The sequence below is a fragment of the Bidens hawaiensis genome, unplaced genomic scaffold (assembly GCF_021521415.1).
Source record: "Bidens hawaiensis isolate Kalapana, Puna unplaced genomic scaffold, B.hawaiensis_p1.1 tig00000142_1, whole genome shotgun sequence".
Classification (NCBI taxonomy): Eukaryota; Viridiplantae; Streptophyta; class Magnoliopsida; order Asterales; family Asteraceae; genus Bidens; species Bidens hawaiensis.
In genome coordinates this window covers 1,177,148-1,249,236 of record NW_027491019.1, presented here as the reverse complement: position 1 = coordinate 1,249,236, position 72,089 = coordinate 1,177,148, and the positions used below count along the sequence as shown (strand labels likewise).

General features: G+C 36.6%; 1 protein-coding gene, 1 long non-coding RNA gene and 1 pseudogene across 2 annotated transcripts; 1 reads left to right on the top strand and 2 right to left on the bottom strand.

The window, feature by feature from the left end:
- The first annotated feature begins 49,096 nt into the window (after positions 1-49,096).
- Positions 49,097-60,408, top strand: LOC143574791 (uncharacterized). The gene is made up of 5 exons (XM_077059341.1): positions 49,097-49,431; positions 50,346-50,467; positions 59,259-59,460; positions 59,836-60,004; positions 60,052-60,408. Exons 1-5 carry the CDS (start codon positions 49,097-49,099, stop codon positions 60,406-60,408), a joined length of 1,185 nt encoding a protein of 394 aa, XP_076915456.1.
- A 3,183-nt stretch (positions 60,409-63,591) lies between these two features.
- Positions 63,592-65,166, bottom strand: LOC143578710 (uncharacterized). Its single transcript, XR_013143325.1, has 3 exons — positions 65,009-65,166; positions 64,046-64,123; positions 63,592-63,956 (listed from the first exon to the last, which is right to left on the bottom strand). It is a non-coding gene; the product is annotated as an uncharacterized LOC143578710 (long non-coding RNA).
- Positions 65,167-66,022: 856 nt separating this feature from the next.
- Positions 66,023-71,669, bottom strand: LOC143574687 (protein GAMETE EXPRESSED 2-like; annotated as a pseudogene).
- Positions 71,670-72,089: the final 420 nt, after the last annotated feature.

Genomic DNA, 72,089 nt, shown 5'->3' with positions numbered 1-72,089 from the left:
CCTATCGAGGAGCTTCGTGAGTGGGTCCGCAATATTTTGATCGGTATGAACTTTATGAATACATATTTTTCTCTTTTCAACTTCATCCCTTATGTAGTTGAATCTGCGCTCAATGTGCCTCGTTTTCTGATGAGCACGAGGCTCCTTGATCTGTGCAATAGCACCCTCATTGTCACAGAATATCTCTAGGGGCTCCTGAATGGAAGAGATAATCCCTAGATCCATGATGAACTTTTTCATCCATGCAGCCTCTTGGGCTGCCATTGAAGCGGCGATGTACTCAGATTCTGTAGTGGATAACGCGACAACATCCTGCTTCGAACTCTTCCAAGAGACAGCGCCTCCATTTAAGATGAAAACATATCCCGACTGTGACCGAGAATCATCTCGGTCAGTTTGGAAACTCGCATCCACGTAACCCTTTACGACGAGTTCCTCCTCACCAGACCCATATATTAAAAACATATCCTTAGTCCTTCTAAGGTATTTTAATATATTCTTGACAGCCATCCAATGACTGTCACCTGGGTTGTGCTGGTATCTACTTGTTATGCTTAAAGCATACGAGACATCCGGTCTAGTGCACATCATTGCATACATAATAGATCCTATTGCCGAAGCATAAGGAACATGCTTCATCCTATCCTGCTCTTCCTTAGAGCTAGGACTTTGGGATGAGCTTAATACAGTTCCTCTAGGAATAGGCACCAAACCTTTCTTAGAGTTTTCCATCCTAAACCTCTTTAGGATTTTATCAATGTACGCACTTTGATTGAGTCCGATCAATTTCCTTTGTCTATCCCTATAGACTTTTATTCCCAAGATATATGTCGCTTCTCCAAGATCCTTAATTGAGAAACGACTACTTAACCACGTTTTAACGTTTTCCATACTTGGTATATCATTTCCAAATAAAAGTATATCATCGACATACAAAATAAGGAAAATGATTATACTCCCACTAGCCCATTTATACACACATGCCTCATCACCGTTTTGGACGAAACCAAACGCTTTGATTTCTTCATTAAAACGATGATTCCACATCCGTGATGCTTGTTTCAATCCGTAGATTGATTTCCTTAACTTACAAACTTTATCAGGATTAGATGGATCGACAAAACCTTCAGGCTGAACCATATGGACATCTTCCTCAAGATATCCATTTAGAAAAGCGGTCTTGACATCCATTTGCCATATCTCATAATCAAAATGAGCTGCAATGGCAAACAATATCCTGATCGACTTAAGCATCGCGACTGGCGAGAAGGTTTCATCATAATCAATCCCTTGAGTTTGCGTGAAACCTTTTGCGACAAGTCGAGCTTTGTAAGTATCTAAATTTCCATGCATATCGGTCTTCTTTTTGAAGACCCACTTACATCCAACCAGTTTGGAGTTAAGTGGACGATCAACCAATTCCCAAACTTGGTTATCGTGCATGGATTGCATCTCGGCGCTCATGGCTTCAAGCCATTTGTCACAATCAGGTTGTGACATAGCATCTTTGTAGGAGATCGGTTCATCCGAATCAATCAAGTAGCAATCATCCACAAGAAATCCATATCTCTTGGGAGGTTGACTAACCCTACTAGATCTGCGAGCAACGTGCGTATGATCAACCATTTGATCATCTTCAACATCCTCGTGTTGAAAGCTAGTATCGACCAACTGTGTATCATCCAGTGATTCTTGAACCTCTTCAAGTTCCACTCTCTTTTCACTAGGTCCTTCCATAAGGAACCTAGTTTCTAAGAAGTATCCTTTGCGTGAAACAAACACTCTTTGTTCACTAGGATCATAGAATATATATCCTATATCATCCTTTGGGTATCCTATGAAGACACACCTGATGGATCGAGCCTCAAGCTTATTTGGGGTGTCACGTTTAACATAAACTATGCATCCCCATATCCTTAAATATGAAAAGGATGGAACCTTTCCATGCCACACTTCATAGGGTATTCGATCCACCTTTTTGGTCGGGGCCATATTCAAAATACGAGCCGCTGTGAGTAGCGCATATCCCCAAAATGATGGCGGTAGTGAGCTTCGTGCCATCATTGATCGAACCATGTCCAACAGTGTTCGATTCCTCCTCTCGGATACTCCGTTATGTTGAGGAGTTCCAGGAGGAGTGAGCTGTGAAATAATTCCACAATCTCTAAGATGACTTTGAAAGGTATCACTTAGGTATTCGCCTCCTCTATCGGAGCGGAGTACCTTGATTGTTCGGTTGAGCTGATTTTGCACTTCATTTTGAAATTCTTTGAACATTTCAAAGGCTTCATGTTTGTGTTTCATTAGATAAACATACCCATATCGACTAAAATCGTCGGTAAAGGTAATGAAGTACCTTTCACTATTCCTACTAGTTGGCTTGAAAGGTCCGCATACATCCGTATGTATGATACCTAACAAATCCTTAGCCCTTTCATTTGTACCTTTGAAAGGCTCTTTGGTCATCTTGCCTTGAATACAAGATTCACACTCATCAAACGAACCTAACTCGTTTGTTTTCAAAAGACCATTCTTTTGGAGAGTGTTTATACGATTCTTGTTTATGTGTCCAAGGCGACAATGCCAAATGTAGGAATCACTCAAACCCTTTTTGAGTCTTTTAGTAGAAGTTTGATATAATGAGCTATTTGAGGTATTATCATGAACCAATTCATAAATACCGTTGTTTGGTACAGCTTTAAAATAAAAGATACCATTAGATGACACATGCATTTCCGATCCTACAAATTTAAAGTCAAAGTTACATTGTCTAAGAAGGTGCACAGAAATAATGTTCCTAGTCAAACTAGGAGCATACAAAACATTTTTTAAAACAACTTCCAAACCACTTGGAAGTGATAAAGTGAAGTCTCCTCTAGCGACCACGTGTACTCTTGCACCGTTGCCCATGAAAAGATTCACTTCGCCCTTCTTCAAGTCTTCATTCCTTTTGAACCCCTGCAACCAATTGCAAATATGAGTTCCACATCCGGTATCCAATACCCATGTGTTAGAAGAAATAAGATTTAGCTCAACATTAATCATAAAGACATTACCCGAGGTATGCGCCGCATTCCTCTTGTCTTTTAGCTCTTTTAGGTAGACCGGGCAATTGCGTTTCCAGTGTCCGGTCTCCCCACAACCAAAACAAGGATCATCCTTATGACCCCTTGGTTCCACAACCTTTTGTTTCTTTGCCATAACCGGTGATTTGCCCTTACCCTTAAGATGCATAGGGGGACCCTTCCTTTTAGCTACCTTAGCCTTAAGATTGGGTTGAGATCGATTCTTGGATCTACCTTCATTGATTGCAAACACGGGTAAAACCCTTTTGCCCATGCTCGCCTCGGCTGTTTTAAGCATTGAGTGAAGTTCTCCAATGGTTTTGTCCCACCCGTTCATGTTATAATTTAACACGAAAGTGTCGAACCTTTTCGACAAAGAGTTAAGGATCAAATCCGTTGCTAACTCATTTGAGATGGGACAATTGAGCTTAGTGAGCCGATCAATATAACTTTTCATCTTAAGTACATAAGATGAAACTGGTTGACTATCATCCATTCTACATGCATGTAAGGCTCGAACCGTTTCGAACCTTTCCACTCTCGATTGCTTAAGGAACATTTCCTTAAGTTGAGTAATCATGTCGTACGCATTATGGTTTTCGAAATCCTTTTGGATTTCGGGAACCATAGTCGCCAACATGAGGCATGATACTTGAATGGAATCTTCCGTGAGTTTGACCCAATTCATGTATTCGACCTCAGTTCCCTCTTCCGGTTCTTCGGGGATAGGTGTTTCCAAAACATGATATAATTTTTCTTGTTTTAGAACAATCCTTAAATTTCGGAACCAATCCGAAAAGTTATTGTGGTTAAGACGGTCTTTAGCGAGAATAGATCGGAGAGATACGTTTTGGACGTTAGGGATAATGTTGTCGTCGACGTGTGTGGCCATCTGCAGAATTTTAAATAAGTTCATTTTAGTGTTTTAACCTTTTAATTATTAATACCCTTTTATATATACCAAATATAATTAATAATTAAAATCTAGAATCCAACGATAAACCCGACTCCGGTTAGGTGACCTTTTTCCCTTTGTCGGTTTATCAAGGTAGTTATTCATAACAATTGCAAACCCTTTTGCAACTTCTAGAATTTATGGGACCGGTTCGAAATCATATTTCGTGTTGGCATGTTTTATCCCATCAACACCCATTAGACCCCATGCTTGGGTGACCCTCTTCACATGGTTCTAATTTAAGTTGTCCTACTTGTATCAACTTGTAATATTAACATACAAATGGTTAGGTGACCTTTTTCCCATTTATATGCCAATATTACCTTAACATGTTAATTTACTCTATGCGGTTAGGTGACCTTTTTCCCACTAAGAGCTTACTAATATGTTAAGTGTTATACAAAAGGATGGTGTTTAACTTATTATCCTTAATTTTAAAGGGATTTTTAGTTTTAATAATTCTAGATATAAAACTTTAAATCATGTTCTAACATGCATTTAGAAACATGATTTTGAAACCATTTTCAAAACTAATTTATAATAAAACCATTTTTATTATGGGCGTGAGACGGCTAGTTAATAATTCCATTTTATTAAACTACGTGTCACGTAATTACCGATAATTATTAGAACCCGTTTTATGCTTTGTTAATTAATTCTATGTGACGGAGTTGATATCCTAATATCTAACAACCACACAATCAAACAATCAATCAACAAGCATACACACAATATATACTAGACACGAGCCACTAAGTTAGACCACACTTGTTAGCCGAAACAAGTGTGTGTCTTAGGTCCAATCCTAAGGGACACATGACACATGGATGTTGTAGCTCCCACTCGATCCCGCATCCAAATGCTTCGAGCATCTTCTTCAACCTTGTTGTGATCCATTGGGCTTGAACTTGGGCCTTAGCTTCCATAAGCTTCCACTTGGGCTCAATTGGTGGGCTTAGGTCCTTTTGGGCTTGAATCCCTTAATGGGCTTGTGAAACCCATTATGACCATACCCGGCCCAATTAGGCCCAAACTTCCAACTTTGCAATCTTCTTAAATTTTACAAAATTAAATGTCCTAATACATTTTTTCTATAAAATAAAGATATTACAAATTACCTATTTATTACATACCCATATGAATAAATAATTACAAAATAGCCCCTAATAAATTATTACAAACCGATACTTTGAATAATAAATTACAATCACAACATCAACCACAAACAAAACATCCATTTGGTCTACGGCTCGGTCTAGTACTAACAAACATAACCCGATATGTCATAGGAACCCGTTCCAAAAACCCCTTTGCTTTATCGGGCCTAGCCCAACCCATTTGGGCTTGACCCAATAACAAGATTATGGGCCTCGGCCCAATTAAAAACTGCATGGGCTCGGCCCAAATAAAACTATATGGGCTCGGCCCAATAATAACCATGGGCTCGGTCCATTTAAAACTTTATGGGCTCGGCCCAATAAAATTTTATGGGCTCGGCCCAAATAACCAAAATGGGCTTCGGCCCAAATTCACCCGAATTGGGCTTCGGCCCATTTGCCCGGTTTTTTTTTTTTTTTTTTTTTTTTTTTTTTGAACAAAGCCAAAAACAATAACAAGATTAAATACAAAAATATCATGCATGTTAATTTTTGTATAAAATCTTTCAAGGGGAAAATAAAAAAAACGAGAACCCGAAGCTTAGTTTCCCGTATCCCGGCTCTTGATGCCATTTGTTGGGTTTCTATGGAATTTACAAACTTAGTTAACCGTTTAACTAGTTATAATTAATGCGGAAACGTGATAGACAAACTAACCATATGAACAACCTAGTTTATTCATTGCAAGATTACCAATAATCTATTTACTAGAAACCCGAAGCTAGGATCACATGATACGGGAACAACTAAACAATCAAAGCTATATAAATACTTACAATCTTAACCCTTTAAGAGTTTAGTAGATGGTTGAAGAAGATGATGATGATGCTACTAGACTTTCAAAGGAAAACCCTCAAACGGAATATACCCCGAGCCTCCAACACACACCGAGCTATGCTAGGAAGCTTGAACACGGAAAAACGAGACCCGAGCCCTTCCTTTTTCCTTTTGGCCGTAAACAAGAAAGAAAGAAAGGAAGAGTTGTATGTTTTTTTGTTTACTTGAAAGTTATTAAAAAGGGTCTTCATCATCATCACACCCAAGAATGCATGGTTAGGTAGATATAAACACTTATACACTCAACCTCCATCTTTTGCATGTTAATGATTTTGACCAAGTTAGTGGGGTGTGGGGCCCACCCAAAACCGGCCCCAATATATAATTTTTTTTTTTTTTTTTTTTTTTTTTTTATTTATTTTATACTTTATAAAATATATAAACACCCCATCTTTTATAAACCATTTTACAAAAGATCATATAGTTAAATAATCATTCCAATAATAATTATTTGAATAAATAAATTAACCAATTAATTTATTTAACACTTTCAAGTAAGTATTCAGAAACCCGATTTTCTGAATGTATTGTGTTCTGTATTTGTCTTATAGATCTTATCTTAACAAATACATAATTGGTATGTGTCTAACTCGTTATTGGGTATGACCCGACTTGGATCAAACACGGCTAGCCACATTAACCTAATTATGTGTCTCGGGCATACGGTATTCCAACACAAAGAAAACACATTTGTATTAATTATAATCATTACTGTACATATGCATCCAAAATTAGCGCATAGGCTTAACCTGGTATAGGCCAGCGCTTATATATGCGTATCAAAATTTGTCACTAAGTGACATATAGACTTAACCCGATAAGGGCCAGTGCTTGTAATAGTACCAAACTATAAACAACTCCCAAGCCAGCCCAACACGCTGTAACAAAATGCTGCTTGGGATATCAGAAGACTATATACATAAGGCTAGACTACTATGTCCTATCCATTCTTTGTAACATGAAGCCATAACCAAACAACAGCAGCCACTAGGGCTGCATTAACCGCTAAACTTGCCCCTAGCAGTATCATTGCCCGATCCTAACGCCCGTGGCTGTGAGAACTAGATCTTTGCACATTCTGATTTCTTGCTGCATGTACCACATGTGATCTTGCATATCATGTCTATGCTGGTTTAGGTTACTTATCGAATGTGATTGTTCTAAAATCTGATCAGTCGCTAAACCCAACCATGCTGAATCAGAATGACGAGGTGGCTCGGGTACCGGGGCGGGTAGACCCCAGATGGGAATGGGTATTTCAGTGACCTGGACATGTGATGTTTCTCCCCTGTAGTATGTAGATCGAGGTGGGGGAGAGGTGTACTCAAGTGGCCGCACTGAAATACGAGCGGTCTGACGGTTTCCAATAGTGGGTGGGGGTACTGGTGTATACTGTACAGGTGGAGTAGGGGATCTGGGTGCTCTAATCGGTGAATGATAAGCACTAGTCGCTCCAGCCTCTAGCCTAGGTGTTTCCCAAGGAGGGTAACTATCGCACCTGTAGCCCGGTAAGTCAGGCTGGTCGGTCGGCACCTCATGTGGCACTACAGCGTCCCCTAAACTCTCACTCATCTCTTCTTCCGATTCTTCCCCCGTTTCCTCTTCAGGGTCCTCATCTTCTTCAGGTAAAGCTGGTACCGCAATAGATAAACGATCAGCAGACCTTGTAACACCCCGTAACCGCAGCGGAAACGTAAACGGGATGCAACAGACACCTCTGATATCAACCACATTGTTTATAAAGAAAACTGAATACATTAATATACCTCAAATTACATTATCTTGTATTTCATTACCGTCTAGGTGATACACACATCATACAATACGATACATAATTCTATTTATTATAATGTATCCTAACATTCCGCACGCAAATCTTACACACATCAAGCACTTAGCACGTAAGCAATCACTTCATCTTAGTTGTACCTGAAAAGCATGTGAGAAAACGGGTCAACTACGAATAGTTGGTGAGTTTCACAATTTGAGTAAACCATGATAAATCCATATCAAAATATAATATTATCTGGGGACACTGTTAACCCAGTACCGTACTCATTCCGGGGGCAATGTTAACCCAGAAACACGATGTAATTATGCTGAGCCCACAAGCGAAACCTTTGTCTGGGGACATTGTTAACCCAGTACAGTCTTCATTCCGGGGACAATGTTAACCCAGAAACACTTCTAGGGACATCTGGGGACACTGTTAACCCAGTACTGTACCCATTCCGTACGATTCCCATATAATCAAATATTTATAAATACACGCAAATCCATGCGTTCAGTATGTACTTAAACATTTTATTAGTAACATGCTTCCGCCCCGGGAAAATATTTGAAAACAATTCAAAAAAAGGGGCTCGTGAAACTCACCTTAGCACATGCAAGCAGGTAACAACAATCATTATCAGTTAACACGTCCAATCTGTAATATGATCCCTACGATCGTTACTATACACTCATTATTAATATAACTTTAACCGCGTTAACCGGTACATCTGGGGACACTGTTAACCCAGTACTGTACCCGTTCCGGGGGCAATGTTAACCCAGAACACTTCTCCGGACTCAGATTGTGATTTCGTTTAGAGTTCAATGGTCAAAATCATTATTAATCGTTTTTCTCGTTTTGCGTGCCTAGTACGGTTATCCGTTTTTACGTTTCAAAAAGGAGTTTGGTCACACACGACCCGAAAATAGTTGTTGACTGATAATTTAGTTAGAGTTGTGAAACTTGAGCTCGGTTTAGACGCCCCGATTGGCCGCGGGACCCGTTTCCATCTTTAGTGCACCGGAAACTGTTAAATCGGACAAAAATTACTCAAATCATCCGAATTATTTTTGGATGATTTATTTTTACTTGTTTAACTCATTTATATGAAAATAGTTCATTTTTAGGGTTTTTATACACCAGTCAGCTCGCTTAAGCGAACTTCACCGGTTTACGCGTTTTAACTTTAAAAGTTTGATAGTTAGCACAAATAATTATCCGTTTAATCTCGGATCTTGAAATTTTGTACCAATCACTTTTTGACAGTGGGGAATTTTATAAAAATATTTCAAGAATTAATTTTTATATTTAAAATTTATTTATCTATTTTTAAACACCATTTAAACACTAAATATGTCGTAAATACCAAACGATCTTAGAAAAATCCCAAATTTTTCCTGGATGTCCCCTGCCATCCACATAGTCCCCTGTAATTTCTCCAGAACCAAAATCTTCCTTTACATGCCATTTTCACTAAAACCGAGCTAGAAAACCCTAGAACTCGTTTAACCGAAAAGCATACTCAGACTTCTCCAACTGCCCTCAAATTTTGTGTGCGACTTCTACATGATATAAAAAGCTTATCTGAAATTTTCAGGAATTTTTCATGATATTTAACTATTTTTCACCATTTTTGGCCAAAACCGAGCATTAAATTCACTAAATATTCATCCTTTGTCCACAAATTACCAATAATTCACAGAACTCTTATTTTCATGTGTAGAACATCCCTGTAAAATTTCATGACCCAACTCTAAACCATCAACAATCTGTCCCAAAACACACACACCGAACATAACCGAATATACCTTTCGTTTTCCGCCACTACAAGCTACAAACTCGTCTTTCCGCCTTATCTACCACTACATACAGAGCCTACAATCAACATAACACAACACCAAGCAAGTTACACTCACGATCAAGCCTCTTACACTATAGTTTCGGTTATTGCTTTAAAAACAAAGATTTAACCGTAAAAATCCGTTTTTGGTCCGTTTAACTCCTTTCTTGGACCAAGATCCCTTGTTTAACCCGTATACATCACTTGATCATGCAAGAATCGGTTTTCATCTTTAAAACCTCATTTTCTTGCAAACAAACTCAAGAAACGAAGATGAACACGTGAATAACTCGATCATTACCTTGTTTTTCTTGCTAGAACTCTCGGTTTTGGATCATGATCTTGAGAGAGTTGAAGATTGTTGGAGTGTTTGATGAGAAAAAAGAAAATGAAGTGGGTTTGTGGGGGTGGTGTCCGATCGGCCTCTTGGAGGGGTGGGGTGGGACCCACCTCTTCATTTCTAGCCACAAGTTTGGATTCTCGAAATCCGGATAATGTTTTGGATAATCTGGTTCAGTTCGTTTTTCGGTTAAATGTTTAATTCGGCTTAAAACGAGGCTAAAACGGTCGTTTTTCGGCTTAAAAATGAAATTTATATAAAACCGATTTAAAAACTTTAAAAACTTAAATCATGACATTTATTAACTTAAAACATCACATCATTAATTATCGCGCATCTTTTTCGGCTTGATCGATCATCTCTTGCTCGGTTTGGTATTAAAGGTTTCGTTTAACACACCGACGTACTATTAAATCGAAATCCTTTTTATGTGCTTTAATCCACTTATCCCGAAGCTTTAATACTTCGTAACATCACTAAATATCATATATCTCGTCTATAATTGAACCCTCGATTCGTTCGGGTTTCAATAACTATCGATCGATTAATCGCATATTCAATACAATGAATTATATATTCACGTACAATCAGTACAGTGAACCATGTATTCTCGTATAATTACCATGGTAACTCATGTACCCGACATAAAATATGACGTAACTATCGTCTACCGGTTAGGGTATCCCTGGTTTCGTCGGAATCGTTACATACTCCCCCCGTTAAGAAATTTCGTCCTCGAAATTTTACACGCCCACTATCCCCTTTCGAGAGAAAGGTGGGGGGTTTTTCCTTCAGAATTCACCCTCGTGTTACCAGGTATAATCTGGTCCTCGCTGTGAATTCCACTTAATCTTAATCAATAAAGCTTGGTATGTCCAAACTGTTTAGTTTTCCCGTCTACTATCTCTACGGAATTAGTTATGATATCAAGCATGTCTTCTATGAGTACCTCTATTACTAGTACTTTCGTTGCCTCATCGCTTAGGCACTTTTCAATCCGTATACATGGCAAAACATTATGTATAGTACTTAGCCCCTGGAGTACTTTAATCGATAAACTACATGACCAATCTTGGAGATAGTCTCATGAGGTCCTGTATATTAAGGAGCTATTTTCGGTTTTGCCAAACCTCATATCACCTCTCTAAGGTGATGCCTTAAAAATACCTTGTCACCTCTTTCCGGCGACAATGGTTTCCTTTGAATGTTGGCATAAATCCTTTGCCAATCTCGCGCTGCTTTCAACTTATCTTAAATATTATAAATCCGATTGGTTGATTCTCGAATCAATTCAAATCTTATGGCTTGATTGACTCCCATTTTCAATTTAACAAATTGGTGATAAATACTTCACCCATAGAAAGCTTCAAGCTCTCGATGCTTCCTTCCCCGCCTTCCAATATTGGGAGTAGGATGACTGTTTCGATCTGAGATAATTGAAAATGGTACTCCACGACGAGATACCATTTCACCAACATGAATTTGGGCGAGAATTCATTGTGATAATCGACATGGATTGGGATGAAATGCGAGGATTGGTTAATCGATCCGCGATTACCCAATTTACCTCATGCCTTTGATATATCTTGGGGATTTGCGTCCCGAAACCCATTGTAATTTATTCCCACTATCATTGGCGAATTTTCTGTCGTTGTGGCGTTCCCAAGGGTTTTCGGTATGCAGCCTTATCTCTTGCATAACTTAAATTTTCACCAACATACGTAACCATATCTTTCTCCACACTCGGTCATTAACAAAATCCTTTCAGATGTTCGTATCATCAATAGACTAATCCGATCCCGGATGTATGGAATATTTCGATCTATGCGCTTCGTCCATGATTAATTCACGAAGGTCATGGAGGGTCGGGATCCAAACCCGATTTTTGAAGTAGAGAATTTCGTCCACGCGCTGTTCGACATTCTTCTCATTGCCGTAAAGCTCCTCCCTTTCCAATTGTTCCTCTCTCAACGCCTCACGTTAAACGACTCGAATTAGGTCCGAAAGGTTCGACTGAACTATCATCCCCAGCGCTCGCACTTGCAATGACTTAACCCGACCTTTCCTACTCAAGGCATCGGCTACGACGCTAGCCTTGCCGGGGTGATAACGGATGTCACAGTCATAATCGCTTAACAACTTGACCCATCTTCGTTGCCTCATATTCAGTTCTTTCCGATCGAATATGTGCTGCAAACTTTTATGATTAGTGAAGATGGTGCACTTCGTACCGTGGAGATAATGTCTCCAGATTTTAAGTGCGAAGATAACCGCTCCTAGTTCTAAGTCATGAGTAGTGTAATTTTTCTTGTGTACTTTTAACTGTCGGGAAGCATGGACTATAACCATATTATTCTGCATTAACATGCATCCTAACCATCTACGCGATGCGTCACAATACGCAACAAAACCATCGTCTCCATCGGGGAGACTTAAAATCGGCGCTCGGCACAATTTTAATGGTTTCTACCTTATTTGGGTCTATGTGAAATCCTTGTTGCTTTACAACATGACCAAGGGATTATGCCTTCTTTATTCAAAATCACATTTCGAAAACTTAGCGTACAACTCTTCTTTCTTTAACACTTCCACAATTTTCCTTAACCGTCGTTCGTGCTCTTCTTTACGTTGTGAATATATCAAAATATCATCAATGGATGCTATGACAATTTGTCAAAATAAAGTTTACAGACTCGGTTCATGAGTTCCATGAACACTGCCTGCGCATTTGTTAGCTCGAACGGCATGAATAAGAATTCATAATGGCCGTAGCGAGTCCGAAATGCTGTTGTTGCAACGTCCTCCTCTTGGATTTTTCATTTGGTGATAACTATATCTAAGATCAATTTTCTAAAAATAAATCGCCCCTTGCAGTTGGTTAAATAGATCATTTACTTCGAATAAGTGAATACCTATTCTTTATCGTCATTTTATTCAATTCTCCCTAATCAATACATATCCTAACACTCCCGTCCTTCATTTCCCAATTAAAACTGGTGCACCCCATGGTGACTAACTAGGTCGTATAGAACCTTATCCAACAATTCTTGTAACTGATTGGATAATTCTTGCATCTCGGACGGTGCAAGTCGGTAGGGTGCTTTAGCAACAGGGCCAGCTTGAGGCATTAATTCGATTCTGAATTCGACCTGTCGGGTTGGCGGTAACCCAGGAAGTTCTTCTGGGAAACTTCTGGATATTTACGTATCACCGAAACATCTTCTATATGTTTTCTTTTAAATACTTTGGCAATCGCGTTTGTTAAATACACCACGTTTTCTTGTCGTAAATATTATAGCATCTCAAGATGAGACTAGAGTGGTAACATAATACCGTACACTTTTCTCTGTATCTAATCGCTGCATCGTCCGAAGGAGAGCTTTTAATCATCTTCTTTTCATATTTGATTTCAGCTTCATGTTGAGTTAGCCAATCCATGTTAACTATTACGTCAAAACTTCTTAACTTTACTGGTCGTAGGTCAATAAGGAAAGGATTAATCGTTCCGAATAATAGGGCAATTTTGAACAATTTAGTTAACCATTAGGGATTCACCGTTAGCAATTCTACAGTATAGGGTTCTATAGTTTCACTAATCGGTATCTTTCCTAATGATAGGAGGTTAACAGGAACTAACTTCTATCGACGACCGTAAAAATATCGCTGAAGCCCATTGATTTAAAACTACAACGTACTTAATACCACCTTTGGTTCATGACGTGCTTTAATCGAATTACTCACAAAGGCACGGCTCCTTGCTTGATCAGAGGTTGATGCTTGTCATGAGGTTCGTCTTCCAAAGACACCTTGGTTCAACTTTGGGCAATTTCTCTTAAAACGTTCTGTACTGCCACATTCATAGCAAGTACAACTGTTTGGCATAATTTGATTTCTTTGGATGGATTATTATTGAAGTTGTTGGGTTCGGAGTGGTTGTACACGAATGGGTTGGGGTTGCCGGTTCACATGGCTTCAATCGGTTCTACAATTGGGGCATTACTTCTATCTTTACCACACCTGTGGCCTACTATCACTCGACATTCTTCTTCCTGCCGATAACCATATTTTCCACATTTAGGGAAGGACCCTTTATGCGGTTCATGTTTTCACACCAGAACTAGTCTTAGTATAATTCTGGGTTGTAGGACATACCTACTTATTCAAAAGCCTATCTTGCACTATACCGTTATCATTTCTCTTCTTTAACACTCGACGTCTCACCTAACGTCCTTCCAGTCCGCTTCTCATAGAGTCAAATATATCAATGCTGGCTTGTGACACAACCCTTCCAAAGATTGTATATCTTACAGGATTGACTATACTCCTTATCGATGGAGTTAGTCCCCAATATAGTGCTCACTTCGCTTAGTTTCAGGAGTAATTAGCCATGTTACCAGACATGACAATTCCTTCAAACGGTTAGCGTGTTCTAAGTGATCAGCACACAACATTTCTATCTTTCATAGCTCAGTTTCCAATCTCTGAGTTTAATTACTCGAAATAAAGTGCTCTAGCACAAGAATTTTTAAATCCTGACCATATCATCTGAGCAATAATTTTCTAACTATAATTTTGTACCATCGTGTTCCATCACGATACAACATAATCTACCAACATATCTGTAGCATAATTCACTACACAATGTTCTATCCTCTTACCAATATCCTTAACCATTTCGATCTTTTCTATCCCCTCGCTAATCTATTCCTCTCTTTACCATTAGTAAACTATTAATAATTTCCTTAACACAACCAACAAACATATCCTTCATACCGGATCTAATTCATTACGACTACTATTCATGTTTAGTTTATAACTAATACTTGTAGTCATAATAGTATCCGGTGGGACATTATCACTCTTAGTAATACCACTAAGAATTGAAATATTCCTATTCATGTGATTGCTCGATCTATAATTCTGCGATCACATTCGCATCAACACTAGCAGTGATCTGTGATACGACATTCGGTATCATCATCTGCTATCTTTGAGCGATCAACTAAATCATATCAATCTCCATCATTGGAGTTACTCTTTTTATGTCATTCTTCCGTACTCATCCCGTACGCAGTAATCAATACTAATCTCACCGTATAGCTCGTCACCAGCTCAATCTTAACAGCAGGTACACATACACACCAAATATTATCATACATATTACACATACCAGTATCTAGTATATATGTCCCATAAATATAATAACATATGGACTTAACCTGACGTCGGTTAACGTTTAAATATGTTTTATAACCCTTGTCACCAACTGACATATAGATCTTTCTCAACAAAGATTAATGTTTAATATACTTGATTTCAATATCCTTCTGCATGTCAGCATAACCGATACATGCTCACCGTGAGCACCAAACGATTACGTACCACGGAGTTATAATATCCGTGTCTATTCGTATATCCGGCATACACGGTATACCACCTACGAATGAATAACCAACTATGCTATAATGATTCCAACACCTCTTTGTGTATGGGTAATCATTCTATTCGAGTATACATGGGTATAGGCATCTAACGGATGTAAGGATAGCATAGGGAGTTGCAAGGTTCAAGGTAATCGTGCAACATGGGTTGCCTTCAAATATTATCAATTACTATTATGGGAAACTCTATCGTTTGCTCAGTCAATGTCCTCCTGCGTTCTAGGTTTGCTAAAATCGGTAATTCTCGATCTGGAAGTGGTATGACTCATATGTTTGAGAGTGAGAAATACATATATATATTTCTTTGTATTATTTTTATCTGCCCATTTATTATCAAATTCATTATTATTATTATTTTATTTTATTTATTTATTTATTTATTTATCTTAATGGAATGAGAATGGGTTCAGGTACAGGTCCATCCGTACGTGAGGGTCGGCGGTTCGGGTGAACATATGGGGTTATTAGGATATACGGTACCGGTGTTGGTAGGGTAGGGGATTTATCAATTTCGGTTGGGAGTGACGGTTACTAGATATTTCTGGTTAATGTCAAACGGGAGATCTAACTTGGTACTATCATAACTATGGCCCGATAAGTCAGGCTTATCATCAACCGATGCTCTAGGAATTTCAGCATCCTCGGTACCTTTATTATTTCATCCCCCGGTTCCTTATCCGGGTCTTATTTCTCAATACTTGTACCCACAAGATACGTACATATATATATATACACATTAGCACGTATAAATAATATTATATACTTTACACATATGTTGCCATTTTTACCTATTAATGTACCCCGTGACTTCCCCTGAATTCCCTCGTGCGGACAAGTCTGTTATTATGTTCCGGACCATAATTACTCACTTGTCCGTCCAAGTTCATCCAGCTCTCGTCACTATAAATTATTAGTTGATATTCAGATCCTATAATACTTGAGCTACTGGTTATATTTTAGGTATCTTTTAAAGACATCCTAATTCTTTTATAACCAATGGCTCTGATACCAAGTTCTGTAACACCCCGTAACCGCAGCGGAAACGTAAACGGGATGCAACAGACACCTCTGATATCAACCACATTGTTTATAAAGAAAACTGAATACATTAATATACCTCAAATTACATTATCTTGTATTTCATTACCGTCTAGGTGATACACACATCATACAATACGATACATAATTCTATTTATTATAATGTATCCTAACATTCCGCACGCAAATCTTACACACATCAAGCACTTAGCACGTAAGCAATCACTTCATCTTAGTTGTACCTGAAAAGCATGTGAGAAAACGGGTCAACTACGAATAGTTGGTGAGTTTCACAATTTGAGTAAACCATGATAAATCCATATCAAAATATAATATTATCTGGGGACACTGTTAACCCAGTACCGTACTCATTCCGGGGGCAATGTTAACCCAGAAACACGATGTAATTATGCTGAGCCCACAAGCGAAACCTCTGTCTGGGGACATTGTTAACCCAGTACAGTCTTCATTCCGGGGACAATGTTAACCCAGAAACACTTCTAGGGACATCTGGGGACACTGTTAACCCAGTACTGTACCCATTCCGTACGATTCCCGTATAATCAAATATTTATAAATACAGGCAAATCCATGCGTTCAGTATGTACTTAAACATTTTATTAGTAACATGCTTCCGCCCCGGGAAAATATTTGAAAACAATTCAAAAAAAGGGGCTCGTGAAACTCACCTTAGCACATGCAAGCAGGTAACAACAATCATTATCAGTTAACACGTCCAATCTGTAATATGATCCCTACGATCGTTACTATACACTCATTATTAATATAACTTTAACCGCGTTAACCGGTACATCTGGGGACACTGTTAACCCAGTACTGTACCCGTTCCGGGGGCAATGTTAACCCAGAACACTTCTCCGGACTCAGATTGTGATTTCGTTTAGAGTTCAATGGTCAAAATCATTATTAATCGTTTTTCTCGTTTTGAGTGCCTAGCACGGTTATCCGTTTTTACGTTTCAAAAAGGAGTTTGGTCACACACGACCCGAAAATAGTTGTTGACTGATAATTTAGTTAGAGTTGTGAAACTTGAGCTCGGTTTAGACGCCCCGATTGGCCGCGGGACCCGTTTCCGTCTTTAGTGCACCGGAAACTGTTAAATCGGACAAAAATTACTCAAATCATCCGAATTATTTTCGGATGATTTATTTTTTACTTGTTTAACTCATTTATATGAAAATAGTTTATTTTTAGGGTTTTTATACACCAGTCAGCTTGCTTAAGCGAACTTCACCGGTTTACGCGTTTTAACTTTAAAAGTTTGATAGTTAGCACAAATAATTATCCGTTTAATCTCGGATCTTGAAATTTTGCACCAACCACTTTTTGACAGTGGGGAATTTTATAAAAATATTTCTAGAATTAATTTTTATATTTAAAATTTATTTATCTATTTTTAAACACCATTTAAACACTAAATATGTCGTAAATACCAAACGATCTTAGAAAAATCCTAAATTTTTCCTGGATGTCCCCTGCCATCCACATAGTCCCCTGTAATTTCTCCAGAAAAAAAATCTTCCTTTACATGCCATTTTCACTAAAACCGAGCTAGAAAACCCTAGAACTCGTTTAACTGAAAAGCATACTTAGACTTCTCCAACTGACCTCAAATTTTGTGTGCGACTTATACATGATATAAAAAGCTTATCTGAAATTTTCCAGAATTTTTCATAATATTTAACTATTTTTCACCATTTTTGGCCAAAACCGAGCATTAAATTCACCAAATATTCATCCTTTGTCCAAAAATTACCAAAAATTCTAAGAACTCTTATTTTCATGTGTAGAACATCCCTGTAAAATTTCATGACCCAACTCTAAACCATCAACAATCTGTCCCAAAACACATACACCGAACATAACCGAATATACCTTTCGTTTTCCGCCACTACAAGCTACAAACTCGTCTGTCCGCCTTATCTACCACTACATACAGAGCCTACAATCAACATAACACAATACCAAGCAAGTTACACTCACGATCAAGCCTCTTACACTATAGTTTCGGTTATTGCTTTAAAAACAAAGATTTAACCGTAAAAATCCGTTTTTGGTCCGTTTAACTCCTTTCTTGGACCAAGATCCCTTGTATAACCCGTATACATCACTTGATCATGCAAGAATCGGTTTTCATCTTTGAAACCTCATTTTCTTGCAAACAAACTCAAGAAACGAAGATGAACACGTGAATAACTCGATCATTACCTTGTTTTTCTTGCTAGAACTCTCGGTTTTGGATCATGATCTTGAGAGAGTTGAAGATTGTTGGAGTGTTTGATGAGAAAAAAGAAAATGAAGTGGGTTTGTGGGGGTGGTGTCCGATCGGCCTCTTGGAGGGGTGGGGTGGGACCCACCTCTTCATTTCTAGCCACAAGTTTGGATTCTCGAAATCCGGATAATGTTTTGGATAATCTGGTTCAGTTCGTTTTTCGGTTAAATGTTTAATTCGGCTTAAAACGAGGCTAAAACGGTCGTTTTTCGGCTTAAAAATGAAATTTATATAAAACCGATTTAAAAACTTTAAAAACTTAAATCAAGACATTTATTATCATAAAACATCATATCATTAATTATCGCGCATCTTTTTCGGCTTGATCGATCATCTCTTGCTCGGTTTGGTATTAAAGGTTTCGTTTAACACACCGACGTACTATTAAATCGAAATCCTTTTTATGTGCTTTAATCCACTTATCCCGAAGCTTTAATACTTCGTAACATCACTAAATATCATATATCTCGTCTATAATTGAACCCTCGATTCGTTCGGGTTTCAATAACTATCGATCGATTAATCGCATATTCAATACAATGAATTATATATTCACGTACAATCAGTAAGTGAACCATGTATTCTCGTATAATTACCATGGTAACTCATGTACCCGACATAAAATATGACGTAACTATCGTCTACCGGTTAGGGTATCCCTGGTTTCGTCGGAATCGTTACAGACCTCGACATGTTCCTACACAATGGTTAGTAATAAGGATAATATTTCATAATAGTATTAATCTTAATAAAATACATGCAGGTATTTATACACATAGGCACAAATAATCGTTTATATACATAGATATTTATTTGTTATATTTTATACACATATGTTGATGTTTTTACCTATTGGGTTTGTTCATCGACTTCTTCTCGGATTCCCTCGTACAAACAAGTCCGTTATTACGTTCCGGACCATATTAACCCCACTTGTCCATTCAAGTTCATCACGAGAATTGCTTGTATATATTATTTAATATTATTTTATTCCCATAACTAATCGAGCCTAAGGTTATCTTAGGGTATCCTAAGGGACATCCTAATTCTTTATAACTAATGGCTCTGATACCAACTTCTGTCACACCCTGACTAGGTAGTTGCGGAAGCGTAAAACGGGAATGTAACAGATAATACCGGTATCAACAACATTGTTTATAAAGAAATTCACAAACTAATTTTCATCATATTACATGGGTTGGTACTATGTTTACAAACTAGATGAGAATCACATAACCGGTTTACGAGCTTCTTATTCAATATTATATATTTGCGTCTATTCACAGCTATTCAACTTCATTCCTAACACCAAGAACGTAAGCAAATCATTCCACCTTTGCTTTACCTGAAAAGCATGTTAAAACGGGTCAACTACGTCTAGTTGGTGAGTTTCAAGTTTCACGAGTACGAATAAAATCAGTATACGAGTTCGTAAAGTTCACAATACGTATGTATATAAGTATGTGTATGATGTATTATACTAAGCCACAAGTGAAACCGAGACAGCTCGCACTGCATGACCACCCTTGCCCATGTACTCCCGTTGGCATTTAACAACCACTTTGCCCCAAGTATGTACTATGTCTAACACCACATAGCAGAATGTAATAAGTATAAATGACAATGTGCAACTGTGTAAACAAGTATATCCAGCATACCCCACCGGCGCCTCCAGTTGGGTTTGTCAAACCAATAGTACTATCCACACGTCACCGACACGAAGTTAATCACTTGTGTTTGTGGGGACTTTCAAGTGTTAGTACTTAGATAATTCACATCATCACACGTTTTCAAGTATATAAGTATATGCAAACATGCTTTCCACCCCAAAAGTTCGTAAAACAGTTTAGAAAGTGGGGTCATGAAACTCACCTTATCGTAGTTCGCACAGAAATTATGTATCAATAGGTCAGGTGCCTCGCTTATAGCCTGATTCCTATAAACGGTATCGTATCGTTAATACTAGTACAGTGTTTAGGCTAAATCGGGTTGTATAACTAATCTGGGTATAGCTGTTAGGCCCAGAACATGACCATAGTCTTAGATTGTGACGTTGTATAATATGAAATGTTTAAAACTGGATTTGGCTCAGTTTCACCGTTTCCCGAGCCTAGCCAAGTTGATCGTTTACGCGTTTCGGGAATAGGTAAGATCATAAAAACTTAAGTAAACATATTGATTGATAAAATGATTTAGTTTATAAAAGAATTTTAAGGTTTCGGTATCTGGATTGATCGCAGGGTTCGTTTCCGTTTTCACACGGGTTTGATTATACAAGACGCGTACAATCCACCCGAATTGTCCGGAATTCTCGTAAAAAGTTCGTTTTTATCAATTTCATCCAAAAATACAATATTTGACCACTTTTGATATTTTGACGTACAAGTCAGTCCGTTAAATATCAAACTGCCGGTTTCGTTAAAACAATAATAATTTAAATCTTTGATTAATCATAACTAAATATGTACTTATATATAAATTATTTAAATTTTTGCATCAATACATTAAAATATGGAGAATTTTATAAAAATATTTTTAGAAATTTTATGGTTAGTTATTTATTTATAAAAATTCATTTAATAGGTTATAATCGTGTTATAAATGGCCCGTTTATAACAAACGACCTCCGAAAAATCCGATAATTTTTAAAAATGGCCTCAATGTTATTACATAGCCCCTGAAAAATCTCCATAACCTAAATCGTTTGACAAAATGCCTTTTTGTGCGTTTTTCGGCTGTTAAAATTCGGTTAAACCATATTGCACAAACCATACTTAGGCATTTACAATAATCCCCAAACTTTACCATTGATCTTACCATCACATATTATTCTCCAAAACCAAATTTCATAATTTTTCAATATGTTTAGCTATTTTTCCCAAATAAACGCTCATAAACGGAAATAAATTCACCAAATATTCTCCGTTTATCGAAAAATTACCAAATTTGAACAGGGACTTATTTATATGATCCCTAATGTCCCTGAAAATATTCACAAGCTAAAAACAAGCACGTCACAACCTAGTACTAAACAGCCCTTAAACGAGTGTTACGGGTTTACCTTGTCCGTTTTCGATGAGTTTTGCTAGCTTAAACGACTTTCCGGGTCTCGGGTTGCAAACTCAGTGTATCTACATATCATATAACATCAAACCAAGCATAAATCATCCATGTAACAGCCTTGATAATTAGGGTTTCGGTTTTGGTATCAAACCGAACTTTCAAACCGTAAAAACGTTGTATTCATGTTCTAATCCGTGTTTTTGACCAAAAATCAATATGTTTCTGCTTTGTAGACATGTTTAACATCAAAACATGATTTTACTTGATTTTTATGGTTTTTGGATGGTTAAACATGTTTAAAACTAATCAAGGATTAATTTTTCATGGTTAAACTATGTTAATCATGGTTAAAATCAATGTAAAAATCAATATTTACCTTAGGGTTTGGCTGGAGGATGAAGAAGAACAGCTGAAAATGAGTTTTCTGGAATTTTTTTGCCAAAATATCTTATGTATTTTAATATATACTATGTACAAGAATAAAGTGGGGTATTTTACCCCTTGCGGCCGCAAGTATAAGGGACCCATTGGGCCTCTTTTTGGCCCAATGGTGCCTCGGTTTTTGTGCCACACGTAAACGTCGGTCCAAAATTTAATTCGGGTCCGGTTTTTTTCGCAAGAAAATTAATTCGGGTGTGAGAAATAGCGCGAAAACGAGTGTTTTTCAGCTTATTTTTGTAAATTAAGAAAAACGTACTGACTCATTGTAAAAATCCAAATTATTTTCACGGATTCCTTAGAACATGTCATATAAGTGTTTTATAAATCTTTTTCGGCTTAACGGATGTTACAATTCTCGTTTTGATGTTAACGATTGCATTTAAACTCATAGCATAACATTAAACCAAACCTTTTTCGTTTAAATGGTTTTAAACGTATTGGGGCCTAAATATCAATATGTTAGCCTCTATGATATATGTATAACTCATATATGACCCCTCAGTATATATACGGGCCATAATCAGTATTAGTCGGTTACTCGTTTAAGCACTACGAATTAACCGATTTCTCGTTTACTCGCTACGTAGAGAATATAGTATACCTCGTTTTGTCATGAATGTCACATTTAGTTTTAGTTTGTAAAGAGAAAAACCAAAAAGATTTTTGCTTATGATTGCTGAAAATTATGTCATTTGCTTCTATTTTGAAGGACATATACTTGTATATGTTTGGTCCTGATAATTTCTTGTAAATCTTCGGGTTAGCCATTTACCTGACGAATGGATAGCACTTGGGGCGTTCTTTAAGCATTCTACTTTACTTTTAGCTGAGAATTTAGTCAGTTATTTAAGTTTGTGAAGCGTGCTTGCATGTTTTGGTCCCGTTCTCTACTTGTAGATGAATAGGATAGCCATTAATTTATGAACTTAAATTAACTGGGGCAATTTAAATCATTTTATTTCATGCTCCTCAAAATTTTGAGTTTTTGAAGCAAAAAGATAAAATTATAGTACAATGATTATTTGACCCCAAATCCATAAATAAATAAGCTTAAAAGACTGTTTGCTTAATCATTGGTGCATTGATAGGTCTTAAACAAGCTACTAGAGTAAAGTAAGTGATATAAACTGAAAGAAAAGCCAAATTGAAATAGGTGTTAGTCTCTAGCAAAAGTCTCAGTAAAGATGACAGAAATGTAATAACCGGTCATACTCAAGCCTTATAATTGTTGATCACCCAAAAATATAATAAAGCAAATAACAAGCGTTAGGATTCTGGACACTGTGAGTCTTTATGCGGCTTAATCATCTGAGTATTCATAAGCATGAATATTTCACTCGCTTTCTATAGCAAACCCAAAGTCATTAAACTTGATCACCGCTGTACTTTGTACAATCTAAATTACTGACTTGATCAAAATCCGCTGTTAGTCATACAATTGTTCCTCCCTTGTGTGAGTCTCAATACCAATAAGAAACGGACCCCAGGGGATACAATATATGTAAGCCGACAGATGGACTCGTGCATATTCACTCAAAGTAAAGGAAACTTGATGCGTTGCTCAAATATTCAAAAATTTCAAATTTTGATCAACGTTATAATGGTTTAAGTCAAGTTGGGGTGATTTGGCAAAAATCAAATTAAGCTTGAACCGAGATTAGGGGGCTGATAGTTTCTGATATTCTGTGTGCTAATTGAACCATAAATCATATCACAAAAATGCTCGAAGGTTTGTTATAAGATTTAAGTGGACACCAATATCAATGACCGACTTAACGCGAGTCATAATATCGCTGAAATATAAAACTGTGATGGAAGGGCATTTTGGTCAATATGATTCTCTGCTCAAACTCATAAAAAATACAAAAATATGTTTTGTTTTTGATAAATAATTGAAAAACACAAAAAGATTGTCTTTTTTAATGTTCGGATATTCTTTGGTAAATACATTCTTTAATTTTTTACAAAATACCAAAAATATTTTCTTCATTTTCATTTTACATATTATTTAATGCTTTTAAGTTATGTTTCGTAAAAATGAAACGGTTTTTAAGGTACTTAGTTATCGGGATAAAACGGTTCTCGGTAATTCTTTTAAGTTAAAATTTTAATTATTTAATTCATTTAATTTAATAAAGATTTTAATTCGTTAAAAGCTACTTCGTTATTTATGGATAACGAACTAGGTGATTCTTTAGCGAACCGGTGTCTAGTTCGCTCACCTAATTCGCTTCCGCACTCTGTAACGAATCATCCCTTCTTCGTTATACATATTTAACGAATCAAGACACGAATCATGTCTTGTTTGCTACCCAAAGTTATCGAACTGGAATAGTGAATTAGCCAATTCGTTATTTAATATTCAAACGAATTGCGTAATTCGTACACTGTGTACCTCGGGTAGCGTGTTAAGTTATATAGGACAAGAAACACGAACAGTCCTTCACTGTTAGTCTTCTTCCTTCACCCTAAAGTAACTCTATTCAAAATTTTCTCTGAAATTTCGACTTTCACATTTCGACATTTCAAGGATATCTCTGTGTGTCTAAGGTATAGACGATCATCAGAATGTGATTTTCATCAAAAATGAGTGTGATTTGATAGATGAATTATGTACTTTTGTGGTCTAAGGGTTTCCCGAGTCTTTAAACCCTGATTTGTTTATGCACCATTGTGATAATATAGATTATTAATGTTTCAATGTAATCGGAATGTGATTTCGATACCCTTGGTGGACTTTAATCGACGTTTGATTATAGTTTGCCGGGTTGATTATGTTTACATAGTTTCTGTGTTTCTGTTTGCTTCGGTTAACGTCTGTATCTCTGGGTTTTGAGTCTCAATCTCATCACCATGAGCTTCATTGTGTGTTTCCGAGTTCAACACGTTCATTGTCTTGATGATTCAACGATAGTTATGGACTAATTGCTTCTGGGTTCATATTGTTGACTATCTTTGTTCATCGCAATTTTGACTTTGACTTTGAAGATCAAAGATTAAGTCTAATTAATGGACCATTCGTTCTCCTTAGCGAATTGAAATTGTTTCGTGTCCAATTCGTTAAGGACATATACGAACTAGCTCAGCGAATAATTTAATTCACGAATCAGATGTGGATTCGTTAAAATCATAATGAACTAGATCCTTAGTTCGTCATTTTGAATAGTAATTCACTAAGACTACTTTGTTAGCTTATTTACCTGATAGCGAATGCTCGATTCGTTACTGAATAGTAACGAATCAGAGTGATAACGAATGACATTTTATTTATTTAATTAAATTTAAAATTCACTTTTAAATTATATAAAGTATTTCAATCGACTAAACGCGTAAAATAAATTAAATATACATATCTTATGACAATGAATACACCAATTATAAATAATTAAACATATTTTGATGATTAATATAGATTATATCTTCATATTTCTCATAATCATGTATATTTATACAGTTCAAATGGCTGATCAAGGATAACATGAGCAACCACCACCAGAACAACCTCCACAAGATCAACCACCACAACAAGAACAACAAGACGATGTTATTTTGCTACCCTTTGACAAGAAACATAATATATGTGCTTACATGAATCAAGATGTGGTAAATGTGGATTTGTTTGGGGATATGTTAGCCTTCTTACAACGCTCAGTGATACACTATGCTATAACTGCTAGACCTAAATTGTATCAGAGTATTATCAGGCAATTTTGGAACACAGCTGAATATGTTGAGGACAATAAATACATTCGAGCTACAATCAATCAAACCCCGATTACGATTGATGTTGAGGTTATTCACCGCGTACTTCAATTTAGTGATAATGATAACAACCCAAGTGAATTCGACAGGCCGCTGGTTAAAGGTTTATTCACACGCTTGCGTTATGGTGGGGACATTCATAAATCGATGTTGAACAAGAGCGGGTTATGTCCACCATACAAGTATCTTCTACATGTTCTACTTCATTGTATGAGTGGGCGTCATGGTGGGTTTGACGAGTGTAGACTTAGTTTGCAGTCAGCATTTGTTGCTTTGATTCTGAACAAGCCGTTTAATTACTCAGAGTTAGTCTTCGACCATTTGAAGGAACAGGTTCAGCAAACACTTAAGTCAAAGAAGTTCTTGATGTATCCTCGCTTTCTTCAGCTGATTATTCAAGATTTATATCCGAATTTGGCTATTGATCAGACGTTGGTGAACGATGTACTTCATATGGAACACATGACAGCTGAAACTGTGTATCGAATGTTAACTTATAGAAAGGAGAAGCCACAAGATAAACGGATGATTGGACATATAATCAATCCGAACTATGTATGTCCTCCTAATGAGCGCTGGATCCACGATGATTCGGATTCCGAGCGTTAAGGGGGAGAAGGTGGGAACGATGATGGTGGAGATGATGGTGGAAATGATGATGGTAATGATGGTGATGGTGGAGCTGGTAATGCTGTGTTTCAAGAGCAACAAGAGGCAGTCAATGCTGCTTTAGCTGCCACCATTGCAACACAACAAGAAAGGAAACGGAAAGGGAAAGCGGTGGCAACTGGTGAGCCATCGAAGAAGAGACGTTTTAGAAGGGGCTGGGGTAGTTATTGGGGTTCCACCACCACGTCAATCAACGCCTCAACGCTCGGCAGTGTCGCCTACTACTAGCACTACGATGCTTACATTGACGATGACGTTGGTGTCCCATGAAAGGCTAGGTTTAATCCCTCAAATGGAGTTATCTGAGATATCAAGGCCTCCTGCTACATTATCTGCCGTCCCTTCAACACCCTCGATGAGGCCTCCTCCTCCTCGTCCTCCTACTCCACCACCTCCAAGTGACGTTTCGTTTATCAGAATCACTCGACCTCAAGGTCCAATCCAACCAGTTCATCCATCTCTGTATAACATGCCATCAAACCGTTAGACTGAGATGCTGTTGAATCTTCTACATCTTTATGAAAACCAAATGGCAGCTGATCGTCAGAACCAAGATAGACTTATGGAGAATCAACGACGATTGATGAGTTATATCTCATTTTGTCAGAAAGAGACTAAGTCATTGCGTACGATTGTTGAATCTCAGGGGGTGAAGTTAAAGGAACAAGAGAAGTTAATCCTTCAACTGACATGCAAAGAAGATGCCCTGAAGAAAATCAAAGATGATGATAAAGACCCTGATGAGTCTGGTGCAGGAGGTGAGCCTAAACAATCTCATGGTTCATTTTCTGGTGCTGGTACTAGTGGCAGTGAAGACTCAGGTAAACAGATTATCATATATCAAGATCCAACTGCTGCTAAGCCAATTGAGATGATTTCAGCTAATATTGTGATATTTGTGGATGGATCGGGGGTAGTTAAAAGTGTGGTGAACAGGATGAGATAGAGGTTGGGGAGTTTGTGGAGGGGTCTCTGACACGGGAGCAGATTTCCATACTGCTGGGGCTGAATGACGAACAATTAACCGTGTTAGAAACTGAACCTGATATTGAAGTGGTGAATGAGGAAGGTTTAGAAGATGATCCGTCAATTCAGATGAATACGGACTTTATTTATGAAGACGAGGATATTGAGATGGAAGACGTCACTACTGAGGAGTACCCTGACTTGTTTCAACACACTAATGTTGATCAAGGTGCTCCAGTATTCGATGAGCAGACGTTTAAAGAAACTGAGGATGATTTGGAAAAGATCTTGAAGTGTAAGCGGACAGTTCACTCACTTGAAATTATAACGGATGATGATATTGCACGATGGTTTAAACATCAAAAGGTGGGTAAAATTATTAGTGCGTATCGATATGTTGATCAAGAGAACGGAAAGACACTGCTGCTGCATGGGTCAAAGCAAATCAAGTGACCTCCTTCAAGACTGTTTCCAAGGTACATGGTGACATTGTCTCCTGGTTGTATGATTCTGAGCTTAAAGTATGTATAATCAAATGGGATAAGGGGATTCAGTATTACGAGACGATAATGGATGTTCTTACTTTGCCGCGGTGGGATGTTCGTACCCTCGCGAGACGTCCATTTATCAATCGTGGGGGTTACCGAACAGCTGAGTGGTTTCACCAACACTTACTGTTCGAGGTCAATCACGGCTTCAAGTTCTTCAAGCCCCAAGTCCCAAGGCGTAAGCGTATTGACGAGATTGATCCGAGGACTGGCTTGAGGAAACTTGTCCTGAAGGTAAAGCCGCCAAAGACGATGAAACAGGCTCCTGTGAAGACGATGCCCCAACAGTTGCATCTCTCATTCAACCGCTGGTACTATGACAATCGTACTAGCGAGGCCCTCATTGTTCTTGGCAGAGTACTGAAGACTGAGCTCATCAAGATAATCGACCCGATGTGGTTGGTTAATTTATCAGAGACAGACAATGACGTGCTCCACAGAAAGCAGATTTTGTTCGAGCGCCAAGAAGACTATGACCTGGCTATGCAGTTCCAACGAGTTGTTCGTGTGTGCCATGAGTATGGAATTCATAGTTGCAGAGACTGGCAGTCCAAGCGCTTCAAATAATTTAAAGACAAAGATCTCAAGACTAGGGGGTGTCTGTTAGTGCACGGTTTTGCGTCTTGAGTCTTTGTAATTATCGTTAACGTTTTGTTTATTATTTAATGTAATAATTAGTTAAATTATTATCTAGTTCGTTAGGTTTAAAGTCTAGTTCGCTAGGGGATGTTAGCGAACTAAGACATTAAGTGTATTCCCTCCTGATTCGTTAGCGGATGTTAACGAATCAAGGGGTGTTTCGTCTAATTAATGTATATAACGAAGTAGTGTCTGGTTCGCTAGGGGATGTTAGCGAACCAGACCTATCTTCTATATATAGTGAACATTGTTCACTGTTAATTTAAGTTTTGAGAGTTTAATTATCGAATCCCAGTCCAATCGCTCTCTCGATCTTCAACCTAACATTATACAAACTTCTGATAATATATAAACACATACAACACTAAATCTAAGGTAATTATGAGCTAGATCTATATAAACGTATTAATCGATTATCCACAGATCTGGGATTTATTCTTGTTATAGTTATTAGATTGATACGAATTGGTACGGGTTCCAACACTTAGTTTTAGCTTGGTTAAGTCAAGAGTTTGCTCTGAAACAAACTTTGCTCTTCTTGAAGAACAACCTTGCTTGATGAAGTGTAGTTTGCTCGAACTAACACTTAGAAGACTTTTAAAGGAAAAATTTTCCCGGAAAACAAAATACCTTCCTTCAAGAAGTTTGGGCTTGCTCGAAGGCCTAATTTTGCTCGGTTTCCATACTTAGCCATTTTTTGAGGACGTTGAGAATATTCCAATCTTTCTTTGTCATATTATTATCCCAACAATGTGTCAAATTCAACTGTTGAAGCTGACTGCATTGCTGCATCTGCTTGTTGTGATCAAGTTCTTTGGATTCAGAATGAACTGCTTGATTATGGTCTGAATTATATAAACATTCCTATTTTTATTGATAATACTGTTGGAATCGATTTGCCCAAGACATATATTTGAGTTGATGTGGCTAGTACGTTATGATCCAAGTCGGGTCATACCCAATAACAAGCTAGACAAACACCGCGATGTTTATTATTAGATATGATCTAACTAATAATTATCAACACTTATAATATTTGGAAAAATGGTTTTCTAAATATTTTCACTTGTGTAATAAATAAATTATATGGATAATTTATATTTTAAGAGTTGTTATTTAAGTTGGTTAACTAACATTTTGCATGTTACTCGTTTTATATCATGTTACATTTTTATTATGTAACATGGACATGATATAAGTATGAAAGAAACAAATAAAAGGTTTTGAAAATTTGGGTGGAAAAACCAAAGGGAGCCCCCCCACCCCACCTTCACTTTCTCTCTCATCTTTTGTTTATGTCAATAACATGCAAATGTTCTGAGTGGTACATTGATTGAACCACAATACTCTCTCTTACACACACAAGAAACTCTCTCATTCTCTCTTCCTATTTCGGCCGAACAAAGAAGAAGAACAAGGGATTTTGCAAGTGTTAAAATCCAAGCAAAGGTGTTTTTTGGAAAGCTTTGAGGGTATACAAGCTTCAGGATCTTCTACATTGAAGACTCGTCATTCACATCATTATTCCCTTCGGTGTTTCTAAGACTTGAAGGTATGTTTTAAAACACCCTATGGTTGTATTTGATAGCATGGTAAATCGTATATGGATCCTGGTATTGGGTTTTGATATAAAACGGGTTTTATATACATTTGATAAACAAGATTTAAAACTATTTTTTTCCATTGCATTTTACATGTAAATGGGTTTATATGTTCTTGATAATATTTTGAAAACCCAACAATGGATCTAAATGTCACATCCCAACCTACGACGGAAATGCCGGGGCGAACTGATTGCTCACAACTTTTCAAAGGTTACTATCATGCAACATTATTTAAATGACAATATCTATTTAATTCGATTTAATAATTCAAGTACAAAATACAACTTATTAAACAAATAACAATTACAAATTAAATTCTTGATTGTATCATTCCTAACTTAAATTCTTCACTAAGTCTTCACCAATCTGCATTAAATTTCTATGATAACTTGCATATGCGTATAAAATAGAATTTTGTCAACAACACATGTTGAGTGAGCAACACACCAGTTTACTTGTACATATAGTATATATAACAAAATACGTAGCTGCAACAAGTCATATGAGAATAACAAATTAACCAAATGAGCAAGTATAACTGAGATGTCGAGAAACACAAAGGCTATAACGACTAGCGTATGATCATACTAGACTAATATTATGTTGGACCTTTCCAAATGCGGAAGCATACAAAGCAAATAAGCATATAAACAAGTAAGGTATAAGTTGTTAACACATAAGACAAGGTTGCAGTTTTGTGTATAAGTAAATGTGAAAAGTATATTTACGCATATGTCCCAAAAACGTGGAAAACAAGTAAAATAGGGGAATGTGGTACTCACCTTAGCAATAAGCAAAAGAATAAGTACGTTAAGATTGGTAAGGGAATAAACGTCGCAAAGTCAAATCCTAACAAGTGTAATAACGGTAAACACTACAAATTAATAAATTGACTAAGAGAGAAATGAGATATGAACGAGTACCGGAAATATAAAATGTTTCATTTAAAGTCTATTAATAAAAATTTTAGTTACAAATTGATAATGTATATAAAATATTTGGACTTGTACTATAAAGCGGTAACAATAGATATCTATACATACTATTAAAGCAAGCAACAATTTCCACATGGCACCATTCTAGGGTGTCCACATAGGATGCCACCTCATTTCCATGTCACCCATCATCAACTAACCTATATTTAACCCATTAACCCATTTAAGCTTATTTTCTCGCGGGTCTTGGATATCCATTTAACCCACTAACCCGTAAATTCATATACTATATTTTAGTTTAATTTCGTCTGCTGCCACTATTTAGAAACCCTAATCGCTGATCTAAGCCTCTTATTTCCGGTTATTCTTTCCAATGCAAAGTAAACTTATATAAATTAATTTCCGACAACCTTATTATATTTTCCGGATATTCTTTCTTCTAAGCTTTTTATGATTATTTTCATTGTTAACTGATTGTAAACAAATCAGTTTAGGTTGTAAATCATAAACGGCCATGAAGGTGATATGTGGACGTTTTACGTTTTTCCGGTAAGTATTTCCGGTAGGATTTTCCGTTAATTTTCTTCCGGCTATGTTTTATACCTATAACAATTATTTCAGGTTATTTTTCCCGCTATTGTATATCGGAGATCCGAGATAAGTTTGATGTATATTTTTTTCTGGCGTTGCGATATTCTACTTGATATTAAGTATATCATTAATACCATTTATTTTGTTTGACTTTCCTTATTGTTTTAAATAGCTTCATTAACATAAATATCGTAATTTAATTATCTCATCAAAACAATTTATATTCTTTGACTTTCCTTAATTTATAGCGAAACCGATTATAAAGTTAATTTGAATTATTTTGAAATAAATATGTTATAGTGATTTTATAGTCAACGTTAATATTAATTCATTATTTCTATAATGACAATAAATTAATTAAAATGTTATATTGTTAGTTCAAATATTAAAGTTAATAAAAGGTTAATATTAAAGTAAATAAGTAAATAAGCAAATATGTAAATCATTAGACGATTTTAGATAATTCGCTTGAATATTTACAATACAAATAAGTATCCATATATTTTTGGTATATAACCATACTTCGTGGTAAAAATGTTATACCGTTAATTCAAATATTAAACTTAAAAAACGTTATTATTAAAGTAAATAAGTAAATTTAGATCAGTCGTCTTTAAAATTTTGAAATAATGTAAGTCGTTTTAAAATATTAAATTTAATGTGAAAAATGAGTATCCATATATGAGTATCCATATATTTTTGGTATATGTTGACTAAAATAATTTAAAAACAATTTACTTATTTACTTTAATTTATTTTAAAATACTTTATGTTTATGTTTGGTATAAGTTAATTTATCTAATGTCATTCTCTAATTTTGTCCGAAGTATTTGACTAGATTTAAGTAAAAATCAGTTTGTCAATGTTTGATGATAAACTTTAGTACTCATTCTCTTATGTTTTGGTTGTTTAAGCTTTTATAGGATTTATATTTAAGACACTTATGTTTAATATCTTTTTAATTAATATGCTTTTTTATAAATTTTATAGATGTTATAAAGCTTGTGTTTATCATATGTTAATATTTGTAATACATGTTGTGATGTTAAAGTTGTTACTATACATGTTAAATTATGTTATGACAACTTAATTATATTTTTGATGTTTTTAATTTTCAAAGTATATTTTGGAAGTATATTGTATATATAATCATATTATGTCAATACGTATATCATTATTTTTAAATTTAAAATCTTGTGTTTTAATTGTCCATTATTACCTAAGTTAGAATGTTAATTTAAAATTTAAAAAGTCTTACAAATCCCTAAACATCTTTTAGGTTTATCAACTTCTACTTCCTTCTGCCGTCATTAATGTATGTCTCCATCTTTTTTTTTTGGCATCGTCATTCTAATGTATAATAATCTTTTTTCGTTTCTTTAAACTTATATTTCTTAGATTAATCCAAAAAATAACTAATATATTATAGTTTTATTATGATTTTTCATGTAAAAAGATTAGTCCGTATTTTATAATGTCAACATCTTTTCTCATGTTTATTGAAGATCCGAAACTTCTTACTCAGGTATTGCTTTTATTTGAATAATAAACTTTTAATCTAACCATTCAATATTATTCATGTAAATCTTAATTTTGTTATTAGGAAATTCCAAAAGAATTTATCCTGTAAAATTCTTTGATCTTTAAAGGGTTTCCTCAAACCATTGAAATTGAACATTACAAAGGCTCATCGATAGTGGAGTTAAAAACACAAGAAAAATCCTTTTGTTTCGCTGATGGAGTTACTGATCTAATGTGTTCTTTGAAGATTTGTCCTTATCAGAGTATTATTTTTGTTTTATTTGAAGATGAAAGAAAATGGTTACTTAGAACTCCTTCTAATAAGGCGATTTCTACTGGTCATCGACAGTCATTTGTTTTATACAACCATAAAAAAAGGAATGATAAGTTGGTAAAATTCATCTTCTTTGTTTTTACTTAATTGTTAGTGTTACATATATATATTAAAATGGTGTTAAAATATTCTCCATATTTTTCTATTTTCCTAACAGGTTATTTCAAAGAAGAATATTGAATCCCAGTTTCAAGACGCGCTTCAAATCAGAGTAATTAAGTTCATTTTTTATCATTAGCATTCATGGGAGATAGGTTTTAAATTTTATAAAAAAAAACTATTTATTTGGTAACGGTTGGAAACAGTTGGTTCAAGATTTGTCTTACAGAGATGGTGACTGTTTTGGACAAAAATCAGCTAAGGATCAAGTATCCAAATATGTTATGTGAGGTAAGGTGCTAAATCGATAATGGCAAGTGTATAAGCGTAATATTGGTGAACACAAAGATGTGATTACGAGGGAAAAAGCCCTTAACCAAGATAATCTTACTTCGGTCAAAACTTATCAAGGTAATCTTTGAAGAAATGACTTCGGTCAAGGATTAATAAACTAATCTTTGGTCGAATCACTTCAATAAATGATCAACAAGGTAACCTTTAGTCGTTGAGTATATGATTATCGTGATCTCCGGCACAAAAAACCCCCGGACGGTGAAAACTATCACCGTCGATTATATTGATAATAAAAGGTGGTTGCAAGTGTTGTGGAGTATCTGATCGAGATTACAAAATAAGCTAGCGTGTAAAGAGAATGCTTGTTTCTGCTCTTAGTGTGTGTGATAGTACATGTGTTAACCTACTCTATCATAGCTCGTTTAAATAAAAAATATCACTAACAATATTCCCTAACTATCCGGAAGTCTTCCACCTAGCCGCTCCACGACCTTTGACCACATGCCAATAGCCATCAGTCGCGAGATAAGCGGGAGAACGAGTCTTGTAGCCGTTGTTCATATTTGCACATTCATCTTCATATGACTTCGTCCACTAACAGCTACATTGAACTAGGATCCTGGATCTATGCTCCAGCTAGAGAATGTTCTGTGAGGATAATTGGTACAAGTACGTCTTAAAGTTGCTACACCTGCCTAACACATCAACATACTAAACGCAATCATTAGTAAACAAGTAATACCGAGGATCGTCGATCCTTTATATCCCGATACATATTTCAAGGATAAACTATCCATAAGACAGTCAAGGATAAAGGTTCCTCAGTATAAAATTCATGGCCTAACAATTGCCCCCAAAATGGCGGTTGACAGTGGAATACAGCTGTCATTTTGAAATTCAAAATTGCTGCAAAACTGATAGATGGGACGGTTTTGACAGAGTATTTACCATTTAACCCCCGAGGTTAATTATAACCGTCTATATATGCCGCCCTATATCTTTGATTATATACACGCTTTCTTCCATCGCATCAGGTATCCTTTCTACCTTTCTCTCTTATTTTCTTACATTATGTCTGCTGCTTCGTCTTCTTCTTCTCCGGATCTTTCTAACCCTTCCGAACGGATTTCCGATGACTGCGAGTTGTCGGAAATGGAACCTCAGTGTCTCATTGCCAATCCGTCGACCGAGATTTGCAAGTTTACGGATCCCGAGGTCGATAGTTTTCACTCGCTATTTCCTCCGAGAACCCTATTCCGACCCTATGAATCCAGTGTCAGGTGTGATGTGTACTCCAAGGTTTGGATCTGTTTTCCGGCGACTCCCATTTTGATCGGCTACAAGTACCCTTTTCCCTCTTTTACCCAAAGTTTTTTCGATTCCACCGGCATCTCTTACGTACAGGCCATGCCGATGATTTGGAGGGTTCTCAGCACTATCGAGAGAATCATCAAAGAAGAAAAAATCAATTTCGGCCTTCCCGAGTTGTCATATTTGTATACCCTCACTACCCACGGTCCTGCTCGTTTCATCTTCAAATCCAAGCCCCGACAGCCCCATCCGATCTCAAAAACCACGCTAAATGATTCCGTGTGGAGGAATCAGTTTTTCTTCGTAAAACGCGACTCAATACCAGGGGGAACTGATCTTCCTTCAACGTGGGTCACGAAGGGTAGGATACTGGATCCTTAAGGAATAGCAGTTGAGAACTTATCCTCAACTTCAATTTTAATCCTTATCCTCTTTTGTTGTCTGCAGTTGAGAACTTCGCTTCATTGAGTAAGCTACCTGGAACAGAAGAGAAAGCAAAACGGTTCCTAGCACTGGATACCGAAGTTAGGACCTTTCAAGCTCGGTTTGTTGAAGGTTTTTGTGATATCTCCTCAAGTTCAAGCATGTCAAGTAAGTTAATAATTTTAAGGTAAATAAAATAAAATAGAATACTTATCTGTCGATTTTTCTTCTACAGGCACCAAGAAATCTTGAAAGTCCGCCCTCAAGTTCTCCCTAGACGACATCGACTGTATGGTTACTTCTCCTACTGTCAAGAAGGAGGCTTCAAAGGCAGGTGTTAGCTCCGAGCCCAATACTGCCACAACTAGGGCCAAGTCCGCAGCTTCCAAGAGGAAAAGATCCTCTGATCTTGAGACCCATTGTGACATTGTCTGCTCTGTAAGTACACTGTATTCTTCTAACATTTTAGGATCCGGTATGGCTCCAATTCTGATACGAAGTTTATTGATAGGCTGCGACCGCTATGAGGGATCACTATGAAAAGATTATCCATCATATGAGCGAGAAAATGTCAGGTTTAGGGAAAGCTGTGGTTGCTAAGGACAAGGCTATGATCCAGCTCTCCAAGGAAAAGAAATAGTTGGAGGATCAGCTATCCTTAGCCGAAGCCCAACGTCAGGAGGCAGTGGAACAGACGACTGATGAAGCCAAGGTGTGGGCTGCCAGGTCGATATTCCAGGCGCGGATCAAGATGGCGACGGAGGCCGGTGATCCTGCTTTTGACAAGTCGGCCTGGGATGTGGAGAAATGGAAGGCTGCTCTTGACGACCTTGGTGGTGAGGATGATGAGGAGATGGTTGAGAACATCGAGGCTGGGACCAGTGGCGTTAAAGAGGCGGTTGAAGCTGGCAAGGGAGAAGGTGATGCTGCGGTTGAAGATGCAGTTTAATTGGGCAATGAAGGATATTAAAGACAAGGCCCGAGCCCACTTTTATGTTTAGTGTTGATGTTTTTATGAACAATTTCTATGGTCTGTAATAAAAAATATTAAGACAATCTGCGGGGGTGACAAAGGTGGAGGGATCCTCTGTTTGTGGGGATGAAGCCTTTGTTGCCCTTGTTTTTAAATTTCCTGCACTTATGAACCGTTAGTAACTCCTACTTAACCCGGATGGATGGTCAATATTTCGTATGGTGAAGTCCGGGTTAAGAATTTTGGATAAGTCCTTGGGGCTTATTTTAATTAATATATAAATCTTTTGACTATTTACTTGTTATTTATTTTCAAAAATTTGTTAGATATAACTTTAACATTGTTGATAGTTTGGCAAAAAACTTTGAGTAAAAGATTTTTAGGATAAAAGATCTTTAAGAAAATAACTCAGGATAAGATATCCTTAATAAATATTAAGAAAAAATATCTTAATTAGTTGATAAAATTTATATAAGAAAATTCACTAAAAGGGCAAATTTTAGGATAAAGTATCCTGAAAATAGCTAAAGATTTTAGTAATCAATAACTTTAAGCAAATAGTCTTTCAAACTGAAATACCCAAATTTATTGCAACAAATATCATACATAAGTTAATTAGCAAAGATCATACCAGAAGGTCTAAATAGACCTAAGTTACCAGAAGTATCGAACTCTTAATGATCCTTAAAGGAATAGCTTTAGGATCCGGGATCCTTAGCTTCTCGATCTTTAGAAAGAACTTAGGAATTCCGCTGCAAATAATTCATATTATTAACTGGGATCAAACCCATTAAACTGGGGACAAGCCCAATAAATATTCTGGGGACAAGCCCGTGCAACTGGGGACAAGCCCGTGTAATCTGGGGAAAAGCCCATGCAACTGGGGACAAGCCCAACAAACTGGGGACAAGCCCAATAAACTGGGGACAAGCCCATAAAATAAACTGGGGACAAGCCCAACAAACTGGGGATAAGCCCATAAAATAAACTGGGGACAAGCCCAAACTGAGGACTGGCCCAAAGATACAGATGTTAACTGGGGACTCACCCAAACCGGGATTTAGCCCAAACGTGAGATAACGAGAAAACGTTATAAACCGGTGGTATGGTACGTCTACCATAAATCGTAGGATCCTTCATATAGCCGGAGACAACGAAATTGTCAGCCACTAAGCGTGTACTGGTCCCGCTGCCCCGAACTATACGTCAGATAGCGTGCGCAACTGGCGATCGTGAGAAAGGTGAAAACCTTTAAACCGTAGGGGATATGACCATCGGGGCTCATATCCAAATGTGGGCTAGGCCAAGAGAAATAAGATAATACCTCAAATGTAAAGGAGAGGTGGCCAACCTCTTGAACAACAAATGAATCATTATAATCCTGCATGGTTACTCAAAGCTAGGAAAAATAAAATGTTAAGAATAAATTATCCTTAAATTAACAAAAATTCAAATAGAATAACTAATCACAAAGATGTTACCGATTTAAGGATCCTAGATCCTTTTTTGGATAATATATCCTCTCAGGATAGTAGATCCTGATCAGAAAAAATATTTCTTGAGGTGGATGGCATTCCATGCTCTTGATAACCTGTTTCCTTCCATTGTGAGCAAGTGATATGCCCCCTTTCCTGCTTCCGACTCAATTTGATAAGGTCCTTCCCATTTAGGCGCTAGCTTCCTATCAGCCGGATTTGTTGTGTTTTGGAAGGCTTTCCTCAACACTAGATCTCCTTCTTGAAATCTTCTTATTATGATATTTTTGTTGTATGCCCCAGCTACCCTTTGTTGATAAGCTACCATTCTGATTTTTGCTTGGTCTCTGAGTTCTTCTATAGTATCCAAGTCTTCGAGAAGGATTTCTTCATTGGCTTCAGGATCACGGATGCTCGTTCTCGCAGAAGAAACCACCATTCCTGTAGGGATCACAGCTTCTGATTCAAACACCAAAGAGAAGGGTGTCTAGCCTGTCGCATTTTTGGGTGTAGTCTTGTCTGCCCAAGAACATATGGAAGTTCTTCAACCCATTTTCCCTTCTTGGATCCTAGCTTCTTCTTTAGGTTGTTGATGATGATCTTGTTGCTAGACTCTGCTTGACCATTGGCTTGAGGGTGAACCAGAGGGGAAGTGATCATTTTGATGCCCCAACTGTCACAAAAGTTAGTGGTTCTATTCCCGATAAATTGGGAACCATTGTCACAAACAATTTCAGTGGGAATACCAAATCTTGTTATAATATTTCGTTTAATAAAAGATATTACTTCCCTCTCTCGGACCTGTACAAATGCTTCTGCCTCAATCCATTTGGAGAAGTAGTCAGTCATAGCAAGCATAAAGACCTTTCCACCTGGTGCTTTTGGTAGCTTGCCTACAATATCCATACCCCATTTCATGAAAGGCCATGAGGAGGATATAGGATATAGAGGCTCCGCTGGCTTATGAAGGATGTTCGTCTGTCTTTGACAAGGATCACATTTCCTTGAATACTCCACTGCATCTTTCTTCATTGTTGGCCAGAAGTATCCAGTTCTAAGTATTCTGGAAAATAATGCTCTTCCACCTGTGTGATTGCCACAATCTCCTTCATGAAAATCCTTGAGTACTTCTTGGGTCTCAGGATCCTTAATGCATCTCAAATATGGACCTGCAAGAGATTTTCTATATACCATATCATTTAACAAAATATATTGGGATACCTTGAGTTTGAAGGACTTGGGATTTTCTGTGGTTGGAATTTCTCCAGTCTGAATGTAATTCTTCATAGGATGGATCCATGATTCTTTATTATTCAAGGATAAAGGATCCCAGAGTACGATTTCTTTATTATTCGTTATCTCTCCAACTTCCTGTTCTACTATTGCTGGCGAGAGAATGTGGATTATTGGGATCTTCAAATCCTCAGGAATCTTCAAAGATGAGGCTAAGTTTGCCAAGGCGTCTGCCCCATCGTTTTCTTCCCTCGGTACCTGTGTTATAATAAATATTTCTAAGGATTTCGATAACTCCTTCACAACATCTAAATATTTCATTAGTTTCTCACCTTTAACAGCATGTGAGCCATTAAAGTGGTTAGTTATCAATAAAGAATCTACATAAACTTGAAGATACCTGATCCTCATGCTTTTGGCTAATTGCAAACCTGTGATTAAAGCCTCGTACTCTACTTCATTGTTTGTTGCTTGGAATTCACAGGCTATGGACTGGGGTAATATGTCCCCCTGTGGCGATTTCAGTAGGATCCCCAATCCTGTTCCTCTCACGTTGGATGCTCCATCTGTGAAGAGTATCCAAGGGTCCTTGGTCTTTTCCAGTTGTTGGACTTCCAAGTCTGCTTCTTTTTGTAGATCACTAGTGAAATCAGCCACAAAGTCCGCTAGTGCTTGAGACTTGATTGCTGTTCTCGGCTCGTATTGGATATCATATGCACTTAATTTTACAGCCCACTTAGCCATTCTACCTGATAACTCTGGTTTTCTAAGAACATCCTTTACAGGATAGTTAGTTCTCAAAATAATAGGATGAGTTTCAAAATAATGTCTCAGTTTAGTAGAGGACATGATAAGTGCAAGAATCAGCTTTTCTAAATGAGAATACCTGGACTCCGCATCTAGAAGACGTTTACTTACATAGTAAACAGGATGTTGTTCACCTTCATGATCCTTTACCAAGACGGCACTCACTGCATTTCCTGAGACAACAAGATATAGATACAAGGATTCTCCATCCACGGGCTTCATCAGAGCCGGAGCTGAGGATAAGTAATCCTTCAAGGTTGTAAGCGCAGCTTCATGCTTCTCTGTCCACTCAAACTTCTTATTCTTTCAAAGGATGTCATAGAAGTCCTTGCACTTCTCGGATGATCTTGAGATGAACCTATTAAGAGCGGCTATCCTTCCTATAAGCCTTTGGACATCCTTCGCGTTTGCCGGAGATTTCAGGTTGAGGATGACTTCAATCTGTTTGGGGCTTGCTTCAATTCCTCTTTTAGTCACCATATATCCCAGAAATTTTCCAGCCTTAACACCAAAGTGGCATTTTGACGGATTCAGTTTCATGTTATAATGGTCAAGGATATTGAATGCTTCCTCAAGGTCTCTAAGGTGATCCTCAGCTTTCTTTGACTTTACCACCATATCGTCTATGTATACTTCCATAGTCTTGCCCAACTGATCCTTGAACATCATGTTGACCAGTCTTTGGTATGTTGCCCTTGCAGTTCTTAGTCCAAACGGCATAGCAGTATAACAGTTTATGCCGGTAGGAGTCATGAATGTTGTATCTTCTTGATCAGATGGTTCCATCTGAATTTGTTGAAATCCTTAGGAAGCATCCATGAAGGTAAGCATTTCATGTCCTGTCGTTGCATCCACCATGGAGTCTATATGTGGTAATGGGAAAGGATCCTTGGGGCATGCCTTGTTCAAATTAGTAAAATCGACACACACCCTCCACTTTCCATTCTTTTTTGAAACAACGACCACATTAGCTAGCCATCGAGGATACTGAACCTCTCTGATCATACCGGCCTTAAGAAGTTTTTCCACTTCTTCTTGTATGATCTTGTTCCTCTCAGGAGCGAATTTCCTTCGATTCTGATGGACAAGTTTAACAGATAAATCAAGGCCGAGTTTATGAGTGATTACCTCTTTTGAAATACCTGTCATGTCAGGATGCTTGAAGGCAAAAGTATATCTTCTTCGCCCTAAGAAGGATATTATATCCTCCTCAATCTTACTGGGGATAGTGGATCCTAGGAACACCTTTATCTCTGGATCCTCGGGGTCCAATGATACTTCTTTGAGGTCTTTCTCTTGAGCTTCCAGCACGTCCCTAGGATGTTGCTGTAGTTGCTATGTTATAGTTTGCTTGGCTGTTGGCTTCATTGATGAAGAATAATAATTCTTGGCCTCCGCTTGATCACTAACTATCTTTACAACTCCCCAAGGAGTAGGTAGCTTGATGCATTAGTGATAAGTTGAAGCTACTACCTTCATCCCATGGAGCCAGGGCCTACCTAAAACAACATTGCAACAGGAAAGGTTATCTATAACACAAAATTTTTGGTATGAATTTAACCCTTCGATGTAAATTGGGAGGTTGATGTCCCCCAATGTCTTCTTGGTTTCACCACTGAAACCGACTAGCACCGATGTTCTAGGAATGATTTCTGAATCCGAGATGTTCATCTTCTTGAGGACATCATGTTGGATAATGTTGACTGAGCTGCCACCGTCCACTAGGATCCTGCGTACATAATGGTTAGAGATAAATAAAGTAATAATCAAACCGTCATGATGAGGATCCTGATTGTTCAGCTTGTCTTCCTCATCGAAGAAGATTCTCTTGTCTGTTGTTAATGTGGTTGACACTATTGGATGATCCCCGTTATTCATCTTGATCTCTTTGGTGAGTCTTTTTTGCTGCGGAGAAATAAGTTCCACATATGTCTGAACCTCCAGAGATGAAATTGACTGCTTGCACATCCAGCTTGTCCTGATGAAAATCCTGGATTGAATTGAAAAAGATTTCTGGTCAGTCACTCGAGTAGTGGGGATGAGTGGTCTTCTCTCATTATCCAACTCGAATTCTTCCACGGGACTTTCTTCTAAGGCACAAGAATCTTTAAACAATTCGTAGTCTCTGGAGACAAAGTTGGTCACATGAGCATCCGGCGGTGGTGGTGTCGCTTTCTGTGGAAGATCTTCAGGATCCTGGATCTTGGATTTCTTCCTTCCCAAGAGTTCTTCAAAGTAACCCTTACTCAAGAGATATCCAATTTCCTTCCTTAAGCCGATGCACTCGCCTGTCGCGTGGCCAAAATCTTCGTGGAAGGCACACCACTTAGACTTGTCCTTGAAGCCGATAACCTTCTCATTCTTTCGGGGCCACCTTGCTTTTTCTCCCAGATCCTTCATGGCACAGATCAAGCCATGAGTATCCACGGAGAAACAACAGTCGGAGATGCAAGGATAGTCTTCTTCATCATCTCCTTCTTCAACTGCCCGTACGTTCTGATTGTTGAACTTGGCGTACGGCTTCGAATTGTTGTTCCTGTTCCAGGATCCTTTATTCTTTTCGGGGGTTTCTTGTTTTGTTTGTCCCCCAAGACGATCCTGGATCCTTCTATCTTCTTCTAATCGGATGTATCTTAATGCCCTGTTTCTGACTTCATCTAACGTCCTGCACAGAGTCATCTCTAAATCATTATAAAAAGGGGAGCTCTTTTGAATTCCCATCTTGAATGCTTCAACAGCAGTAGTCATATCAAGGTTTGAGATTTCTAGAGCTTCATTTCCGAACCTGGTAACGAAATCCCTAAGGGATTCATCACTAGGCTGGATAACACGATATAAATAACTGGTTAACCTCTCAAATTTCCGACTACAGGAAAATTGAGTGTTAAACAAATTAACTAAATAAGAGAAAGATGTAACCGAGAAAGGGGGGAGACTTAGCAGCCATTTCAGTGCAGCTCCCGTTAGTGTGGTTCCAAATCCTTTGCAAAGGCAAGCCTCCTTGAGTCTTTCAGGAACAGGATTAATTTCCATCATTTCCCTATATTGGGCAACGTGTTCCTCAGGATCAGTGCTCCCGTCATAAGTCTTCATGTTGGGAGTTTGGAACCGCTTCGGGATTTCTGCATCACAGATTGGTGGAGCGAATCTGGAAACTTGTGACTCTCCTCCGGTATCTCAGGAATTGGATGTATCACTCCCGGTATACAGGATATCATATCCTTTAGCTTCTGTAACTCCTTGGTCATGGCCTGGTTGATACCTAAATCCTGCATGGGAACATGGTTAGTATCTAAAGATATAGGATCGTACCGGTTACCTCTCTGCTGGGTAGAGCTTGGTATTCCAGACGAGTATCTGCGATAAGAGGAGTCAACAATCGAAGTGGGTCCTCTAAAAGATATGGTCCGCATGGGGATTATGTCCCCATCATAGACTTAGAAAGACCGTTGTTGATGGGATACAAATGATCCTTGATCCTGAAAGAAGGATCCTTGATAAGGAATCCCGGAGGATCCTAGTGGAAGCATCCCTGATCCCCTTTGGAACATCGAGGAACTCTGCATTGGTTGACCCATCGACACATGGTTGAAGCTAGATGGTCCTTGCTGGAAATCCGAGTATCCTTGGATCTGATGACCCATGGATCCTTGTTGAAGGATGGATGATCCTTGCTGAAAGGCTGAGGATCCTTGAGTCTGAGGACCCATGGATCCTGGTTGAAGGATGGATGATCCTTGCTGAAAGGCTGAGGATCCTTGAGTCTGAGGATCCATGGATCCTTGTTGAAGGATGGATGATCCTTGTTGAAAGGCTAAGGATCCTTGAGTCTGTTGACCCATGGATCCTTGTTGAAGGATGGATGATCCTTGCTGAAGCTGAGCCAGGGATCCTGGACTGGTGAAATCCAGCATCCTAGGCATCGGGGGGTGAGATCCTCTGCTGGCATCTTGGACTTTCTGATGTCTTCGATCTCACGCAGGATCCTTTGGTTGGTCTTGTTCTATTGTTCCATATATGCTTTCACCTGCAAAAACATAGAGGAAACGTCATTGTTAGAGTTTACCGCCGAAGTAGCAGCGGTTGTTCTTGAGCTCTGGAAGACTGGTATTTGTGTCTTGCTCCCAGAAGTAGCAGCCTTTGGTGCTCCCGTGATTGGCGGAGGCATCGGCGGCAAGGTCCTTGAGGAGAGAGAAACCGAAGACGGCATAGTTGACGATGCAGAGGTGGATTGAGAGGCCATTGCAAGTGTTTATGGTATGAAAAAAAATAAAAATTGATGAGAATAATATGGATTATAGCACCAATTGCCCCAAGGTGGGCGCCAAATTGTTTTGGACAAAAATCAGCTAAGGATCAAGTATCCAAATCTGTTATGTGAGGTAAGGTGCTAACTCGATAATGGCAAGTGTATAAGCGTAATATTGGTGAACACAAAGATGTGATTACGAGGGAAAAGCCCTTAACCAAGATAGTCTTACTTCGGTCAAAACTTATCAAGGTAATATTTGAAGACATGACTTCGGTCAAGGATTAATAAGCTAATCTTTGGTCGAATAACTTCAATCAATGATCAACAAGGTAACCTTTGGTCGTTGAGTATATGATTATCGTGATCTCCGGCACAAAAAACCCCTAGACGGTGAAAATTATCACCGTCGATTATATTGATAATAAAAGGTGGTTACAAGTGTTGTGGAGTAACTGATCGAGATTACAAAGTAAGCTAGCGTGTAGAGAGAATGCTTGTTTCTGCTCTTAGTGTGTGTGATAGTACATGTGTTTACCTACTCGATCATAGCTCGTTTAAATAAAAAATATCACTAACAATATTCCATAACTATCCGGAAGTCTTCCACCTAGCCGCTCCACGACCTTTGACCATGTGCCAATAGCCATCCAGTAGCGAGATAAGCGGGAGAACGAGTCTTGTAGCCGTTGTTGATATTTGCACGTTCGTCTTCATATGACTTCGTCCACTAATAGCTACATTGAACTAGGATCCTGGATCCATGCTCCAGCTAGAGAATGTTCTGTGAGGATAATTGGTACAAGTACGTCTTAAAGTTGCTATACCTGTCTAACACATCACCATACTAAACGCAATCATTAGTAAACAAGTCATACCGAGGATCATCGATCCTTTATATCCCGATACATATTTCAAGGATAAACTATACATAAGACAGTCAAGGATAAAGGATCCTCAGTATAAAATTCATGGCCTAACAGTGACGTTCTTTGGTTAAAGCATGTATACACGTCTACTTTTGATTTAAGAGTGTATGACAAGAACGATATTCCTTTATTGATTCCCCATTTACCACCAATTATTTTTCATCAATTATCAAATTTCTATACACATGGTGAACATACCGTGGAGTCTCCATATTGTCAATCAGTAGTTGGTTATTCTCACAATCTCGTTATAGATCATGGTGATAAAAATAAGGCTGAAAACTCTAATTGTTATTTAGAGTTCCATAAGAAGATTGAATATCGTATGGTAATAAATATTATATGTTTGAAAACTCTTTTGTTATATGTTTGTTACTTTAATTTTAAATTAACCGTATTAAGTTTCTAATTTATTTTGTTTTTAATATGTAAGCGACTACCTGCTGAAGTCGGCAGACTGGCAAATCTAAAAAGAAGGTGCTTAATAAAGTTCAGGAGTTTGGCAGGCAATGAAACAATCTTTAAAGTTAAAAATGGAGGAGAAAACGAGAAGGGTCGCTTTACGTTAATTGGATGGAAGGATTACGTAATCAAGAATCGATTGTGTTTTGGCAAGAATGTAGTTATTCGTTATTATAAGAATGAAGTTGTTGTGGTTGTTCTTAATGTTCTTTAGTGTTGATGTTTTGTTTTCGTTTTTATTTTTAATAATTTCGTCTTGATTAAATAAGAACCATTCTATCTTTATTTATTTTGTTTGCTTTAGAAATAATGTGTTTATGTATTGTTATTTTTTTCATTCTTTTATGTTTATACCAAATATTTATCAACATAATCATAATTATGATAATCAAAATCTTTGTATAACCATAACTTATCTAAATGTAAAATTTATGTTATTCATACTTTTTTTTTCAAAACCTGGTCAAAATATATTAATATTAAACAATTGACTTACATTAATAATTGAAATTTAAACTTAATTACGATTTGTATTAAACTTAATTATGATTTCCTGATGATATTCATAATTGAAATATAAATTGTATTCCCTAATTTAAGATTCTTTCCATTTTGTTACATTAATGACATTTTAATTATGTTTTAATATTAGAAATTTCTTAAATACTATTTTTCCCCTATTTACCATTTTTTATGATTTGTCAAGATATGTTCCACCATTTTTTCCATTATTCGTAAAGTCATGTCTTCATTTTCTAAGAAACGTAAAACTGTTCTCTCCACCTCAAAGAGCAAGAACTATGATCCAACAGGTATTTCAGTCTTTGTTCATATTTGTATCAACTCAATCGATTGTTTCCATGTATTGTTTTTTCATTTAAACAGAACTTTTTATGTTTTATGTAGGTAATCTTCCAAGAGACCCATTGTCTGATGCTTCCAACACAACACAGTCAAATAATGTTCAAAATGTTCATTCGAATCCACCTAGCACATGTTTCTTTAACGGATACTCATATCCAGTCTATCATTCCAACCAATACGGTAAAATCTCGAGGCGTCAACATTTTAATATTAATTTTAACAATGTTTAATTTGGTTGTTTTGTAATATTAACATTTTCATTTACTTTGAATTAATCTATTTTCGTATCCTATATTTGTTGAAATAAAGGTCAACCTCAAATCGGGCAGTTAGATAACGTTTTAAGCAATACACCAGTTATTATATCTCAAAATTACACATCAAATAATTATTCATCAAAAAATGGTTCAAGTAAGTTTTATATGTATTATATTTATAATATATTTGTAAATTTATTGTTAATACTTTATTGGACTTGTGTTAAAATTATAACCCGTACTCCCTATGAAGTTCAAAGGAGTAGTGTTTCTACAATTCACAAAGGGAAGTAAAACTTATCTCCGTCAACACTAACAAGCGTAAACAATAATTCCCTATATAACCAACGTTCGTTTCTCTTTTTGTCATTCATAAGTATTCTAATTCTCTAGCTACTATTATTTTCATTATTTATTTTTCATTATATTAATATTGTAAATATATTTCCAGATGATACTTCTACACAACTTGGTAGTTGTTATTCTTCAAATCGAAAATAAAGAAAGCAAATTGTATATGGTAAACGTGAGAAATTAAAACACTCCTTAAACAAAGCTTCTCAAGCAATGTCGTCTTCTTCAAGTACAACCTTTTTCCTTTGAATCATACATTTGTAATATTTAATCTCTTTGTTGTTTTATTAGTTTTATTATATTGTTTTTAACAGGTTGTGTTATTTCCTCTAACATCATCCCTAATCCAACATCAAATTTTAGCGGTTCTGTTTCTAACTACATAAATTCTGGAAGTACGTCATCAAAAAGGCGTGTTGGAAGAACAAGGAAAACAACCAATACTACTCCTATACCTGTGCAGCAGTTAAACGATTTTGAGTTTGTTGTTGATGTTTTAAAGGCATATCAACAGGTTATTAGTTAATACATTATATAATTTTACATTAAATATTATAAATCTTGGTCATAAACTTATATGTCTCATTTATTGTATAGATTACGTTGATCATGGTGATCAAAGTTTCAAATGTGAGTCTTGCAACGCGTGCTTGTGGGAACTTGAATCTAGGAGAGGAAAAATAAGTAGTGCTGATACAACGTTCTCTTTATGTTGTCGCAATGAAAATGTTAAACTTCCTGATTTAAAGCAACCTCATGAAACTTATGTAAAGTTATTTCGTGGCGAAGATCCTATAAGAATGTATTTTTTGAAATATATTAGACGATTCAATTCTATGTTCTCCTTTACATCAATGGGTGGAAAAATTGACAATTCCATTAATAGAGGAAACGTTCCTTACACGTTTAGACTTGGCAGAGAAAACTACCATTCTATAGGAAGTCGTCTTCCATTAGATGGTAACAAACCTCAGTTTGCTCAACTATACATTAATGATACGGAGAACGAAATATCAAACCGACAACGAGTTTTTGGGTAAGGCTTACTTTTAAAAATTATATGTTTTTCATTTTTAAAACAATTACTGTTTTATCATATATTTCCTTTATATTAATGTTAAAGTTTATTTGTTTGTTTGTTTGTCTTACAGTCAATCATCTTCAGATGCCGACATTTACGAAAATTATATTATAATTATCTCAAGGAAATGTTAGATTCACAAAATCCATTGGTTCAGGCATATCGTATGGTACGTGATACTTTTAAAGAAAATCCTCAGATTGATTTTAAGCTCCGTATTGTTGGAACAAGGAAATACGATGCTAGGACTTATAACTTACCAACGGCCTCTGAGGTTGCCGCTCTTATTGTTGGAGATATTGGTGATGCCATGGACAAGAGAGATATAATATTTAACTCCAGGTCTGGTGGTCTTTGACGAATTAATGAACTTCATCCTTCTTATACTCCTCTACAATTTCCTTTGCTTTATCCTTTTGGTGAGGATGGTTATAAGGTAGACATTCCTCATAGGAATGTCGATCCTTCATCTATGGCTGCCCGTAAGAATTGCACGATGCGAGAGTTCTTTGCATATAGGTTACAAGATAGGCCGAACCAATTCTCACTACCCTTAAATGGAAGAAGGCTTTTTCAGCAGCTTTTGCTTGACAAATATACCATGGTTGAGAGTCAAAGGTTGCATTTTATACGTGGAAAACAGAGTGAACTTAGGTCTGACACCTTCGAAAGCCTTCAAAACCTTAAAACGGCAGGAAATTCAGATGTTTCAACATCTGGGCAACGTGTAATTCTTCTGTCATCTTTTACTGGTGGAAGTAGATATATGATGCAAAATTACTTGGACGCTATGTGTCTTTGTAGACGGTATGGTTATCCAGATTTTTTCTTAACCATTACGTGCAATCCCGGTTGGCCAGAAGTCAAACGTTTTTTAAAGGATACCAATTTAAATTATGAAGACAGACCAGATATACTATGTCGGATTTTTAAAATGAAGCTTGATTCAATGATTAAGTTGTTGAAGGATAAGTCTTTGTTTGAAAAATTAAAGCAGGTTCGGTTCCCTATTTAATATTTTTTTTTTCATATTTTGTTTACCTTTTTCAATATATTTATTTCATTTTATTTTTGCTAATTTATTTGTTTGATTCCAAATGCAGCCGTTTACACAATTGAGTTTCAGAAACGTGGTCTGCCTCATGCCCATATTTGCCTATTCATTGATCCAGAGAATAAAATTCACAATCCATCACATATAGATAATTTTATTTCAAGTGAAATTCCTTTCAAGGTCACTGAACCAGACCTATACCACCTTGTGTCAGATCATATGCTTCATGGTCCTTGTGGTGAGGAGAATCCGAGCTGTAGCTGCATGATTTATAGAAAATGTTCAAAGAATTTCCCAAAAAGATTTCAAAGTGAGAAAAGTGTAGATTCCCAAGGTTTTCCGATTTATAAAAGAAGAGACAATGGACGTTACGTCGTTAAGAAAGGTATAAATCTAGATTATAGAAGTTTCTTGCCTTACAACAAAATTCGGTTACGAAAGTATCAAGCCCATATAAATGTCAAGTGGTGCAATCAAGAAGGATCAGTCAAGTATTTGTTTAAATAAATAAATAAGGGTCCAGATCGAGCAACAATTTCCCCTGTCCAAAATAACACCGCCGACAATGAAGATCCTAAAGTAGATGAGATTAATGCTTTTTACGATTGTAGATATCTTTCTCATGTGAGGCTGCTTAGAGAATATTTGCTTTTGATGTTCATTATAGGGTCCCGACTGTTACGAGACTTCCTTTTCATTTACCTGGTCAACAACAAGTAATTTATGTTCCTGAGGAAGATATTGAAGATGTTCTTACCAAGACTTCCAATTCAGTTTCAATGTTTACTGGTTGGTTTTTTGGATAAAAATCTGCTAAGGATAATGTATCCAAATTCATTTAGTGAGGATTAGTGCTATGGTGATGAAAACAAGTATGTATCGATTGCAAACCCAAACACACAGATTTGTTATGGGGAAAAGCCCTTGATCTGGTTCGGATCGCCGGCACAAAAACCCCGGGTGATGACAATTGTCTATCACCACTTTATTAATCAAAAAATGGTGTTACAATTGTTGGAGATATTGATCAGTATTACAAAAATAGCTAAGTGAACGAGCTGTGATAGAGAGAATGCTCAGGTGTGTGTGAATACAATGTGTTTTCTAACTGATCATAATCTCAATTATAAATAAAAGATAATAACTCAATGGAGTTATTAATAATTAAAACTATTAACTAATAATCCCTAAAAATCCGTCATTTTCTTCAATATAATCGAAACAGCCACTTTGACCACGTGGTCCATCACTCAGGCTGCGAAATAGGGGGTAGACAAGGTCTCTTAGCCGTTACATCTATCAAGTATAATGTTATACACTGAAACAATCGTTGGTGAATAATAAGTACTGAGGATCCTTGATCCCGACGGGATCTGACTAAGGATCACTGATCCAAGAACTTATGCCAGGATAACGTACCCACAGTGTCAAATTTATGTGCACTAACAATTGCCTCCAAAATGGCGGTTGTGATAAGATCACTGCTGTTATTTTGCCTTTGAATTCAAACTTCCTGCAAAAACATATGAGATTTGACAAGTTGGATATAATTTCCATATTTCAATGGAGTTTCCTTTGGAACTTCCCTTCCGGCTGTATATAGTTCTCCCTGCAAATCATGAACAACTAGTAACACTTGTTTAACCCGGGTGGATGGTCCATTTTTGAATGGTGAAATCCGGGTTAAGATTTTTGGTAATTGCAAGTAAGTTTAATAAATAGTATCTTTTAACTATCTGTTGATTGTCTGTTATTTTGAAAGTTTTTCTGATATGGCTTTAGACTTGTTGAAAGTTTTGAGAAATATTCTTTACTAAAAAGTTTTTAGGATAATATATCCTTGCAAAAATAAACCAGGATCTTAAATCCTTATAAAAATAGATTGAGAATAATGAATTCTTTTATCTATGAAGATATAAACTGAAATCAAATAAGTGTAAACCGATAAACAGAAATCATACCGTAAGGTCTGGTTAGACCTAAGTTACCATAAGTATTGATCCTTTTGCAATCCTTATAAAACTGAATTAAAGGATTTTGAATCCATAAGTATTGATCCTTAGGTGATCCTCAGAATCTAATTTATGATACCTGATGCAAATAACTTATGATATTATCTGGGATTAAACCCAATAAACCGGGGACAACCCCATAAAATAAACTGGGGACAAGCTCGTGCAACTGGGGACAAGCCCGTGTAATCTGGGGACAAGCCCGTGAACTGGGGACAAGCCCAAACTAGTGATAAACTGGGGACAAGCCCAAAAACCGGGGACAAGCCCAAAGATACGGATTTTAACTGGGGACTCGCCCAAACCGGGATTTAGCCCAAACGTGAGTGACGTGAAAACGCCAAAACCTTAGCTAACATGAAAATGTTAGACACCTTTGTCTTGAGATAACGTGAAAACGTTATAAACCGGTGGTATGGTACGTCTACCATAAATCGTAGGATCCTCCATATAGCCGAAGACAACGAAATTGTCAGCTACTAAGCGTGTACTGGTCCCGCTGCCTCGGACTATACGTTGGATAGCATGCGCTCCAGGCGAGAGTGTAGAAACTCTAATTTATAAGAAAGGTGAAAACCTTTAAACCTTGGAGGGTATAACCATCGAGGGTCATACCCAATCGTGGGCTAGGCCAAGGAAAATAACGATGTACCTTAAGCGTGAGGGAGAGGTGGCCAACCTCTTAGACATTGAACCTCTTATTAAAACCTGCATTGTTACTTAAAAACTTGGAAAAGACAAACGTTAAAAATATATTATCCTTAAATTAATAAGAATCTGAAAAGGATAAGTGATCAGATAGATGTTACTGATTTTAGGATCCTAGATCATTTAAGGATACTCAATCCTATTAGGATACTTGATCCTGATCAGAAAAAGTACTTCTTGAGGTGGATAGCATTCCATGCTCTTGGAAACCTGTTGCCTTCTATAGTGAGCAAATGATATGCCCCCTTTCCTGCCTCCGACTTGATCTGATAAGGACCTTCCCATTTGGGTGCTAACTTCCCATTAGCCCATTGGTCGTGTTTTGGAAGGCTTTTCCTCAAAACTAAATCTCCTTCTTGAAATCTTCTGATCCTTATATTTTTGTTGTATGCCCCAGCTACCTTTTTTTGATAGGCTGCCATTCTGATCTTGGCCATATCTTTGAGTTCTTCAATAGAATCCAAGTTTTCGAGAAGGATTTGTTCATTGGCCTCAGGATCACGGATGCTCGTTCTTGCCTTAGGAACCACCATCTCTGTAGGAATTACTACTTTTGATCCAAACACTAATGAGAAGGGGGTTTGGACTGTTGCGTTCTTGGGTGTTGTCTTGTCAGCCCAAAGGACATAAGGTAGCTCTTCATCCCACTTTCCTTTCTTGGATACTAGCTTCTTCTTTAAGTTGTTGATAATTATGTTGTTGCTAGACTCCACTTGACCATTAGCTTGAGGATGTACTGGATTAGAGGTAATCATCTTGATGCCCCAGCTGTCACAAAAGTTAGTGGTTCTTTTCCCGATAAACTGGGAACCATTGTCACAAATAATTTCCGAAGGGATACCAAATCTAGTAATAATATTTCTTTTAATAAAAGATATCACCTCTTTTTCGCGTATTTGAACAAAAGCTTCTACTTCTATCCATTTTGAAAAGTAATCAGTCATTGCAAGCATAAATACTTTTCCTCCTGGTGCCTTAGGTAGGTTACCCACCATATCTTTGCCCCACTTCATGAAAGGCCATGATGAGGATATAGGATACATAGGTTCTGCTGGTTGATGTTGGGCAGAAAATGCCTGATCATGCACTTGAAGATACCTGATCCTCATGCACTTAGCAAATTGCAAACCTGCAATCAAAGCCTCATACTCTGCCTCATTGTTTGTTGCTTGAAACTCACAGGCTATAAACTGAGGTAATATGTCCCCCTGTGGCGATTTCAGTAGGATACCTAATCCTGTTCCTCTTACATTGGAGGCTCCATCGGTGAAGAGTATCCAAGGATCCTTAGTCTCTTCTAGTTGTTGGACCTCCAAGTCAGCTTCATTCTGCAAGTCACTACTGAAATCAGCCACAAAGTCCGCTAGTGCTTGTGACTTGATTGCTGTTCTTGGCTCGTATTGAATATCAAATGCACTCAGTTTCACAGCCCACTTGGCCATTCTACCTGACAACTCTGGCTTTCTAAGGACATTCTTAACAGGATAATTAGTTCTCAAAACAATAGTATGAGTTTCAAAGTAATGTCTCAATTTAGTAGAAGTCATAATAAGTGCAAGAATTAATTTTTCTAAATGAGAATACCTGGCTTCCGCATCTAGAAGACTTTTACTTGCATAATAAACAGGATGTTGTTCACTTTCATGATCATTCACAAGGACGGCACTTACAGCATTTCCTGAAACAGCTAGGTACATATATAAGGATTCTCCATCCACAGGCTTCATTAGAGCTGGAGCTGAGGATAAGTAATCCTTCAAGGCTTTGAGCGCAGCCTCATGCTTTTCCGTCCACTCAAACTTCTTGTTCTTTCTAAGAATGTCGTAGAAATCTTTGCACTTCACGGAGGATCTTGATATGAACTTGTTGAGAGCGGCTATTCTTCCTGTGAGCCTTTGGACATCCTTGGCATTTGCAGGAGACTTCAAGTTGATGATGGCTTCAATCTGCTCGGGGCTTGCTTCAATTCCTCTTTTAGTCACCATATTCCCAGAAACTTTCCAGCCTTAACACCAAAGTGGCATTTTGACAGATTTAGTTTCATGTTATATTGGCCAAGGATATTGAATGCTTCTTCAAGGTCTCTAAGGTGATCATCAGCTTTCTTTGACTTTACCACCATGTCATCTATGTATACTTCAATAATCTTGCCCAACTGATCCTTGAACATCATGTTGACTAGTCTTTGGTACGTTACCCCTTCATTTCTTAGTCCAAACGGCATAGCAATATAACAGTATATGCCGGTAGTAGTCATGAAGGTTGTATCCTCTTGATCAGATGGTTCCATCTGAATTTGTTGAAATCCAGAGTAATCATCCATAAAGGTAAGCATTTCATGTCCTGCCATTGCATCCACCATGGAGTCTATATGTGGTAATGGGAAAGGATCCTTGGGGCATGCGTTGTTTAAATCTGTAAAGTCGACACACACCCTCCACTTTCCATTCTTTTTCGAAACAACGACCACATTAGCCAGCCATTGAGGATATTGAACCTCTCTGATCATACCGGCCTTAAGAAGTTTTTCAACTTCTTCTTGTATGATCTTGTTCCTCTCAGGAGCGAATTTTCTTTGCTTCTGATGGACGGGTTTAATAGATAAATCAAGGCCTAATTTATGGGTGATTACCTCCTTTGAAATACCTGTCATATCTGAATGTTTAAAAACAATGGTAGATTTTCTTCGCCCTAAGAAGGATACCAAATCCTCTTCGATCTTGCTGGGGATACTGAATCCTAGGAGCACCTTTACATCTGGATCCTCGGGGTTCAAGGATACTTCTTTAATGTCTTTCTCCCGAGCTTCCAGTACGTCCCTAGGATGTTGCTATGGTTGCTATGCTATAGTTTGTTTGGTTGTTGGCTTCATTGATGAGGAGTAATAGCTTTTGGCCTCCGCTTGATCACCAATTATCTTCACAACTCCCTATGGACTGGGTAGTTTGATGCATTGGTGGTATGTTGAGGCCACCGCCTTTATTCCATGCAGCCAGGTCCTACCTAAAATAACATTGCAACAAGAAAGGTTATCAATAACACAAAATTTTTTATATGAATTTAATCCTTCAATATAAATTGGTAGGTTGATGTCCCCCAATATCTTATTGGTTTCTCCACTGAAACCTACTGGTACTGATGTTCTAGGAATGATCTCTGAATCCGGTATGTTCATCTTCTTGAGGACATCATGCTGGATAATGTTGACCGAGCTCCCACCGTCAACTAGGATCATGCGTACATAATGGTTAGCGATAGATAAAGTAATGATCAAACCGTCATGGTGAGGATCCTGGATGTTTAGCTTGTCTTCCTCATCGAAGAAGATCCTTTTATCTGTTGTCAAAGTGGTGGATACTATTGGTCGGTCTCCGTTATCCAACTTGATCTCTTTGGCGAGCCTTTTTGCTGCGGAGAAGGAATTCCACATATGTCTGAACCTCCAGAGATGAAATTGACCATTCGCACATCCAGTTCATTCTGGTGAGGATCCTGGATACTCGAGTCTAAGAAGATTCTCTCATCAGTTATTTGAGTAGTGGGGATGAGCGGTCTTCTTTCATCGTCCAACTTGAATTCTTCTGCGGGTTTTTCTTCTGTTGGACAAGAATTTTGAAAAATGTTGTATTCTCTGAAGACAAAGTTAATCACATGAGCATCTGGTGGTGGTGGTGTTGCTTTTTGTGGAATATCTTCAGGATCCTGGATCTTGGATTTCTTCCTTCCCAAGAGCTCTTTAAAGTGACCCTTGCTCAGGAGGTATCCAATTTCCCTCCTTAAGCCAATGCACTCGTCTGTCATGTGGCCAAAATCTTCGTGGAAGGCACACCACTTAGACTTGTCTTTGAAGGTGGTTGTCTTCTCGTTCTTTCAGGGCCAACTTGCTTTCTCCCCTAGATCCTTCATGGCACAGATCAAGCCATGGGTATCTACGGAGAAACAATACTCGGAGATGCAGGGATAGTCTTCATCATCATCTCCTTCTTCGACTGTTCATTTTGATTGTTGAACTTGTTGTACGGCTTTGAGTTGTTGTTCCTATACGAGGATCCTTTATTCTTGTTAGGGGATTCCTGTTTTGTTTGAGCCCCCAATTTTTCTTGGATCCTTTTGTCATCTTCCAACCGTATAAACCTTAGTGCTTTGTTCCTTACTTCATCTATAGATCTGCAAGGAGTCATCACAAGATCATCATAAAAGGGGGAGCACCTCTAAAGTCCCATCTTGAAGGCTTCAACAGCAGTAGCCATATCAAGATTAGGGATTTCCAGAGCTTCCCTGCCGAACCTCGTAAAAAAATCCCTAAGGGATTCGTCACTTGGTTGGATAACTTAGTATAAATCACTAGTTAACTTTTCAAATTTCCTGCTACAAGAAAATTGACTGTTGAACAAATTAACTAAGTGTGAAAAAGAAGTAATTGAAAAGGGAGGAAGACTTAGTAGCCATTTTAATGCTGATCCTGTCGGTGTGGATCTAAAGCCTTTGCATAAGCAAGCTTCCTTGAGTCTCTCAGGGATGGGATTGATCTCCATCCTTTCTCTGTATTGTGCCACATGTTCTTCAGGATCAGTGGTTCCATCGTAAGTCTTCATGTTGGGGGTTTGGAATCGCTTCGGGATTTCAGCATCACAGATAGGTGGAGCAAATCTGGATAACTTGTGACTTCCCTCAGGTATCTCGGGGATTGGTCGTATCACCCCGAGAACACTGGATATCATATCCTTGAGCTTCTGTAGCTCCTTGGCCATAGCTTGGTTTATACCTGCATCCTGCATGGAACCACGGTTAGCATATAAAGGATAAAGGATCATACAAATTACCTCTTTGTTGGGCGAAGGTTGGCATCTCGGATGAGTATCAGGGATAAGAAGAGTCAGCGATAGGAGTTGGACCACCCGACGCGATAGTCTGCATGGGGGAATGAAATCTCCTTTATGGACTTCGGAGGATCGTTGAAATTGGACTCCTGAGGATCCTTGATTCTGAAAGAAGGATCCTTGAGGTTGGGAATTATAGGGTCCTCGGAGATATAACCCAGAGGATCCTGGTGGAAGGATGGATGATCCTTGCGGAAACAATGAGGATCCTTGAGCCTGTGGACCCGGACCCATGGACCCCTGTTGAAGGATAAATGATTCTGGCTGAAACATTGATGATCCCTGAGCCTGTGGACCCATGGACCCCTATTGAAGGATAGATGATCCTTGCGAGAACTGAGCCATGGATCCTAGACTCGTGAAATCCAGCATCCTGGGCATCAGAAGAGTGTGATCCTCTGCTGGCCTCTTAGTCTTCTTGAGATCTTCTATCACACGAAGGATCCTCTGGTTGGTCTTGAATAATAGCTCCATATATGCTTTAACCTGCGAAAACATCGATGAAACATCATTTTTAGTATTAACCACCGGCGTGGTAGCAGCGGTTTTTGAACTCTGGAAGACTAGTAGTTGCGTCTTTCTTCCAGTAGCAGCAGACCGTTGTGATCCCGTGATTGGCGGAGGCATCGGTGGCAAAGTCCTTGATGAGAGAGGAACCGAAGATGGCATAGTTGATGAAGCAGAGGTTGATTGAGAGGCCATTGATAGTGATATGGGTATGAAAAAAATCGAAAATTTATTGGAGTAATATGAATTATAGCACCAATTTCCCCACGGTGGGCGCCAAATTGTTTTGGATAATGTATCCAAATTCGTTTAGTGAGGATTAGTGCTATGGTGATGAAAACAAGTATGTATCGATTGCAAACACAAACACACGGATTTGTTACGGGGAAAAGCCCTTGATCTGGTTCGGATCGCCGGCACAAAAACCCCAGGTGATGACAATTGTCTATCACCACTTTATTAATCAAAAAAATGGTGTTACAATTGTCGGAGATATTGATCAGTATTACAAAGATAACTTAGTGAACGAGCTGTGATAGAGAGAATGCTCAGGTGTGTGTGAATACAATGTGTTTTCTAACTGATCATAATCACAATTATAAATAAAAGATAATAACTCAATGGAGTTATTAATAATAAAGACTATTAACTAATAATCCCTAAAAATCCTCCATTGTCTTCAATATAACGCAACAGCCACTTTGACCACGTGCTCCATCAATCAGGCTGCGAAATAGGGGGTAGACCAAGTCTCTTAGCCATTACATCTGTAAAATATAATGTTATACACAGGAAACAATCGTTACTGTATAATAAGTACTGAAGATCCTTCATCCCGACGGGATCTGACTAAGGATCACTGATCCAAGAACTTATGCCAGGATAAGGTATCCACAGTGTCAAATTTCTGTGCATTAACAGTTGGATGTAAGCAAATAGAAACTACGAGCATGCAAGGAAGATATCATATGCTGAGTTTCCAACACAGTTTGTATGGAAAAAAACATCACCACAGAAATAGGTAGAAAGGCAAAATGGATTTGCTATTGGTAGAATTCATGCCGAACCTGCATCATTTGACGAGGCCTACTACGTAAGAATACTTTTAAACAAGGTTAAAGGACCGAAATGTTTTGAATATATTCGAACAGTAGATGGTTTTGTTTGTGATTCTTTTAGAGATGCATGTTTTAGAAGAGAGCTTTTAGATGATGATAAGGAGTACATAGAAGCAATTTAGGAAGCAAGTCATACCGCAAACGGATATTATCTAAGAAATTTGTTGGCAACAATGCTTATAACATCCTCCTTATTAAGACTTGATTATGTTAGGGATAATACATGGCATTTCTTAGTCGACGGGATTCTTTATCATCAACAAAAGAAACACAAGAATCCATGTTAGTTTTGTTATATGTGTGAATTTGTGTTTTTGTAGTTTAGTGTAAGGTAAATTTATTATTTATTTTTCAGGTTTGTCTCTTAGTGACGAGCAACTGAAGAACTTGGCATTACTTGAGATTGAAGAGTTTTTGGTATCAAACAATTCATCTCTACGTAGGTTTTCACACATGTCGTTTCTAGATCAGGAATCTGTGTCTACATCAATGAATCCTCTTATGACGGAAGAATTATCTTATGATAAGGATTCTTTGTCAAATGATTTTAAGCTTTTGTACACATCTCTAACTGATGAACAAAAAAGCGTTTACAACGAAATATTCAACTCCTTGAAACGTAGAAAAGGTGGTGTTTTTTCGTGTATGGTTACGGCCGTACTGGCAAAACATACTTTTGGAAAACTTTATCGGCCTCAATTCGGTCTGAGGGAGAAATTGTTCTTAATGTTGCTTCAAGTGGAATAGCATCTTTATTATTAGAAGGCGGTAGAACGGCTCATTCAAGATTCCTTATTCCAATCAATCTGACCGGGGACTCCCAATGTCAGGTAACTATTATAAATTTCATGAAGTATTTATTATTTCACATTTAAATTTATGTTTTATAATTATATTATTGAATATAATGTTTACATATTCAACATTTTCAGGTTAAGGGAAACATTTGATGTTTCTGACTTATTGAAGAAAACATTATTAATAATTTGGGATGAAGCTCCCATGATTCAAAAACATGCATTTGAAGCGTTGGACAGAACCCTAAAAGATGTTATGAACGTTGATTTGGGCAACACTTCTGGATCATTGTTTGGAGGTAAGGTAGTTGTTCTTGGTGGTGATTTCAGATAGATTTACCTGTTGTACAGAATGGAACAAGAAACGATTGTGTGAATGTCACAATTAGTTCTTCTTACATATGGTCAAAGTGTAAGGTTTTGAAACTAACTAAGAACATGAGGTTGATTGTTGGTTCTCAAATGTCAAATACTTTAGAGATTAAACAATTCGCTGATTGGTTGTTGGATATTGGTGAAGGTAATCTTGGTGGTCTTAATGATGGTGAAGCAACTATATCAATTCCAGATGATCTTCTAATAAAAGATTCCCTTGATCCTATGTCTGATTTAATAGACTTTGTTTATCCTTCTATGTTAGAAAGGTTTAATGATCTTACTTACTTTCAAGAACGGGCGTTGCTTGCTCCCTTAAATGATGTGGTTTAAGAGATTAATGATCGTATGTTAGCGTACTTTCATGGTCAAGAAATGGAGTACCTAAGTTCAGATAGCATCGACAAGGTTGAAAGTGTATCTGATGATTTTGATCCCACGTTGTACTCTACTGATTTTCTTAATGGTATAAAGATGTCTGGAATGCCAAACCATCGTTTGTTACTTAAGGTTGGAGTTCCTATTATGTTACTACGGAATATTAATCAGAAAAAAGGGTTGTGCAATGGAACTCGACTACAAGTTGTTAGTTTGGGCAAACGCCTCATTGAAGCTAAGGTTGTTTCTGGTACTAATATTGGATTTGGTACTTTAATTAGCAGAATAAGTCTTACACCGTCTGATAAGAAGCTTCCATTCAAGTTAAAGAGGAGACAGTTTCCTATATCGGTTTGTTTTGCAATGACTATAAATAAAAGTCAAGGACAATCGTTAGCGCGTGTTGGATTATATTTAAAAGACCCGCTTTTTACACATGGTCAGCTTTATGTTGTTTTGTCTAGAGTGAAGACTCGCGAAGGTATTAAGATTGTTTTATTAGATAAGGAATCTAAATTGATTAGTGAAACCAAAATTGTTGTGTATAAGGAAATATTTGGAAACCTTCTATGACTTTTTTACAATACTTTTTTTGTTTACGTTTGTATGTTTTTAATTATGCTTAAGGTTTTTTAATAAAAGGATTGTATAATTTTATTTTGTCTAACTATAGGTATATGTTTGTATGTTCAATTATGTTTAGTTTTTTATGTTTCTTGTAGTATATCTTTTATGTTTTTGAAATTCAATTTTGTAGACTTTTATTTATAGCCTAATATTATACTGGTTTATATATATATATATATATATATATATATATATATATATATCCTAAATATATTTTATATACATTTATATCTTATCAATTTACTACATTAAAAAATAGAAGAACATGTTAAATGTTCATAAATAGTTTAATAAATATAGGGTTAATCATGAGTTTTATTGAATGAATAAACCATCATTTTTAATAATAATTAAAAAAGACTCTTTAGAAGATAAACACAATAATCATAACTTCTACAAAATCAATCTCTTCCATCATCTTCAACAATGGCGACAATTGTTTCTTGGAATTTTCATCCGAAACTAATAATTGTCAGTTTCTTCTTAGCGATCTGTCTACAATCCATAAGCCTTCTATCGAATCGGTTATGCCTTTTAACATTCTGTTTAAGTACCAAATAATAGGATGTGGAAATCGCAAACAAGGTATAACCGAGGAAGAGAGAGAACTATTGAATGTTCTAAATGAAGAGATTTTACAACATTAACAAGAACTACTTCCTTTGGTCAATGTTAAGGAGTGGTTTTATTTTCCTTTGCAAAATAATGTGGTTATTAAATATGTCAATGGACAACAAAAAAGTGTTAATCCTAAGTCCATATTGCAATCCAATGATCTTTATATTTTAAGAGATTTAGATTTCTTGAAGCTTTCTAACGTTTTTAAAGCAAGAGCACATTTGGATTTGGAGAATGAGGTGGCTGAGAAGGTTAAATGGCTGTTAGATTGTCAAAATTATGAATTCGATTTTGATGATCTTCAAAGCTATTTTGGTTCTGATTCAGAGGTTTAAAGTAAATCAGATGAAATATATTAGTTATATTTTTTATAAATATAAATTTTGACTCTATTGTTGACTTTGCTTTGTTCCTTTATGTTAGTAGTTTACTTCATATACATAGGCTTCTAAAAAAGTAGAATACACACTTATAATCGTTTGTTTTTGTTTTGTCAGGTTGTTATGACAGTTTGCTGTTTTTGGTGAATTGTGATCGAAGGTCATTTTTTGTAGACTTAACTTCCACATGTTTATGTTTTCTTTTAGAATATACCTTTATGTTTATATTTAGTTAACGCATAAAGATTGTATTAACGGTATTAGAATTTTAATTATTTGGTATTAGTGATTACTTTTAAAATGTCTGTCTCTCTAATATTATAGTTTCAATATACTTTAATTTGTGATTACCAAATTGATTCATTTGTTTTGTTTCTGGTTATAAACGTAGGTTGTATTTTATATGAAGTATTATTTTAGATAGGTTTTGTTTTTAAAGGTTATGATTGTCTATATTTAATTGCTAATTGTTACATTTTCTCATTTTTCTTTATACCTCAACATAAGTAGCTACATATTTAAATATCACCCTTTCATTATGATATACATTAACTTTTTGGTTACTTAATTACGTTCAATGGTTTGTTTATATTTTTCAGGTGTTTAAGGTGGATGATTTTCTTTTGGACGGAAATTTTCAAGGTCATCATGTTCAAGTCATGTTAATATCTAATGGTTTAATGTGTTTGATAAGACAATGAAATATTTGTATCTATTAGGTTATTATGTAGACAATGGTTTGCTGTTTTTTTTTTGTGGATGTTTTTGAATGTTTATATATCATTATATTGTATGGTAGTTTATATACATTTTGTTATATATCTATTGTCAACCCGTGTCTAACACGGGCACTATCCTAGTATATATTTATAAAAATGACATTCATTTATAAAATACTTAGCCAAATAAAATATCACATAAAGAGATTGTTATTTAATAACGTTTACATTTAAATTAATACAAATAACAATATATAATAACATTTAAATAAAAATCCTTTCATAAAATACGTATTTTAAATATCTTAAGTACAAGATTATTCCGTATTTTACATCTAAAACTTATTGTTAAAATCCTTATCATCAACCTTTAACATTTTTTACCAACTAAAGTATATACATATATATATACTAGTAGATGCCCGCGCGATGTGACGGCAGCGACACTTTACATCGGGCTTTTTTTTACAGCTTGCCTAATATATGAGTGTTCACGGGTTAACTGCCGCACCAAGGCAAGCTTGACTCAGTTTCGAAACCAAGCTGAAGATATGAGCTCAATCTAAGATTTATTCTAATTTTTAAACCAAGCTAGCTTGGTTGGTTTAATTATAGAAAGAAAATTTTATAAACACATATCAACCAAACACACAATAAGTCCATAATGAATTCAACTTAATGCACAACTCAAAGGCAACCAAAACCTGGGTAAACGACTACTTAATTCGTGAACACGAAACTGAGTAGCCCATCATCCAATTAAACACTATAATTTATTCTGTAATAATAACTTTACTTCTTTAACAATACAAACGTACATGAAGTAAAATTGAGAATAAATATAAGATGGTCAAAAAATGGTGTTATTTCTACAATATGATTACCAGTAAATGAGTATAAACAAAGACATGATCATTTACTTTGCCTTGAAGCAAATGTTCTATGAAAAGTAGAACCACTATCAAGTAACCTGAAACCGCTACTTAATAGGGTATGTTGACTTTTAAAGTCAAACACGCTACTAGATTTATTGTAAGCAAAATTGATATACCGAGTCAATCAAAAGCTTCTCCCCGTGTTACCTTCGAAAGGGTCTTCCATATGCCTTATGACTTCCAAAGTCACTCGTTTGCATCCTTGATGCAGCACTATCCAATGGCTGAAAAAAATACCTCAAATTTAATCACCTTAATCTATAGATTAATGTAATATGAACTGATACACAGTGACTTGTGACTAACCTGGGACCTGGGTTATTGCAATTGTACATGCGGCTGCAACCAACAGCAATAAGCTCCTCTCAAATTGCAAACTCATAACGGAACTCTCAAATTCACATTTGTTTAAGCTCTTTCTCTGATATCACCAGTAGCATTAACATATAAAGCATATTATTTATATACTTTTTATTTAAACTATTAAATATATATTTACATAATAATTACTGTTATCTATAAGTTATGATAAAATAACTAAATAAAATATATTATGTTTTTAACAATTATAACTCAAATATAAATATAAAAAATATGTATATAGATGTACAATAATATATTACAAATTATTAAAATAAGTCAAGTCAAGTCAGCCCAAGCTCGGATCGAGCTTAGAAAACTACTCGCGAGCCAATGTCGAGTTTTTAAAATAGAGCTCAAAACAAGTCGGGCTCGAGTCCAAGTATGTTAAACAAGCCAAGTCCAGGCCTTGTTGAGCTCGGGCTTTGATTGGCTCGGCTTGTTTGGAGCTCTAATCATATACTAGTTGGTTAAATGAACAAAAAGGGTCATACAATACTATGGCTCATATTCAACATAATAGAACTAAAATAGTCGGACCCAACCCAAAATTGCCAGTTTGGTCTTTTTTCAAAGAAAAATTCCCAAATCGGTTTCAGTTTTTACCATGTACCTAAAACCAAACCAAACCGAACCATAAAAACCGTAAAAGCGGACTTTTCTTATTCGTGTAATATTAAATGCACTGTTGGGCCTGCTAAAAATGAGTCCACCAAATGTAAAGACACCAATAAGCTTTATAATATGAGTCCAGTAAATTGTTATTTTTTAAAAAACAATCCATTTTTATGCGAATCAAAATTTGGCATTATAAAATGACCCATTTTGACCCGAACGGACTTTTCCTAAAAACTGCATTAACCTGAACTTTTTTTGACTCGGGCCTTCTTTTGATTTTTTTAGCATGGATGGTGACATCATATTAGTTTTTTCATATTTTCTTTCTCATAAACCATTATGACCCGACTGAAATTGATCCATTTCTAAAACTGACTCATATTGATCCTAATTCACTCTTTTTAAAATTTGTATTAACTATAAGCCATTTTAACCCTAAGAAAGCTGGTGTTTAAAAGAAATAAATTCAAATTATTAATGTCAGAATATAAGCAGTGACATAAAATTAATAATGTCATTACAGAATCTAAGCCCGAAGACATGAATCGCCCTAATAATAAATTAGTACCAAATAGAAATAATCATAATCAACTCTAAAATAAATATGCCTATAGTATTATAGATTTAATTTTCAGATAGTGAATTAAATTTCAATTATAGGGGCAACTATATCTGGAGCAGTAATTTCAAAAAAGATTAAATTTCAGTAGTTTCCATAAGCTTGTCTCTGGATCATTCATAATCAAGACATGGAATCAATTTTTATAAAATTTGGTATATGTAAAAGATATGTATGCATATACATTTTAAAACCGTAAAACCTTCGACTATGAATTTAACTCTCATATTTTGTACAGAATATCCCAGAATCATAAAACTATTGAAAATCAGGGTTGAAAACATCACAAAACCTACATACCTGTGATGGCTGTCTTCGATCCGACCCCAAGAAGCTTCAGTTGGTCCCTTTAAACACAGATTACACGTTCAAAACACGGGTATAAAAACGGTCCAGTTGTTTCGACACGTTGGGCATCATCAAAAATGGAAATTATTTAATCTACCATGTGAGCATGTTAATTTGTTTCATGATGCTTGACTCAAAACACATATAGTCACTATGCATTGCAGACTTCATTGATCAACATTTTTAGAATATAAATCCAATTGGGCATCAATGGGAACTCCTAATGATATACCCATCACAAAAAATAGGTAACCATATATAACATGTAAATTATGAAATACATATTACACAAATAACAAACCAGTAATACATACGGTTTCGTTATGTTGGGAGGTTCTTCACCATCTATTCGTTAAGTTGAAGATTCTGAGACTCTGCTTGTCGTTTCTTCTTTTCACGTAAAAGAACGATTACACATTTACATGTGAAAAACATCAAAATCACAGCCAGTGAAGATAGTACAATGAATTCAATCACAATCACTAATCCAAGAGCTGCGCATCATGTTATAAACATTAAAGTAGCACAAATTATATAATAATACAAAATGTTGGTAGCTAAATAAATCAACTTACAATGAGCTACTAATGAATTCATGGGTGATCCTGTTATTAATTTTACAGTAGCTTCGGACATAAGAGGCGCTGACATCATCTCTGAGCAATCGGGATAACAACCGTACCACCCCATATCATTAACCCTCAATATAAGGACTCCAACATGTTTGTCACCCTGCAATCATCATTGTTCATACATTGAATATGTAAGTACTAAAAACATGAAACATGATTGATACTCACATAATAAATTAGTTGCTGAAGAAGAGTGTTGCACTCGTTAATCGTTCCCAGAAATCTATTGCCTTTAACGTTGTTCAAAGTAAAATGTTTTGAGATTTTAACAAATGTTTCAAGGGGTTGCCATTGTTTGCTTCTTTTCACTTCAGTTGTGCTTATAAGCTGAGCTGGCAGTTTGGCTGATAATGTTCCAGAACTTACTTCCACCGAAAACATCACGCGGAAGTCAGTCTCATTCCCTGCCATGAATTATATGTATGGGAATGAAAATAAGTTGAATAGTTATTATCTAATAACTGAATGTACCTGGGAAAGTATGATGATCTGGATCCCAAATGAAGAAATTAAACATGTCTCGTCGTCTATCAAATATCAAGAATCCTTTATTTTCATTCTCATTCTCCAGTATAATAAACTTAGGCACGTTAATAACTGGAGGATCATTAACCGGTTCCACATGTATTGGAACATCCAAATGTCCTTTTCCATTTGTATTAGTGGTGGAGACCGCAATAACATCATCGCCACTGAAGTTCGCGTTTTTGCTTCATAAACAACACGCATGCCAATAATCAAACATTAAAAATGTCAATCACTCGATAATAAATTAATAACCAATCAATCGTATGTAGTACCCAATTTATTGGAGTGACTTTAGCGCAAAGTTAATGACGTCCAAACGGCCCGTTATGTTCAAGCATTCATCTGTTCCTTCCATTTTAGTGACTGTAAGTTCATTCCATATTGGATGCCAAAGTTGCATTAAAAGAAGAGAAAGAAAAACAGTCCCATTTCGTGCGGTCAGGATAAAAGAAATGCTTTCTAGTGGATCTGAATATCCCATCTCAAAGCCAGAAAAACCACTGAGAAAAGAGATTATTAGAACTGCAAAAATGCAAAACATTTTGGAAGTTTCTACTTTCTAGAGCATTTGACAGCTTACCCAAATCGAGGACTGAGAGTATCTTCAACTGCCTCCAACTGTTTCAGAGAAGAAACAACCTTTGGAGGAATAGTGAGGACATTTATGTCCACCTAACCAGCACCAAAATTGCCATGTGGATCTACTACTCTGTAAACAAAATTATCGTATCCGTAATATCCTTTATATGGTGTATATCTTAAGAGAGCTTCATACTTCAAAAGAGATTCATGACTCGGCTGCCAAAACAACAATAATAATAACAAGACCAAATTACGCCTTTCTCATTAATATTCGTTAACGACACAATACATGTTTTACTTATGAACTTATTTAAATCATTTGAGTTAATTACATAAATAGTCCCTAAAAAACTAAAATGCCCTCGTGCGTTCATCTTCCCTAATGATATTATCAGAAACTTCAAATTATACCGTTTCAAATGAAATAAGTCTCCCTTCTCCGTCAAAGAAGATATCATTTTCTAGAACGTTAAACGCCGTGGACTGATCTTGCCAAACATTGACAGTATCATTGTGGACTGTAGGGAACAACTTATCTGAAAGTTACATAATTTGATCATTTCAATCATTAAAAAAATTAAAAAATTGTTTTATGTATTAAAATCAACTTTAAACTTACTATCTAAAACATGGATTCCAAAGGGCCAAGGCAAGAGACGTTTTCGCATATGAAATTCATAACTCATAATATCCGGGACTATATGCTTGGTAGCACCCACTGTAAGTCCCATCATAATTGTCATAAAACCTGCACGGAAAGAAAGAGCCATCCTTTGAAGCTGTCAGTTTCAATTTCCGTTCTTGTGACAATATCGGATTATTTAATGAATCCACCAGTCGCAACAATATATCATTTACAATTCCTGCTGAAGCCTTTTTCCTGTATTTTACAACTCCTGATATAGACAGATTCGCCTCCGCTGCATCAAGTTAAAAACACATATTACATTCTCCAAAATTTATAATAATTAGTCACACACACACACATACATACATACATACATACATATACAAAATTTATAATAATTAGTCACACACACAAAAACATACGTATGGAAATCTCTATCAAAACCCTAGGCCGACGATTCTTCATCCTTTCTCAAATTGAGTGCAATACAGGTAGCAGATGATCGATTACTACTCCCATTCGTCGATTTCATGTGTAAATCGTCATGATTGCTATTTAGGGTTTGTAGTGCTCCACCCCTCTCTGCGTGATCTGATCTCATTTGTAAGTATCTGACTATTTGGCAGCGAGCAGTGTGCTTGTTGTTTTTGATTTCAAATTTGAATCTGGCCGCGTATTTCATCTTCAAACTTTAGAAGCTAAAAGCACTTGTATCATATACTTGAGTTGACTGTACCTCTTAACTTTAAAAGTTTTTGGGTGAAATGACTATTTTGCCCATCTTATATGTATTTTAATATAGTATAGATATATAGGGTGAGGTTAGAATAAGAAGTAAGTTATTTTTAAGATGTGCGAGAAGTAATATCGGGCGTTGGATGTGATCATCTGATGGTGGATATCGTTAGTGTGTTTTTTGTTCAGTGTGTTTTATTTTGTTAGTTCGGTGTGTTTTACTTTTTTAAGGGTCAAAAACACTTCTTACACTTCTTAGGATAGTTTTACTTCTTATTTCAGCCTTGCTCTATATATCTATATATCTTAATCAATATTTGGAAACGATATTAGTTATTGCGTTGGTTTTATAAAGATACTGATATATATAATGTATTTATATTATTTGTATAATGGTTTAAATAACTAACTATATTAATATATAGGATTAAAAATGAGTTATAAAAAATTATACTAAAAATTCGGGCAAAGAGGGTTCGAACCTGCAACCCCCCAACCATCCTCGTTACACAGTGCAAAGGCACCATCCAAGTAGGCTGGTGTCCACCTTGTTGATTAACCAGAAACTTGAATATATAACCATAAAGTATAAAATCCCAAACCAGCCAAGAACCCTAGAAATCGAATAGATCAATCCGTCAAGTGATGATCCAATTAACGTTAGGGTTAACGTACGCAGACTATAGACGAACTGTAATAGCAAAACAATTACCTTATATGATGACAAATCATGGTGCAGTCGGCTAGAAACAGAATAAGAACATGTACTAAATGACCATTCTAACTTAACAGAGTATAGGGTTTTAGTCGGCGATGAAGGTGTGTAGGTCCAGACGCGTTTAATTGAAATATATCAATTGTTTTCGTGTTCCACAAGATCATTCGGGTGTTAGTCACGCTAATAAGGAATAGTGGATCAATAACGATTGAATTAACATATTTAAGGTGTCGGTTAGGCCGTTTATAACAATAATAATATAATTACGAGATAACGTAACAAATATATCGCGAATATTGTGGCCCAAGATAATCAATTAGACAATCGGGTGCAAGATATTGTATACGGGTTCGGGTTTTGGTCCTGGATAACCCGTTTGATAATATGGGTTGTAAAAAAAAGTTACAATCTGGTCCCTACAAATAGGAGATGAAAACATCTTTGAGTAAAACATTGATATTTGGGTCAAAATTGCCAATATGAGTAAGTTATAAATATATAATGTATAATTTATTAAATAGTAGTATAATAATAATTAATCTTTCCGGTAAACGCGATATTTTATAAAATAAAATAACCCGAAAATGGAAACGGGTCTGGTATTTATATAAATTCGAAACCCGAGTTGTTACAGTCTCTCCTACTTTAGGGAATTTCGTCCCGAAATTAAAGAATACTATAACAACACCATGAAAGTTTGAGGAAAAGAAAATTTTAAAATAAAATTAAAAAATTTATCATAACACCGAACCTTGAATAGTTAAAATAACGCCCAAATGCAAATCCGATAAGGGCACTTATATACAGGATTTACCATCGGCATATCCACCATGTCCTTAACATTTCTACATTTGTACCATTATCCCAACTACTTTCAATTCTATATTATGACACACAAATTTATGCTTGTGAATACCTTAATCAGATCTAAGATAATAATAACTATAAACAGATCTAGTTCATGATGCTCTATATTGATTAATATGTTATTATTATGTATTAGTATTAGTATTAGATATATATCTATATGTGTATGTATAATACTATGGTGAAGCTTGAGAGAACAATTGGGCAGAGGTTTAATATGTTAAAACTCAAAACTTAAATTAAATAGTGTATGAAACACTATATATAGAAGATGGGTCTAGTTCGTTACACATTCCGTAACGAACTAGCCACACACTTCGTTACATACAATAAACGGAATAAAACTTAACGAATCACCCCCTGATTCGTTAAACATCCTTAACGAATCAGGAGGAGCATAACTTAAGTCTAGTTCGTTAAACATTCTTAACGAACTAGATGACTACTTTAACAAACTACAATAATATCTTAATTAATTATTACATTAATAAAACGATAAATACATAAACGATAATTACAAAGACTCGAGACGCAAAACCATGTACTAACAGACACCCCCTCGTCTTGAGCTCTTTGTCTTTAATTTACTTGAAGCGCTTGGTCTGCCAATCTCTGCAGCTGTGAATACCATTCTCATGACACACATGAACAATACGCTGAAACTGAATTGCTCGGTCATAGTCTTCACGGCGCTCAAATAAAATCTTATTCTTGAAAAGCATGTCGTTGTCGGTCTCTGTCAAGTTCACGAGCCACATCGGATTGATGATCTTTATCAGCTCAGTCTTTAACCCTTTACACAAAACAATAACGTCCTCGCCAGTTCGGTTGTCGTAGTACCAACGGTTGAATGATAAATACATATGTTGATTCAACGTCTTCACCGGCACACGCTTCATAATCTTTGGCGGCTTTACTTTAAAAACCAACTTTCTCTAGCCCGTCATTGGGATCAATCTCATTGATACGCTTACGAGTAGGGACCTGTGGCTTAAGAAATTTAAACCCATGGTTGACCTCGAATAGCAGATGTTGTTGAAACCGATCTGCGATTCGATCACCCCCACGGTTTATAAACGGCCGACACGCGAGGGTCCGAACATCCCAACGCAGTAACGAGAGAACATCAGTGATCTTTTCATAATATTGGATACCGTTCTCCCATTTGACGATACAAACTTTCAAATAAGAATCATAAAGCCATGAAATAATGTCACCTCGCACTTTAGATATGGTCTTAAAAGACGTCATCTGATTAGCTTCAGCACGAGCGACAACTTCAATCTTCTGCTCTTCATCCATGTATCGATACGCTTCAATGATCTTTCGAGTTTTCTTGTCTCGATTACCAAACCATCTCTAAATGTCAGCATCAGTCGGGTTTTCAATCGAATCAAATCTCGTATCAACCACACGTTTACCCTTTGATACGTTATCCAAATGATTCTCAGCTGCTTTGAATGTTTCCTCAGTAAATACAGGAGCACCCTGATCAACATTGGTGTGTTGAAACAGATCAGGGTATTCCTCAGCTGTCATATCTTCAATCTCTACCTCCTCGTCTTCATAAATAAATGTCGTATTCATCTGAATAGTCGGATCATTTAAGATCTCTTCATCGTTCTCTACTTCCACATCAGGTCAAGTCATCATCATTTAAGCCAAGCAGTAACGAAATCTGCTCTCGTGTTAGTGACCTTTCTACAAACTGTCCCTCCTCAA

What these genes read in the sequence shown, in the direction of transcription:
- LOC143574791 (XM_077059341.1), top strand. Translation starts at nt 49,097, where the DNA reads ATGGCTGCCCGTAAGAATTGCACGATGCGAGAGTTCTTTGCATATAGG. An exon ending in GCTATGTGTCTTTGTAGACG is followed by an intron (nt 49,432 to 50,345) that starts GTATGGTTATCC and finishes TGTTCATTATAG; the next exon opens with GGTCCCGACTGTTACGAGAC. An exon ending in GATCATTGTTTGGAGGTAAG is followed by an intron (nt 60,005 to 60,051) that starts GTAGTTGTTCTT and finishes CCTGTTGTACAG; the next exon opens with AATGGAACAAGAAACGATTG.